We start from the raw sequence: 72089 nt of genomic DNA, 5'->3' as shown, positions 1-72089 counted from the left end.
TCTCATAATGTTTCTTCCTTTTATTGAATTCAACATATATAACACTCTTTGTTGCGCACCTAAGAGAAAAGGAGAGGTTTAGAAGAAGACAGGAAATGAACGATAGGGACATAAACGGGAATAGCGTCAAGTTTGCTGCCCTACCCTGCTGGAGCAGCAAATATGGATATACGATGAGAGAGATAAATAGGAAAAGAGAAGCCCTTATCAATAGGCAGGTGCGAACACGGAAACTACACTATGCAATTAGAAATTCACACAAACGCCCACACGGGCAGTAGACGTGTGCTAGAGAGAGAGAGAGAGAGAGAGAGAGAGAGAGATCAACTTTGCATGCTAGCGGCGCTTTATACTGGTATCATTATTGGTATCACTAGCCGAATATCACGCTTTGCGCTGGCATCACTACTGAAGAAATGCAAGTAATTGGTTCAGGAACTCCTCCATAAACTTGCAACACCTTATGAGCCGACGAAGTGCTCGTTATCATGGCGGATAGCGCGAACGAACAGACAGTGACGTTCAAACATGAGCTATCTCAAAAATAGTGATCGAAACAACAAGTAGTCGAATCCAAATGCACGGTGGGCTGTCTCAAAGTTGGAGTTTAAGAAATTATCACAATCCAATGCAAATTTTGGAATCTATACGAAGCAAAGCTTTCGTCAAGTCAGTGTGTACGCGCTATACAACTGAACGGCGATGCGTACATTCGCGTTTACTTTAATTCTATGCAGCGTGCAATGTTAATGCTCATCTACTGCAAAGCTCGCAACTTTAATCCCATGCATCTTTCTTATGTTTATACACTACTACGCTCACAAGCTATGCCGAAATGCAAGCGCCATGTGGTGCTTGCATTTCGGCATAGCTTGTGAGCGTTTTGCTGTCCTGGGCATGGACCTGATTTCAGGCCGATGCACAGTGTGGGACGCCTACGAAGCGATGTCACGAGGGTGAAGGCGATGTATGTCGAGGAAGAATCAAGGTCACGATTGTGTTGCGCTGAGTTTAAGCACTGAAAGAATGAAGGAACTCAAGAAGAAAGGGCGAATTGCGCTTGGTCCTCCCGTCTCGTGTTCTTTCATTTTTTCAACGTTAAAACTCGGCGCGAGAAAACCATGAACGTGCATCAATCATATAGCCCTGATCATCGCTTTACTGAGAATCGTGACGACATGCTATGCGCAAAGAAGTGCGACACATACCTAGCTATAGATTTAAGGCTTGTGTACCTCCTGTGTCACAGTAGCACATATTTATTCTGAACTGCCCGGTTGAATCCAACATCGAAGCTGCAGATTTCATCGATTTTCTCCCGCCGTGATGCAACTTCACTGTGCCACCTCTGGTTGGGGGTGGCTTTTACGAAAGCCTCCTCATTACTTATTGGAATGTCCGTTACACCGACCTGTGACGCGTGCAACTGTGAAGAGATGATTGGGCACGTGTTGTGTTTTTGTGATCTCTATGACAACGAACGCGACGTTCTTCAGAGGGTGTTAAACCGATTAGATAACAGACCATTTTCAGAGACTAATTTCTCGGACCATGGCCCCATGCGTCGCAGGCTTACAAAGCGACGCGGGCACTGCTACGCTTCATGAAAGCGCCTGGCCTCAGTCACCGATCGTAGGCGTGAAGTCATGGGCATCCGCATGTACTCCCACCGATAGTGCCTTCTTCCCTTCCTCTCCTTTCTTTTCTTCCCTTAAGCCCCTTCCCCTGTGTAGGGTAGCAAACCGGACGGGCATCTGGTTGACCTCCCTACATTTCGTTCCTTCCTTTTTCTCCTCCTCCTCCTCCTCCTCCTCCTCCTCTTTTATTCTGAAGGATTGCCGATGAATGGGTACTCCCCTAGTGGCACATAACGAATGGATGAATCAAAGAAAACCAAGCTAATCTATGAAGCGATGTATTCTATCAAGGCCAGGTTGGCGTTAATAGCCGGCATCACGCCGACCTGTTGATAGACGCTATGCGTTCTATACATAATTTATAGAGAACTCCATGCCTGATAGCTATAATCAGACATTCTGTGTCAGCGTCTGAATGTAATAATTTTTTTTTACAACGCAGAACAGAAGGGCGCTTACTCGCGGGCATCACTTTGGCTATCAGCGTGCGGGGGTAATACAAGCCTGTTTGCCAGTACTTGCATTCGAAGCGTGTTTAACCTTCACACACACACACACACACACACACACACACACACACACACACACACACACACACACACACACACACACACACACACACACACACACACACACACACACACACACACACACACACACACACACACACACACATATATATATATATATATATATATATATATATATATATATATATATATATATATATATATATATATATATATATAGATAGATAGTGTCGACCTGGGCAAACTATCCCTCGCTAAATATTGTGTTCGTTTTGCCAGCGATTTCCTTACAATAGTTTTAACCTATATCCTTGCCGGCCTTTATCATTTACAGCTTTTAGAGCGCAGTATGTAGCTCAAAGAAACGGGCAGTTTTGACCTGTGTCTTCGTTGCCGGCAGTTCCCACACGCTTCACACTGAATAGGGCTGGCACGATGATGTACCGTTAGCAATGGCGCACCGAGTATGTGTGGCAAAAAAAAAAAAGGTAACATCCGTGTAAGCGCAGCATCATAGAAAAGATATAGGTAGTGCTGTTTACATTCCTGATGTCAGGCTACACATAACGCCCCGACATCTGACGTGTTACCTGGAAGTAAGCGAAAATGAAATTAGCGAAGATGGCGTCGCTTTGCCAACGAGTCGCTTAGCTGACATCCTATTATTGCCATTATAACGGAGAAATTGCGGTCACTGGCCAAGTCAAGGCGAAGAAGACACAGAGACATTTCGGGACCCGTAGGACTGTGTGTTTTTCACCTTGACTTGGTCAGTGAACCCAATTTTTCCATCATCTTGTTACCTGACCAGACAGACTTTCGTAGAACTCTTGGTTACTGTCAGTATAGCCTGCTTGTAGTGAATTTAAGGGAAGTTTATTCAATATATACATTGAAACAATAATCTTTGTGCACTATACCGATCTTTCTTTCTTTTATCTCATTATACGGAATTTTTAAGATTGCCTTCGGAAGATAGCACAATTCTAATCCTTGAGCGGGATTATTCAGAGAGGCGTACACTAATTGTATTAAACACCAAATGCGTTCTCGCCGAATTATCAAAATTGCGCTAATTAGGTTTCTGACTAGTTATTTGCGGCGCATATTGCAACTTACGAATGGCAGCCGGTGAGTTCGCAAGGCGTATCCATTTGGAACGAATTCGCAGGATGACACCTGTTTTCAGATGTACATTTCAAGGTGTGCGACGAAATACATGGGCGTCCTAGTAACTTTCGTGCTTTGATGTATAAAACGGCGTTTTCTTTAAAAAATTAAGTGGAACAATAGAGCATTTTACAAGGTTTGACGGCGCATATCTCGAAGCCGGTGCCATCTTCAGAATTCGTTCCAAGTCGATACTCCTAGCAAACTCACCGGCTTCAATTTGTAAATTTAGATGTGTGCAGCAATGTAGTTAGTTAAAAAAACTATATTAGTGGCATTTGATGAGTATTCGACCACATATTTTCATTTCTCGTGGAAGTAATGTTCTCCTATTCGAGTGATCTAGTTCATGAATTAGAATTGTGCTATCTGCCATAGGCGATTAAAAAAAAATTGCATAGTAAAAAAGGAAAAAGGAAGGACGCCTTATGTACAGGACTGTGTGCGGTGATATATGTTCGGTGATGCATACCATGTTTACCGAACTGATAGTCCTTTATCGTTTGCTAATGAATCATCGGCGATGTATACACAGCAAGCTATTGGCAGAGTACACTGAAAATTATAGGGCATACCCACCACTTTCCGGAACCGCCAACTTATATTATAGCTCACAACTCCCTTGTCTACACGCGACCAGAAAACTTACGCATGAGAACTGCGAAGGGATGGTGTCTTAGTATCCCTGCACACAGAAAGCACACACACACACACACACACACACACACACACACACACACACACACACACACACACACACACACACACACACACACACACACACACACACACACACACACACACATACATACATACATACATACATACATACATACATACATACATACATACATACATACATACATACATACATACATACATACATACATACATACATACATACATACATACAACATACATACATACACACACACACACACATATATATATATATATATATATATATATATATATATATATATATATATATATATATATATATATAGCTCTCCTCTTATGCAGCCTTATTTCCTTCCTCACTAAAGAATGCTTTAAGCGTTGTGTTCAGGCGTACTTGCACTAAGATTAACGTGCCAAATGAAGAACACCTGCCGATATAAGCCTAAAGAGAATGACTTGACTACATCAGGTTTTTTCACCGAACGATTAGAATAATAGCTAGGAAACAATTTTTTTATTTATTCGATTGACGTTGATTTTGCTAAGTTCTGCCGAATTTAATAAGATCACCGGGTGTTTTGACAGAATCAGGGATCTGATTCGACTTTGGCTTAACAAGGTATTATATTACTCCATGTTTTATTCCCGACTTACATATTGTTTGCTTGTATGGGGTACAACATATCAACAAAGTTATCGACAAAAACTGATAGTCTTGCAAGAAAGAGCCATTAGATACTTCGAAAACTACAGGGGTAGGTAGGCTTCAATATTTGAGAACTCATACTATTTTTATTAAACACACTATGCCCAAAGCCAATCAGATATACTATTTTAGGTTATTGCAACATATAAAAACTAACAAACTGTATACATGACAATCATCTGAATCAAAATGTGACTATTGCCTACGCGAAGAAACTAGGGAAATCCAAAGTCTAGAGCAATTTATGGGAGGCAGCATCTGAATTACCAGGTTCCTCAATTATTAAATCACCTAAATTTACATGATTACAGTAATTTATCTAAGAAATCTATGAAGATGCTCATCATAGAACATGAAATGCAATATAGATTATATGTATATTTTAGCATTTTATGTGGTAACACATTGCTATGGTTGTTTTGCAATTGAATAATACAATTAATTTATGTTTACCATGTTATTTATTTCCCTAAACGTAAAATCGTATCTACAGATTCGTAGTCAATCTATATTACTATTGTATAACTTACGTATTTCTTTCTTATTTCACGCTACTAATCTGCTCAATTTGATTTGGATAATATGTTTACCTCCATACTGAACATGTAACATTGATTTGATATGATGTGACCATTGTATTTCATATTGACACGTGTACTTTATCGGGCGACCACGTTTAGCCGCCTAACAAATGTGATCGCACAGCGCGGGACGCGCTTGCATGCATCCGAACTTTCTGGAAAGTTATCGATGCTTGTATCCGCTGTCTGTTGTCGCCGAACCTTGTGTTATCTGATTTCATCGCTTGACGCGAATGGTGTAGAACTTTATAGAAGGCATGCGGGTCCCAACGATTAGTCTGGAACATTCGATGACTGCTGTATAAAAGCCGACGCGCTTGACCCACTGATCAGATTTACGACGATCGCCGACTGTGTTCGCCGCTCTCGTTGTGCTTTGAGTGTAGCCTGTTTTGTGGGCACAGGTTCGCCCAATAAAAGCTAGTTTTTGCCTTTCACAGTATTGCTACTGTGTGCTTTGACGTCACGACCACGTGACAATATTATGTACCATAGTGCTGAATGCCAACAGGAGCGGGAGCCCTTTGCCAGGCATTGGTAGCCTTTTGCTCCTGCTCCCGTTTCTGTAACACAAGCAAAAAAATAAACCTTCACCTTCACCTTTACCTTCATCACCTTCCCTCTTTCTACGCACAGTAGCATGTCAGCAGTCATGTATACACGTATGCATGCCGGCAAAATTGCCTGCGCTTCAATTAAGGACGTCTCTCTCTCTCTCTCTTGTGGTTGTCGTGGTACCAAGACAAGCAATGTGACGGTCTAAAGACAAAATATGGCGCAAAAAATTACAGGCGACAGTGCACATTTTATTACGACGAAGAGCAGTCAAACAAAATCTTGCATTCCGGAATGAGAATGCCTGACGCAAAGAACCATTAGTCCGTGGAAAGCACCATACCGCAAGTGTACTTTTATGATTATATAAATAGTCTTTAAAAGAAACAGCGCTTTTATAACATGTAGCCGCTGCAATGTATATAAAACAGACTTAGCTCGAGCCAAGCACAACAGATTTAAAAAAAGTAATAGAAAGAAGAAGGACTCGTTGTCATATGATGCTTTAAGGAGACTTAAAAAAGAAATAACGCTTTTATAATATGTAGCCGCTGCAACGTAAATACAGCAGACATCGGTGGAGCCAAGAACAACAGATTACATAACGTAGGACTCCAGTGTGCTTTCCGGCATTTTATTAACGATATTTGATGTCAAACTCGTAACACGCGCGAATTTTTGCTGGTGCTTTACGCGAACAATTAAGCCGTCCAGGTACATGCGAGCAGCGTTTCGACTCGTCTGCACTAATAATATTTGTACGTTATCATTGTTGAATACATAGTTATAACATGTAGTTACATAAGCTGTATTCCGCCTGTAAATTCTTACTCCGCTTATTGAACTTCTCTCTTCTAATTTAAGTTTTCTGACCCCGTTCATCAAATGACGGCCTAGAGGCGCACTGTTCGTGACCGTAACTACAGGATTTGTCAACAGGAGAACAGGGCGGTCTCTGCGCACTTGACTTAATTCCACCATCACAGCCCTGTCTGTAAACAACAAGGTGCGGGAGAGCCAAGGTTTTCGCAGAAAGCGTCTGTTCGCTTTTCGCGCGAGTAACTTGCAGCCGAGCTGTGAGAGCGAAAATAGAACTCAACGAAGGAGGGGGCTTGCCTCCCTGACTCGGCTTTCGAAGCGCTTCTCGCTTGCTTTGAAAGAAGCAAGAGTTCGCGCTAGAGTAAGCAGATTTTGAAAAGTAGATCGGCGTTTTCCGGCTTCTTTTCAGTATAACATCCAGGTAATATATATACCAAACAAACATTTCGCGTTTCCGTGCGCCTTAAAGGAGCCGAACCACTCGTGGTGGGGACCTCCCACGGGAACTCCGCGCCCAACCAGCCGTTCTAAGCCGGGGCGCTCCGTGGGCCAGTTGGAGAGAACGAAAGCGCCCCGAGAGACGGAGCGCACTCTAGAACTAAATAACGGCATTAAAAGGCAAAGAGGAAGGCGTCATCATCTCCCTCACCGTGCGCTCCTTCGAGGCGACGACCTTGGACGCAAGACGCCGCAGGAAAGCCACGACAGAAGACGGTTGGCAGCGAGAAGGCGACGAAATGGCACCGTCACATTGCATCCAGGCGCACGCCGGACACTTGGGCGAGTGCGCGCGCGCGCGCACGTCGGACCCGCGTTAGGCCTAAACTCCCAGCCGAGGACGAGCCGCTAGGAATGTTCGTGCGTGCGTGCTTGAGTGCGTGTATGCGTGCGCCAGCGCGCCCTGCGACCGCACAGCAGCAGCACACTTCGACCAACGTGGTTCAAATAAACACAACCATGCACGGCGCCTGCTGCTGCAGCGGCGGCGCCGGCGTTTGGCGCGGCTGGGGCGTCGTCTGCTCTCGCGAGTGGGTCTGTCGTCTGCTCGCGAAGTGGCGGTGAAGGCGGCTGTAAGAAAAGCGAGCACCAGCACTCGCAAGAGAAAGTGAAAGTTCGTAGGGCAAATACAGGAGGAGGACAACCATCGACTCGTTCTGCTCCATAGCTCAATCAGTTTGGTCTTGACAGTTTATTTGCACGAACACGCGCGCTCGTCGCACGGGCTGCGAGACGGCGTCGTTCTCAATGCCGCCGCCACTCATAGAACGCCGAGTCGGCACCGTTCGTGTGCTGCACTGCGCACTTTGAGTATGAAAGCCGGCGACGCCATCTGGTACGTTCGACCCGACACGAACGGGAAGCGCTCGTTTCAAAATAGTGACGAAATTCTGTAGTTTGCAAGCGTGCTTCTCGCAACACGTGGACGGCTTCATTAGGTTGCAAGTATATACCCCAGTGCGCACACGCACGACAAATGGGCACCTTGCCCCTCCAGAACACCCCTGTGATTTTACACCTTTATGATAGGTCATCATGCATGTATGGCTGGTGGAACCGAATTAAATACTATCTACATAATAAGGCATTTCACAAGGAAGTTTAGCTTCTAATATTTAGTGCAGAAAACTAGATTGCTTCGCTGCTGGCTACTTATAGGTTACTGAAAACACACACACGCAAGCGCATTCACCCACTCGCTCACACACACTAAATTATAGCAACCACGAAAGTGGGCTTCTCCTCTAAGAGCCCCTTATCGACACCTTCTTGTGGAGAAGCCTGATTTGACGAAAGGTTCTCAAGAGGCAGCGCGCAGCGCGTGCATTGCAGTACTACACAGACGTGCAGTTTTACGCACGTCTTTGCAGTTTGCACGTCTCTGCAATTTCTTTGCAGTTTAATCACACAATCTGGTATCGGTACTTACTCTCTGCAATTGCGATAGCCAGTTGATACGGCGAGTATCTCAGTTTAATGGTGTGACTCAAGCCGCCGTAATGACTCAATCCACCGGAAATCAAGGCTCATTTTCGTCCCACTTCGTCTACGGAATGACATCTGTCGCTGGAATCACTTTGTACATTTCATTAAGGATGTTCGCCACTTGCACAGAGAACGCTTCCCCATGGCTAGGGCTTCCAGTTTCTATGCGTTCGAAATGCGTTATCTGGCATGTCGAAAAAAGGTGACGTCATGGTCACGTGATAATAAAATCATGCGCATTACTTTTATAATGGACCTTGTACATGTTGTGCAACGCACGGATGCGCGCTTTTTACATAATACAGTAATTTCCACACAGAACGTTATCGTCCCAACACATTTCGCATTGTCTTCACGTCGTATAATTTGCGAGCTGCTCACTTTGCCATTACTTATGTTCCTCTCAGTGATTTCGCTTGCTTAAAGAGAACTTTTGTGTTCAAATTCCAAAACGAGACCACTGCTTATTTTGTGTTAGTAGTCTGTAAAAGTACCGGGAAAATCCCAAACCTTGGGCTGCCAGACAACAATACTCCCAGCTTCTCCCCGGTTTTCCTCTTTAAAGATAGCACCAGATTTAAAAAAAGAATAAATTATGGGGTTTTACGTGCCAAAACCACTTCCTGATTATGAGGCACGCCGTAGTGGGGGACTCTGGAAATTTCGACCACCTGGGGTTCTTTACAGTGCACCTAAATCTAAGTACACGGGTGTTTTTGCATTTCGCCCCCATCGAAATGCGGCCGCCGTAGCCAGGATACGATCCCGCGACCTCGTGCTTAGCAGCCCAGCACCATAGCCACTAAGCAACCACGGCGGGTACCATATTTTTTACCCTGTGAGCCTCAGCAAACATGAAACCCGAAAACGAAGGACCTGGACATATATCTGACCACCTCATTTGTCCGAAATATTATAACCTAACTTGCGTCTAGCCTTAATTATCATGTATATCATTATGATAACGAGCAAACCTGGAGCAGACCTTTGTTGCAGGTCCACCCACTGTCCTGTCATTAGTTCGCCCTTTCCATATGTTGCGGGAACACTGTTCTGATATAGGGTCTCCTTTAGTAGCGCTGAGGATACTTCGCAAAATCCATTAGCTATGTCACCTTACGCACCGCTAATATCTAGAAAGGCCACATACTATCATAGTTTGTTGTTTTCGTCGGCCATTTCTATATACACTGTGATTTCAACATGAAGATTATCATTTATGCACCTTGAAATTATGAAACTATTCTACTGATTCTGCACTTCTCCCAATATCTCGTTCTGTTAACGGCTTGACGCCGCGAGCCAACTTGGCAATCTAGCTCGCAAAAGATCTCTTTAGCAGAGTGGAATACCGCACATACAAGGCGCACAAGAGTGCACAAGCTAAACCCGTCACTTCAACTCAGACCTCCGGCCGGTCTGCACCGACGCAAAGCGTCTCTTCTGTGTCGGTTGTGGCTTGGAGTTCCCTTCACGAAAGCCTACTGAGCACTAATTGGAATGGCAGATAGTCCTACATATGATGTTTGCGGGTGCGAGGAGGACACTGACCACTTATTGTGCCATTTTCCTCAATTTTAAGCACAAAGACAATCTTTGTCCAACGCATTGAGGAAATTCGATTATCGTCCTCTGAATGAACAGACAGTACTAGAGAACCATCCCCACCGATCGTCGGCTCAGAAGGCAGTGAAGGCATTTTTGTGCTTTCTCGGAAAGTCTGCTTTGCGAGAGCGGCTTTACCTCAAGTACTGTCCGTACACGTATCTACACCTTCTCTCTCCCTTCTCTCTGTTCCCCTTCTCCTTTCTCCCAGGGTGGGGTAGCCAACCACACCCTTGACTGGTTAACATGCCTGCCTTCCTATATTCCTCTCTCTCTCTCTCTCTCTAACGGCTTGAATGATAACATGTGTGAGCTACCGACGATACTGTAATCAATCCGCAAAATTTTATGTTGGTTTTATCTTCAACATTTTTAGTAAATACATAATACTCGTGTGTACCATATTACACAATATATTCTTGTCCCGTATGGCTTCTTTTTCTGATTTCCTTGTTGATTTGTCTCGTAGTTCCTTAATTAGCCTCCCGCGTATTCAATCCAAAGTTCTATTGCACTGCAAATGTTCTTTTTTTTTTTAATGACGCAACTACCATTTCTCGTTTCAGTGTATCTGCATTGCTCCTCCAGTGACAGTGACAAGAACTTTATTAAGAGTGTCCTGAGGAACTCGATTGGGGGGACCGAAGGCTCCCCGATCAAGTTGGTGGCTCCGCCCACGACGGGACAGGGAGGTGGTGACTCTCCGCGACGTCGCGGGCCCTCTGGACGGCCTGTAGTTGGTTTGTGAAATCCGAGCTCTTCAGCAAGGCGTCCCACTTGGACTTGTTATGAAAGTCGGAGCCCGCGTTGTACGGGCACAGCCAGAGCATGTGGTCGAAGGAGCAGCACGCGTGACCGCATTTGGAGCACGATTGCGGGAAGTTCGGGTCTATCCAACTCAGCGCTCTAGGGGTGAGGTAGGATCTCGTCTGTAAAAGTCTGAAAGTAACAGCCTGAGCCCTGTTGAGTTTCGGGCTGGGGGGAGGGAATTTTCTTCTGCTTAGTCTGTAATGTGATGCAATTTCATGAAAGGTCGTAAGATTATCTGTGAAGGAGCAATCCTGCGGGAGAGCCGGACCGTTATCTCGGGCGCGGTTCGTGAATTCACGCGCCAGGCAGTTGGCCCGCTCGTTAGGGTTGCAACCCGCTTGGTTAGTTACATCGTTCATGTGCGCCGGGAACCACGCTAATGTATGACCTCCAATGTGTTCTCGCGTAGTAATACGAAAGGATCTGTTGACGATGTCGGCTGCGTATTTACAGACTAGAGCGGACGAGAAAGCCCTAACCGCCGTGCGCGAGTCGGAGAAAATGGTCGCTGGGCCTTTTGCGGCTTGAAGAGCCAAGGCTATCGCGGTTTCCTCCGCCTCATTCGCGTGTTTAGCGTAAATTGATGCGGCGCTGATAAGTGTACCGCGCGCGTCAACGACCGTGATTGCAAACCTGTCTCCGCTGCCATATTTGGCGGCGTCGACGAAGAATGCGTCTGCCCCGTAAGGATCGATTCGTCGAAGGATGATTCTAGCCCGCGCTCTTCTGCGACCTTCGTTATATATTGGGTGGATGTTCCTCGGCACGGGCTCAACCTTTATACCTTCACGGTCTAATTTAGACAGGGGGTGTCTGTCGAGCGGTGCCTGTATAGGGAGCTGACCAGCTTCATCGAGAATTTTGATTCCCGGCTTAGTTGACGAAAGCCTGGAGATCTGTGCAATAAACTGCGCTTCAATTAATTCGTCTGTGGTATTGTGAATTCCGAGTTGAAGTAATTTTACTGTGCCAGCGGACTGTGGGATACCGAGTATTCTTTTGATGACGGACCTGATGAGCGTGTCGAGTTTGTTCCTTTCAATTTTGCTCCATTTGAGGTACGGTGCCGTGTAAGTAATGTGACTGATGAAGAAAGCTTGGAAGACCCTGAGTAGGTTGTCCTCCTTGAGTCCCCCCCTTTTGTTTGCGATTCTAGTTATGAGTCTTAATATGTTTTTCGCCTGCGCACCCAGCTTGTTTAGAGCTTCTGCATTACAGCCTTTGGCGTTGATTAAAAGTCCTAAAATTTTGATGGAGTTCACCCTCGGAATGGGGTGCCCTTCTCGTGTTGTAATTTTGACTGGCAGCGTTTCCAGAGGCTCGAGGTTCCTAACGCCCTGCCTCGACTGTCTGTAGAGGAGGAGTTCGGATTTGGTCGGTGACAGCTTGAGACCCGTGCTTGTAAGAAATTCTTCCGTTACATCTATGGCCGCCTGGAGAGATTGCTCTAGATCGGCCAGAGATCCCCCCGGGGACCAGATTGTAATATCGTCTGCATAGATTGCGTGGCCTATGTTTGGGAGTGCGGCCAGCCTCTCGGACAGTTTATGCATGGCGATATTAAATAGCAGCGGGGATAGGACCGAGCCCTGAGGGGTTCCGCAGTTGCCCAGTTCGTAAGGACCGCCCGAGATCGTGCCCAGTCGAAGGAACGCTGTCCTTTCCGATAGGAACGAGAGAGTGAAATTAAAGAATTTCCGCCCTAGGTTGAGATTGGAAATTTCGGTCAAGATGTGTTCATGAGCCACCCTATCAAAGGCCTTAGTGAGGTCGAGTGCAATGATAGCTCGTACGTCCCGCGTTTCGTTATCGAATATAGATCTTTTCAGGAGGAGCATTGCGTCCTGTGTGGAGAGTCCCTTTCTAAAACCCATTAGATTATGCCTAAATAGTTCTTGGTTTTCTACGTGTTCGACGATTCGATTGTGCACTGCATGTTCTGCCACTTTGCAAATGCACGATGTTAGAGAGATGGGACGCAGGTTACTTATGTGCGGAGGTTTCCCCGGTTTGGGGATGAGCACCACCTTGGCGGTGCGCCATTCCGACGGGACCTGCCCCGAGCTCCACACCTCGTTTATCTCTGCCGTTAGGATTTCGATGGCCTTGTCGTCCAGGTTCCGGAGGAGCTTGTTGGTGACCCCGTCTGGCCCCGGGGCCGATCTTCCATTTAGGTTGAAGAGTACGTCTCTGATTTCTGAAATCGTGAAAGGTTCGTCTAATTCTGGCCTGTCTAGCCCCGTGTAAGCCGCTCTCGCGCTTACGCCTTGCGAATCTCCTTCCTTGACGGGTAGGTAAGTTCGCGCCAGGTCGTCGACAATTGCATCGTTTGTGAGGCCCGAGGTGACCTGTTTATGTATGACCCTATCGACGGCGAGATTTAGCGCATTTCGGGACTGTTTATCGTTTAGGAGGCTTTTAAGCAGATTCCACTTACTACCTCTTCTCATGCGACCGTCCGTTTCGTTGCACGTTTCGTCCCACTGTTGCAGGGCCAGTTGCTTGGAATAGCACTCTATTTCCTTGTTTAGTGATGTTAGTTTTGCTCGCAGTCGGCGATTTAATTTCTGTGTTTTCCACCTCTCTCTAAGAGCGTGTTTAGCCTCCAAGAGATGCGCTAGCCGCGAGTCCATTTTGGGGACCTCCAGTTCTGTGTTAATTTCTTTGGTCGCGTTTTTGACGGCCTGTTTAAGATTGGTAATTAGTTCTTTGTAGGATTCGCTTGAGGGGGCGGTTTCGGCTCGAATTTTCCGGAAAAGATCCCAATCGACGTATTCGTATTTGACCGGAGGTTTGGGTTTGACCCGCACCGCGATATCGAGAACGTAGTGGTCACTACCCAAGTCCTCTTGGAGATTATCCCACGTGCCCTCGATATTTCGGAAGAATGTGAGGTCGGGCGTTGTGTCTCGACTGACCGAATTACCCCTTCTAGTGGGAAACCTAGGATCTGTAACAAGCGTGAGGTTAAAATCGGCTGCACATCCGGCTAAGTTTGTGCCCTTCTTGCTGTTAAACCCGTATCCCCATTCCGTGTTCGGAGCGTTGAAGTCCCCCGCAATTAAGAGGGGCGCGTCTCTGGCTGCCCTGATTGCGGAATGGAATAGTGCATTAAAGTCCCTGTTCTTACCTGCAGGCGAACTGTAGACGTTAAGAATAAAGACATTCGCGTTGCTCGATCTACTGGGCACGAGCTCGATCAGTTGTGCTTCTAGTCCGCTACGATAGTTTGGAACGGTGTGCTCCACAAAAGAAACGCTCTTTTTAACTAAGGCGGCGATGCCTCTCCCCGTTTCGCCTTTGTACGCTACTGCACGATACCCCGACAGAGTAATCTCCCTTTCCGCGAGCGTCTCCTGCAGTAAAATGACTTGTGGCTTGTCTGTCACCGATCTGACGAGCTGACCTAACGGAGCCTTGCGCCTCTGGAAGCTAGCGCAGTTCCACTGCCAAATTTTAACGGTATTGTTATTTGTGATAGCCATCCTGTTTACTGTGAAATTTTAGAAGCCTATGGCGCCCCCGTCGGGATTTGATCCAGTCGGGAGCGGTTCAGTAGGTGTTGTTTGTCTACTTTTGGGTTGAGCCCTAGGTCTTTCTAATAGCGTTACTCTCGACTCTATGGCGGAGAGCATTTCCATAATCCTACTCAGGGTCTTTTCCAGTTTACCCTCGGTTTTGACGGGGGAAGCCGAGGTGGCGGACGGGGACTCGTTGACCTCGGTTATGTCACCCTCTTCTTCCTCCTCTGTGTCGCTAAAAGGTTCCGGGTTGGGCGCCTTGCGTTTCGACTGCCCGGCTAACGGGCCTGGGTTACTGTTGCTAACCTCATGCCGGTTTATAAGTTTTCCCTTCATGCTGTTAAAAGATTCCTTAAGCTCTGCGAGCTCGCGTCTAAGTTCCCTATTTTCTGCTTCGAGCGCTTGGATACGGAGATCGATCCTATGCTCTGGCTGTGCCTCACCTGTCGTTCCTTTGCTTGATGCGTTCTTCTTCCCAGACGGCTGTGTCGCTCCCTTGACCTTGTCAGCCCACGTGGCCCGCTTGATCGACTGGGAGCGAGACCGGGATCTCGATCTAGAGGAGCCTTGCCTCGGTTTGGGTTCTCTCCTTCTCGAGCGTGAGCGCCCTCCGGATAGAGATCGGGTACCTAGGATGGAACCGCTCCGCGCAGCTGGTGCAACCGACGAGATGTCGCCAATTACTTCGGTGACGTCAGATTCTTCGTCCAGTTGTGCCTTCCTTGCTCTTTGTCGGCGTCTTCGGCGTCGGCATCGTACGATGTACGGGATTTGATAGCGCTTTTTGCACGTTCGGTCTCCGGTGACGTGGGGCCCACCGCACGCCTCGCACTTGGGGGTGCATTGATGTTCTTCTTCGTTGTCCGATTTTGCTTTTCCGCAACCGCGACATTTACCTCTCTCTTCCTCGCTGCTGATGCAAACGTCGGCACGGTGGCCTACGTGGCCGCAAGCATGGCAAACGTCGACTTGGCGTCGGTATAAAGAACATGGCAACAAGGCTGTGCCGCAGATCACGTGGTTGGGCACACGCATGCCTCTGAATAAAATCACGACTACGTGCGAGTCCTTGATTCGTCTGGCTTCTAGTGCCGTGGGATTTCTTTCATTCACAATCATGTTTCTGAGCGTGCTTTCATCGTGACAGGGGTCGATGTGCCTTATTACGCCTTTGCACGTATCTTCGGGGGCGGCGACGTATGCCGAGACTTCGTAGGCGCCATACTTGGTATGGATTTTATTTAGTCTCGCATAGGCCCTCGCATTAGAAGCGTGCGGAGTGGCGATGATTAAAATATTCTGTACCTTGTTTGGGCACACGGTGTCTTCCTTCGTTTGATGTTCAGGCAGGGCCGCCGCCATGGCCAGGGCTTGAGCGAGCAGTACTACCTCGGCTTTTGATACGTCGAGGCCTCCCTTGGGGCGCACGATAACCTTGATCTGTTCCTTCGGGAGCTTCGGAAGTCGCGAAGCTGCCGTTACTTGCGACAACAAACTTTTAGCCGGTCCCTTGGCAGTGCGGTAGCCAGCCGTCTTGTTTACGGTACCACGTTGGCCATCTCGTAATGGCGGCCTCTTCGTCTCCTGCTTTTTACGGTTGCTGAGGGCAGTGATCCACCCCGCACCGTTGAGATCTTCTTGGGTTACGTCCATGCCTTCCACAGTTACGACTTCGGGCATTGCGTCGCTTTCGATGAACGCACGTGTCGTCGCTTCAGTCGCGCACAGAGACGGGAAAACGCGAGCGTGGGACTGCCTCTACAGGCAGGCCTGCCTGCACGGCCGCACCGAGAGCAGGCTGTGCCCGTTAGGGCTAGCTCCCTCGTCGGCGTGATCGTAGAGCGAAAGCCTCAGAATATGGCGAGAAGTCCACCCACCGATAAAACTCTGGCATCGGTGGATTCCTTGAAACTTGGCGGTTCCGGTGAGGTATATATATCCAAGCTTCTTGGAAAGACGCCCAAAAATATTTAAGAACGCGGGAGCCGACGTGGATACGTCTGCACTGCTCGGCACCTCTTCTTCTTCTCCATCCCATTGCTCCTCCAATTTTTTTTTCTCCGCCTGCATCCTGGATTTGATACTGAATTGGTTCATTTTTTTCTACGGATTTAAAGCGGTTTCAGGATTGTCCTCAGGCTTTGTGTTTTCTCGCGCATCACCGAGAACCGGCAAAATTTTGTACTTCCAAAAAAAATCTTTTTTTTTTTCTGCACCAAGATCTGGGCTGCCTCCAAAATGTTTGTCAATTTCCCATTGTGAAAGCACTGCCCTTTTTTGCTCCTTCGTGTCTTCTGAATGCTTTGCGCCAATCTTCAGTTACGTCATTAACCCTTTTATTTGCCATAACCCTTTAATTCTATTCATTGAACATTTTCTTTCAACACGTTGCTTGCGTCTACAGAATCATGAAAATCGTACAGCTGCAGAAGAGATGAAGCATTTTCAACTTTTCATTTAGTATTTGCGTTTTCAAGTTTACAGAATGTGTACACCATGTACAGGATGGGCGACACTGTATACAGGAACGTCAGATATGACAACATCAGCTACTTCATGCCACCCTTAGTTGGAACTTCCAGCCACTTGAAATATTTGGCTGATGTAAAACAATTAAAAAATAAATGAATCCACTAAATGACGTCCTACTAACGGCGAGAGGAAATTTCCAGCCGGGTAGTACCTTCCAACTCGATTTACTAAAGCAGTTTACACAAATTATTCAGACTTACAACACAGGTTGCAAGCTTTAATGTACTTAGGGGGATATCGCGCACCAGCTGCGTGGTTTGTTTTTCCTTTCCACCACACATCTTGCTTCGCGAAAATTTTGCCATCATGATAATTTAATGCCTGCCGTAATCCCACTTCTCTGCCTCTTTTCAATTTCCACTTCACGTGGCCGCTGCTAAACTAGTTATTTGGTGGCCGCTTAAATTTCGGGTGGTACCTTCTCCAACTGCCTGCAGTGTGTCTACCAAATCTAAATGTCTAATTTCTACGATTTTTCCAGATTTTCCACGACAACCATGACCGAAATTCTTCGACTAATTTTAAAAAGTAACGCGTAACAAAAGTCAAATTGATGAACAAGTAAGGTAGCTATCGCCAAACTTTCACGAACTGTTTCTTAGTCTAGAAAAAGTTCAGCTCGTCGATGAGAGAAAGGCAATGTTCACTGCGAACGGGCCAACAACGATTACTCAACTGACGCCTCGCAGGAGCTAATCACTGTGTCAGATCGTAATAGGTCGCGGTGAGCCATCACGGCTATCACATACTATGCGTCGTCCCATCTGTTGAACTCTGTTGAAATATATACAACTTCAGACAGCAGAATGATGGCAGCCTGACGTATTGGCGGAGCACTTGCTTGGACTTGACTTATTTCAAGGCGCTTTGCGGCGTGCACAGACAGTGTTCCCTCTATCACGCTTTCCTCTTTCTGTTCCCCCTTTCCCTTCCCCCAGTGTAGGGTAGCAAACCGGACGATCGTCTGGTCTGGATGGTGGCCATTCCTCTCTCTGCTATCTCTCTCTCTGTTGAACTTGCACACATTCAGTAAACTACAATGTTTATTACCAATGGAAGGAAGCGCGATCTCCGATGCCTCCAGCGGCGCATGCGTTTGCCTGTCGATGTAGCGCATCGCGGTAGGACACAGCGTTTGCTAAAATGCGGTGTTCTCGTGAAGGTGCGCTAACAGTGCGAGGCTATGCTTGCATACTACCACGCTATCCTATTGCAGGCCTGCGCAAATTGCGCTGGGCGAATATTACCCAAGATAGAGGCACGGCGTAAGGGTGGATGTGCTCGTCTACTTTACTTAAGTTGAATCGTGATGAAATAAAAAAGAAAGCAGCGCACAGGTCACATCGGCTGTGGCACTTCCCCACCACGAAATCGGTTGGAATATGCAACTATCCATGGGCGGAAAGTCTTCATTTTCCGGTGGGGGGGACCTGCCCGCACTCGAACAAACTTCGTGTGAGCTCGAAGAATTGTTCTCTGAAATGACAGCCTTATATGAGTATTTACAAGAGCTCATATATAGTAGGGGACAGTTCAATTTCACAGTCTGAGTCCCTTCGCACCACCAAGAGACTGGCGTCTCCCGGTGGTGTAATTTTCCTTCCGACGGTGGCAACCTGCTTGCACTTGCATCCGCCAATTCCTCGTGTGACCTCGAAGAATTGTTCACTGAAGTGACGGCCTGATATGAGTATTTACAAGAGCTCATAGTAGGGGACAGTCCAATTGCACAGCCCGAGTCCCCTCGCACCACCAAGAGACTGGCGTCTCTCGGTGGTGTAATTTTCCTTCCGACGGTGGCAACCTGCTTGCACTTGCATTCGCCAATTCCTCAAGTGACTTCGAAGAATTGTTCACTGAAGTTCACTGAAGCGTTCACACGACCTCAGACCTCTGGCGGCTGCTGCGTGTGGCGCGACCGCGCGGGGCCCTATCCTGAAAGCGATTTGCGGTGAGTACAGAGTCTAGGTTCGCCGGGGGCTGATAGCTTCGCGCGTGTGCCGTGTTCTCGCAGCTTAGTTTGCGTTGAAGCGAGAGGAAGCACGAAGGTCAATTCGCACGCTGCTGCTTCCACGCGCCAGCGTTGCGACAGAGAGTATCCGCGCTCATCGAGAGAGACGTGTTTTTCTTTGCCTGTGCTTGCGTGACACCATGCTTGTTAATTTAGTAAGCGTACGTTTACGACTTTATACGGCTGATAAAGCTACTATTCTTACTTCGTATAGCTGTCTACTAATTTGCTATCGCAAATGATGCTTCGCCTTTCGGGCGACACGGCGACATTTTCTTTTTCAGGGTCAAGAAAGCACGCTAGACAATTTGAAAAGAGGTGAAGATACATTCTATAGGCATACGATGTCCGTATCATTAGAAATAATTGTTAGTTGGCTACCTCCCACTCCTTAAAATATGCAATAAACCTTGTCCTGTGTATAGATTTAAATTTATTGTGTCTGTGCATAGTGCTCACAGTGAAAACTAAAAAAAAAACTTTTTTTTAAAGTGAAAAGTATGGTTGAGGCAGCCGCCGCTAGTGCTTCTCATGCGCTTGTCCTATTGTCAGAATTTGCAGAAATAAAGCGAAAGTATGAATTAAAAGCCGTGCACGTCTGCGCCAACGATGGTGCAGTAAACTTTTAGCCACAATAAAATTTTAACTAGACAGGTAGAGGCAACCCAAAGAAACCTCAAATGATGTGGGTGACAGAATTCTGGTATTGACGCCCCCGGAAAACAAACAACTGTTGAATTGCGCAGCTCAAGTGTCAACGAAGCGACCAGTTGACTCTGCGCCTAGCAAATGGACTTCCTCCCGGCGCCCCCTTAAAAACCACATAGTCCATTCAGAGCTCTTTCGAACATTGCCCCTCCCGAAAGTCTATGAACCCTTCCGGCTATTTCGGTAGTACACTAGGTGCACTAGGTACACTTAAGTGCGGTCGCATACGGCACATAGAGAGCGGCACATGCATGTCGTTCGGGTTTCATGCACGTCGCGGTCTCGCAGTGACTAGGAAAATCTGAACTGCGCAGCAGACTAATGGGCGCCGGAAACGCCTTTCTCTCACCACCTGCAAGGTAACGCCACTACGAAGTAGACGCATTGGGGCTACACGAAGCCCTCCGCCAAGTTTTCCCAGTGCTACTCCTGGAATTCCCGAGTGTGTTGCAGGTCATCGTGTCGTAGCTACCGCGGAACGTCGAAGGCGAGATACAAAATGCAAACGTCGCTGCCGTGCTCTCGATGATTGAAAGCTTTTATTCAAAACAGGAAGAGAGGTAGAGTCCTTATGGGGCTCCGCAGTGGGTGGAGTCTCTATTCCGGGACCCCATTGGTACGAGCCGCCAGCTTAGCCCTCTCGAGGTTCCGCGAGCAAAGGACATAGTGGGCTATCAAAGGTCCGGCGCAGTTCAATTTCCTAGACAGCTACAAAGTGCATCGACATTTCCCAGATTCTTTCCAGAAACGCCGAATTACCGAATATTTCCGTTTTCCCGGTTGTTAGACACCCTGGCTTGTGGTGTGCATCGCAACTTCACATTCGCACTGAAATTTTTTTACAGCGAAGCTGTATGTGGCTAGCCGATTCATCCGTCCGTCTGTCGCCTGTACGCCGAAAACGACTCCAGCGCAACCCCATGCGCATGCGGGCAAAAAAACAAGAGAGAGGCGCGCGATTGGCTGCGCCAGTAGTGACGTCGTTGCTCTGCGTCGCAGCAGTTCCTCTCAGGCTCCGAAATGAGTAGGCTATGCGCCATACGTACTCCTGAGGAGCAGGCAGCTTTCGTTCACTCACTATCATTCCCTTCCTCCTTCACTTCTGCCTTTCCCTTTATATAAGGTATCCGTCTTCCGTCAATAAAATTTAGTTGACAGTCAGTGCCTGTGTCTCGTCCTTGTTACTTTGTGGTTGTATGTGTTTGCGCTGTTAAAAATTTTATGTCGAGGCAGCTTTCGATCAGCAACTCCGCGAGCAGAACTGGGAGCGAGCTCGTCTACGCTGTGCCGATGCTGCAGCCCGAGCACAAGAACAGGCTCGTGCAGCCGATCGCAAGCAGCCACTGCGTGCCGAGGATCCGGCAGCCTGCCAAGCCGTCAATTAATGAACCGTCGGGATTAACCCAGTGTTAAAACACCGGGGCCGTTCGTTCCAGCTTTGCTGGTTAACCATCTGTATGGAGTGTAAACTGGGATACATAGCGCAAGAACGACACAAGGACGAAGCAGGAACACGGGACGAGCGCTTTTATCTAAGAAAGAGTTTGAATTTCTTGACATAGTAGTCACATGACTGCTTTTATTTTCTTTCCCTTCAGTGTGTCTGCTAGGTCGATTCAAATAGGTCGCGAAGCTTCGGGCGAAAAGCGGTTCAGTACAGATTGTCACCGACATCAGCATGGGGGGTTATGGGAACAGCGATCGAAGCGCGACTATGTTTGGAGGGAACAAACATTGGGAAAGAAAAACGCGTTCTTTAATTCAAACGAGACACAGTTAGATTCATTCAACGAAAATAAAATTTCTAGTCAATTTATATATTCGTGATGAGTTAAGAAAATACGTTTAATTTTATTATTAATAATAAATGCATTTCTTTTCAGCGCCCATCGCTACAGGGGGCGTTGACGCCACTATCACTCGCAGTGCAATGCACGTCTTGAAATGGGCAGAAAGGCGCACTCGTATCACCTGTTGAAATGCGCCCCTTTCACAATTTGTGCTTTCTTGCTTGTCGAAGTTTGCCTGAATTTGGTGACGCGGGTAGCTTCATTGCTTCTTAACCTGTTCAGTCAAAGGTAGTGAGTTACGACCGCCAGATAATTGTGTAGTTGTTTTCGTGCGACTGCGCTGGCCGACGGGCTTGGCATTCGACAATAGGACTAGCACTCTACACCTAAAGCTTTCGTCGGCCTCCGAAGAAACTATATTCTGTGCAGGGATGCGATTTCGATAACCGTACGGCTGGCCTTTTCCTGCATCGCTTTCCAAGCTGAAAGCTCGAAACGCCCATCAAGACGAATGGCGGGGCATTTCAATATAAAACTCAAAAGGAAGAGCAACAAAACAAATTTCGCGCCTTCGAAAACAAAATGACGTCACTTCTGCTTTTAACGGACATGGCGTCACGTTATTTTTACTTCCGCCGGAAGTGTTCCCACCACATACAGATGGCGCTAAGCCCCATGCGCGAACCGGCGATGGACCACCATGTTTTGAACGTATGGGCTCCTATGGAAGCTTCGCTACCAGGTATATTTACCTTGGTGTCTGTTGCAGTGGCGTCCCTGTGAGTAAGCGCTCGTCCCGTGTTCCTGCTTCGTCCTTGTGTCGTTCTTGCGCTATGTATCCCAGTTTACGATTGAACTACCAACACGCCCAAACTTCTTCCCTGTAATGTACGGAGTGCTTGGGCGGCGATTTTTTTTTTCTTATCCTCCCTCGACTAACGGGAATAAAAACAATCGCAAACACCGATTAAAGAATGCTTTTCATGTTCGAGCTGTCTGGTCATTGCGCCGGCCCATGTGATGCAGCAACTGGATTTTTCTTGGCTACGTTGCCAAAGTGAAATGAAATAAGTTAGTTGACGGTACCTTCCAAGGTTTCAGTTACATCTATTACCTTACTTATTGCAGATGTCTTCTGGCATCGGCTTAGTGAATCTGCGACTGCCCGTTTCACGATTGCTCACGATTTCCCACAATGTTTACGAAAACACGTATCTTGCCATCATTAGGGCATGTTGGTAGTAGCTACATTGCCACCAAGTAGAAGGCGACAGAAAGGGGTCATTTTAGTATCACGTGCCGATCTCGCAAGCAAGGCCGGCTGCTCATCCCCTCTTATCATCACGGAAGCGACCAGTGATAAAGCCTCCCTCTTTCTATTTACCGTTCGCTTATACTCCCAGCGTAGGGTATCAAACCACACACTCGTCTGGTTGACCTCCCTGCCTTCTCTCTCTCTCGTCAAAAGAATGGTGATGCAACGTTTACGACTACGGACCACAATGGTCACAACTTTATTTTCATGCTATTATTATTTTGGCACTGCACCGCTCTCAAGCTATGCCGAAATGCGAACATCAGACCAGACGGGTGTAGTGTCGGCCGTCTACGCAGCAGTGTCAAGAGGATGAAGGCAATGTATGACGCTTGTTGAAAGAAGTGCACCGGCCCGAGTTAGCTTATAGTCCTGTGAATCATTGTGTGCACACGGTGTTCACTCTTTTCCTCTTTTATTTCCCTTTCCCTCAGTGTAGGCTAGCAAATCGTAAGCTAGTCTGGTTGACCTCCCCACCTTTCCTGTCCGTGTTTTCTTTTGTCGAAAGAAGACTGGTGACGACAGGTGTATGCACAGAGAAGTACAACTCACATCTAGGTACATTTAAGTGTTCTATACCTCTTGTGTCACAGTGGCGTATATTCATTCTAAAGGATTGACCAGGAGAAGGCACACACACAAGCAGTAGCGCATACCAAATGTTTAAATCAAAGACGATCAAGTAAATAAAAGTTTCTAGAATATAACGCGCTACTCCACTAAGAGCTCGGTGTGCTTTATAAGTACCTATGAGCCGACATATGTTCTAGTTTTATGCCGGAATTTTTTACTGCGCAGAACAAAAGTGCGCTTACTGGCACTGCCGTGTCAGCCTGCAGGGCCATCTGAACATACAGTCGAACCTCGATATAACGAAGTTGTACTTGCTGCGAAAAACTTTGTTAAATCGCAAATTTCGTTAATTGTACGTTTTAAGCTTTAGCATTAAAACAGCTTTACGAACTCCCAGGGCATTTCTGCTGGATAGCATCTTCTTAGCAAGCATTTATAAAAAAATTGCAAGAAGGTCGGGTCATGCTAGCACTGTTATCAGCCCCAGCGCGTGCGGTGCAGATCACGCCGAGAGCAATGCACCAGCGTGGTTCAAGGCGTCCGAGATTTGAATGTGTTCCGTCGCGCGGCGCCGCAAATCTTGAGCGCCATAGCTGACCGCGCTTAGTGTAACGAAAAACAAAAGTGTAAAAAGATACATATATTCGTCCCGAGCGCGCGCGCACGCACGTACACACACACACAAATAGTAGGCGACCCTAATTTTTGACTTAGGGGTCTCTTAGTGGCACTCGCACCTCGGCGTTGGTGTTCCTTAGGTTAAGCGTGTGAAGGTATTTCCTCTGGCACGATATGCGGGCAAGGAGGAAGCGCAACGCTCGCCACCTGGCGGGGCGTAGTCCCCAAGCGAGCGGCGCACGAAGCGCACCTCATGCGCCCTCTCCGGTGTTGACGTCAGACTTTGTAAAGAGCGCGCGCGCGCAGCTGTTTCCAGTAAACGAGTAGGGGTGCGATCGGAGATAGTTGTTCGACCGGTTACCGGCGCGTGCGATTGGCCTACTCCGCGCCGACGTCGCCAGCCGCAGGGCGCGGTCACGTTTTTGGTGACGTCAAAATGACGACACGCTCCTGTCAATCATCTTGCAACCGAGCACCTCGTCTGCTAGGCGCCGAACCCGACGGGAGTTGGGAAGTTTAGAGCGATCATACGCTCGTTACGAGACCGGCTTCGCATGGTGCGTGTGATGGATTGGATCCAACCGATGGCTGCGGCTGTGGAATGGCACGTTTGGATCCAATCCATAGTTTAATTCGAGAAAATGGCACTTGCGTTGGGAACTTCGGTTGTTGCGCTGCCGTTGCTTGACGAGGAAGAAGAGCGAATGGAGCTGCGAAGAGCGTTTGAAGAAATTGCAGAAAGCGAATTCCGGCGTCGCTTTCGTTTGTCGAAGCAAATAGTGCGTTGGTTGTACAGCGAAATCGACTCCATCATCGGGTGCCAACGAGCCACTGTAATGTTGTTGCTGCCTCTTGAAGTGCACCACTGTTCCCGTCGTTTCTTTTCCCCCCCTTTTTTTTCTCGCTGTGCGCGACACCACCTAGGGACGACGCAGAGGAACTAATAGCTATAAATTGTAGTAGTCACACCTACTACTACTGGAAAACGTGTTTACGCTCGAGGAGAAAAAAATCATTGTTAGAGAAAGATTTCATTCATTGGAAGACGAAAAACATTTCGTTTTGTAGTATACTGTCTGCAAGAGACGACAAACCAGAGAAGTAAACTTCCGGGGAGTTCACCGCTTGCCGATTGGTTGCTCTCTCCGCCCCGTTCTCGCAAATTTTGCACTGCAACTTTGTGTCGCTGCAGCAAGCGAACAGAACGCGTATCGGAGATCACATTCGCTCTGCTAGGCAGACGTTCAGTCTACGCAAGGCAACTGTTTTCCTTTAATTAGCCGGTTAAATTGTCACCCTCTTGTGCGTGACGTCATTACTTCCGCTTTCTACTTGAGTTTCCAGGAATTTCGCCGAAGTCGTGCTCACGTGGCGGGTCTCAAGTCTACGATTCTGTGCTATGGTGTGCAGTAATAAGTAATTTCTAATTAATCCAGGCACTACAATAACTCGACTAGTAACTAAATTTATGCTCTGATGTCATATCTATGATCAAACCCATGAATTTTTTTACTGTACTATTTTTTTAGAAGTACTTTTTCTATTTATCTTGAATTTCATCCCCGGTCGTGTCGGGGGGCGAGCCGGAAGTGCTGCGCCAGAAACACACGAGTGTCACTCGATGCTCGTGCCACTAAGAAGAAAGGTCACAGTTTCGCCAGAAAGGCGGAGCACTGATGGCGATAGCGAAGAGACAACTACACGAAGCAAGGTTCTTAGCTTTATCGGTGTCACGTCACTAAGGCAAATATTAACAGATCTCACTCGATGAACACAAGCTTGCAGTCACAACGCGAGCACGCGCTTCGCACTGCGCCACTGAAACCCGAGATCATGCGACCGCCAACACTAGACACGCGGGAACAAAATGCGCGTGAAGTACCAACTATTTAGGCTCTGCCTTTGCATTTTCAGCGGAGAGGTTACCTCCAAGATTACGGCGCGTCCGCGCATGGACGCGAGCGAGGAGGAGACGCGCGTGCTTGAACACGTTAACACGCGCTCGCTCCCTCCTTATCAGAAGGGAATCGTCAGCTCACACGTTTCTCCTGGCGCTGCGAGCTGCCGCGTCCGCAAGTTGTCTACCAAGGCGACAAATAGCGTCCCGGTGCGCGCGCTCTGACGACGGTTTTGCCCTAAAACTTTTCACGCAGAAAAACGCCTGAAGTAACTTTTGCCTCGGCCGACATCTTTTTGTTAGGTTTACTAGCCATACAGGCTTCAAGTGCATGCTTGAAATGGCAGAAAGCTTCCATTAAATTGAATCTAGGTCGCAAAATTACTTTGTTAAATCGCGAAAGAAATAGTTTTCAATGCAAGACCGCGAAATTAAAATAATTCGTTACATCGGGAATTTCGTTAAATCGGGGTTTGACTGTAGTTGGATTTGGCACACATATAACCTTCACATACTATTCACAAATGTATCCACCTCCACCAAGATACTGACGGACCCATCAGCAGACAGCAGCAATGTCAAACCAAGGACCTTAAGAAAATGCACAGCAGCATTTGTGCAAAAAGAGAGTACGACTGACTTAAGTGACTCCACGGGCTCTGAACTCGTCTACTGAAACAAAAGCAAGCTCTCATAGGGGATACCACAATCTCGTGAACTACTTTGCAATGCACACGTCATCCTTATCTGCTACAGTATTCTGCCTGCTGTGGCCTCCAAAATACGTGTACAACTATTCAGAGTCTGTGAGGCACATTAAACCTTGTGCCAGATTTGTGTGCATAATGCAGCAGATTGTGCATTCAGTTGCCAAATGCACATTGCCCCGCAGACAAATTTGGATCCAAGAGGCAGTAGTGGGCAGTTATTTCTGCACCTTCCAACAAGGCGAAGGAAAGATGAGGCAATGGCCCAATGACACTGTGATGACATCTCTCATCGTAACAATATAAATAATAGAAAGAATGAATGAAAACATCAAAGCTTCAAGCTTTTAACAGCCTTCACACAAAATAATAAAAATTATGTTGCACCTCTTGTTAATTAACATGGCAGCTGCACTGCACGAGTCAATCATGGTTTCTGTTTATGCTAATGGGCTGTGCCTGAAGACAGTCAGACAACCAAGATAAAACAAATCAGTCAGATTTATTTACGATTCTCTTACTCCACACTATCGCACATTATATAAACAAAAAGACATAAGCTCAGAGTAATCATAAACGTCACATGAAATACAAGTCTAAATTATCACAACATACAATTTCAGAAAAAAAAGAAAGAAAAAGAAATCAAGTGCCCCAACTATGCGAAAACATCCTCATAAGGGGGCTAGGTAACACTAAGTGTTTGGGCGGTGTAGGTTAAGGAAACGCAGGCTAATTTTCTTTCTATCCATGTTCTCCCTGTCACGTTCAACGTACAGCTAACTGTGCTGCTGTGCATGTGTTTCAGCACGTTTTAAGGCTAAGTGTGCTGCACCACGAGCCATCTACACGCTCGGGTATCACAAAGGCAAGCACCACGTCTGTGAATGAGTAAACGCTTTTTCTCGTTTCTCGGGTGCAAACGCAGCCCAAACGGCAGGATGAGAACAAAAAATAAAAGCACCCAAACAGGATTCAAAATGCCTTTCCTACAGACCCCCCAAAAAAGGAAAATGTGATTAATGTTAGAAATCACCTAGATGTGCGCACCTCGAAGCACACTGTTCAGAAGAAAGGTAGACGCAAGTGATGACAATGTCTCTGCTGTCTTACACGAGGAAAACAAAACACCAGTGGGCGAACAAATATTGACCCTCTCAACACGTCCTAATTACAAATTCCTTCAACAAGCAACACGTGAAACAGCAAGAGTGGTAAGCTAGCGCTAAAGCGTAACATCATAGCAAACCTGCCGCTGCACGGAGCAAGAAGCGAAAGAACGTTGTTGCCAACATCCTACTGTCTACTAGCAAGTATGATAGGGAAACTAGGGAACCCATATCTCACACTGCATCATAGCCAGTGGCAAATAAAAGCCCTGCTGTGTGTGGGTGACCCACTTTTGAAAACCAAGCATTCTCACATTTTCCTTGTGCAGGCACACATACAGAAAAAAAAAACACCTCGAGATAGGAAAAAAATTAAGAAAACAAGTACACCTGAAATGAAGGCGGGCTCAACAATTTGAAAGACCCATGCTTTTTTTCTTCTGCCTTCGCTTTCTGTTTTTCTTTTGTTGCTCGTGAGCAGCACGACCCGAGTTGCGCTAGGCAGCTAGGAGCTTAGTCAGGCGGCCGCTTCTCGGAGTGCTTCTTGGTGAACTCCTCAGCGTTTTTCAGGAACTTCTTTCTGTCTTTGCTGTACTCCTCGGCAAGGTCGGCACGCAGCGGGTGCTCTGGCTCTGGGTCATTGACTAGTGCAATCAGGGCCTGGATCACTGCACAGAAGAAAAAAGACCACTCGACACTTAATTCAACTGCAATGTTTAAAGTGGCAAAACTGCCACGATACATCAGGTGTCTTGTTCAAATGAAAAGCAGACCAGAACAGCTCTCCCCACTTCATTTGTATCCACCACTGAAACACACATTTGAGGCGGCAGCTTTTTTCTGAAAAACCCCTGCTTAATCTACATTTTTATTTATTTATTTGTTTTTTATTCCCATAGTTCCAAGAGCTAGAAAATAATGCAGACAGTGGGAATCGAAGCATTCTGCAGGGAGCTAGCTAGCTATCCAGCACTGTTGGCGGTTCTGCAAATCGTTACCAGATGGACCAACATCTTTTTGAAGATCAAGCAAATATGAGTGCATGACGCAAGCTGTGGGCATGTGTGTCATTACAACAGCAAAATTATGTTAGTATGACAGTGATGACATGAGCAATTTGTTTGAAGTAATTGATTAATGGGCTTTAATGGCACAAGGGCCAGTTCTAGCCAAAGAGTGCCAAACGCATTGTGTAATGTGTAAACTATGGTAAAGAATGTAACATGCCTGTAGAAGGGCCTAAAATGAGTCGCTACAAATTGCTTAGAATATAAACATACTAAAATAAAGGCAATGATTAGTTATGTGTGCTATGATCATGAAATCTTTACAATGAAGGATGACTATAAGAGATGCGTAGGCATGTACAGGCGCCGACAAAAGTGGTATACTCCATGCAGCAGGAGCCGGAGTGGCGGCACACTGCATCGTGACACCATCTACAGGCGGCATCTGGGATCGAGACAGCCAATGGCCAATGCCTGCAGATAATAAAGGGCACCCATTGGCTGTCTCGATCCCAGATGCTGCCTGTAGACGGAGTTGCGATGCAGTTTGCCATTGCTCCGGCTCCCGCTGCGTGGAGCATACCACTTTTGTCAGCAGCTGTACACGCTCTACAAATATGCTTCCACTGCAGCTACAATCTTCAAGGGGAGGTCATGCTACAAAATAACCTTAGTAACAAAGTGCTTTTAAGGCATCAGTTTCTGATAGACAGTTTAACAAAGTTTTAAAATTAAAAGGGGGTACGTTGCTGAGAAAAAATGCTGGGTGGAGGAAGGTCCCTATTGCAAAACCCAGTATCCAGTGCCATGCCGGATTATGGGCCAGTGTTGCGCACAGGATGCTAGCATGCTGGGAAAGTGCGGCATACTGGGAGGCACTGTATACTGGTGTGAAAAGGAGCTCTAGCGTGTGAGATACGCAGTACCTGGCCACCGAATACAGAAAGCAATGCGAGAGCGTTCTAGTGCAATATAAAAATGAGAAAAAAGTAAAAAAAAAATGCCACCAGGATTCGATGCTCATACCTACAGATCCCGAGCCTGGTACTTTACCTCTGGGCCACGCCAGCACATGGTGTGGTGTGAATAATTTGCCACGTCAAGACCCAGGCGCAGTTTTAGTTTTGTAGACATGTCTCACAGAGACATGGTAGATGCGCAATCGCTCCGCAACTAAAACTTACGCCTGTATCAGGCAGAAAAAGTTGTTCTCCGTGCTCAATAGTATGCTTAGAAGTGCCACAACACATTTTCTTTTGCGAATGGTATTTTAACTTCGAAAAAAGTCCTAGATGAACTGCCAACCTGGGACGCTGTATGGGCTGTTAGTACTGCCGATTTTGACAGTCGTTTCTTGTTCTTCGCGCCAGGAATATGCAACATTTTCTTCGTTCAATAATCTGCTTCAATCGACAGATCTGTCTAGTCGCATATCTTTGTCAGAGAAGCATAGGCTAGTGCTGGCAGCCTTTGGCGACAACACATATACGTATGTTTATAACGCGTCATATCGGCGCTCATCGCTTCTTGTGGTGACACTGTAGACACGAAAAAATTATTTAAGAACACCGATGCGAAAGCTGAAACAGTGTTCTACCCTTGCTAGACTTGTTGATCCTCGAGCCCAGACGGGCCAATAGCGTGTAGATGGACTCAGCAGGCACGCTTGGCCTAAGCTTCGGTGGAAAAGAATGATCTTGGCGCAGGTATTGGGCGATTGCTAAAATGTGTGTATTTGAATATCAGAGCCTTTTATCTTATTTTTTAGTACACTCTGGAAAGTGGAAGTGCTCGAATTGCCTCAGGTTTGTTATAGGTACAATATTATCAATCAGCGGGAGGCTTCCTAGGAGTCCGTTCGAAAGCATCTGAATGACTTCTGCGTTTCATGTCGACTCCACAACATTGCAACCAAGCGACAACTCGCAGCCATCGGTTGCGTACAAACCAATAAAAAACGAGACATCATCTGCGTTTGCATGACTTCATCAAGAATATCCGCCCAGACTAAAGGGAAATGCAAAAAATGAAAGTGATCTTCAGTGTCAAATACTTATGCACAAGAGGCATAAACCATGAAAGGTGCATAATCACGCACCTTTATTCCAAGCTGCAACACGAATAGACCTTTATGACCCAAAGATATAGCGCTATTTAGGACAAGATTTTAGCATCTAGAAATGAATATTCAACAGCGCCTATACTCCTTGCGTACTGGAACCAGTGCAGTTTCCAGTGCGAGCAAGCAAACTGCAGCGAGAACCAGTGCACCCCAGCATCATAGCAGTGAAACGAGCATCTCGTCCAGTGTGACCCAGCTCCAGCATTCTCACTGGTGTCCCAGGGACTCCCAGCGAGTGCCAGCATCCCCAGTGCGATCCAGTGTAAAAATAATGCACTGGGTTTCACACTGGAAGGCACTGGAAGACGCTTGTTTTTGCTATAGGGACGTGCTCACAATGCAGGGAAGGGGAGTACTCTTTTCTCTATGCTTCTGTTTCAGGGCACTGAAGAAGAACGTGGATAACTGCACGGATCACTTCCAGACAGTAGGTAAGATTGAGTGTCATAGGTATGCCCTATCCTTAATCTACAAAGCAGCACTTCCTTGTACGTTTCTGCCCTTTCAGATACCCAATTCCCGAAATTTGGCTTTATCATGTGCAGCTTCAGCATCCCACTGCCTTTGCCAATACTTCCTCAACTGAAGCTGCAAGAAGAGTTTAAGGTCTGTGGCTGCTATGGGTATATATATATCTGTATGACTGAAGGCTATTCACATAACATTTTCATCAGCAGCTACATTGCCTTTTATGCCTCTGTGGCCAGCTACCCAGCAGAAACCATTGACTTGGTTGCACACATGCTGTGCATAGCAATGAGTATAGTTCATTAGAAACAGGGTTCTTATGTTTTTGTAAGCTCATTAGGGATCCAACGATGCTCATTGAGTTTGCGAACACAATAGCTTTAGCGTCATTTGTCTGCTTTATATGTTCGACAGCCGAGAGTATTGTGTGTGCTTCTGCAGTGAATATACAGGTGCGTGGATTTAATGCAATGGATGTTGAAAATGACACTGCCAGAGCTGCATAAGCCACACCAGAAGGAGACTTGGAAGCATCTGAGTAAAATTCTGAGCAGCAGCACTTCACTTGAAATTCAAGTAAGTGAGAACATATAATGCATTTCAGGTGCACGTTTTTCGATGGTCTGCATTCCCAAAGTGGTGAAAAGCGAGTAAGAGCCATTAGGATGCTTTCCCTAAGCGTGAGACACGTGTTTCCTTTGCCAATGCTTCCAAATGGAGGGATAAAGGAGCCCTCATAACTGGTCGGTTACGATAAAGCCTGGCAGTGAATACATTACAAATAATTGAGCGGCATAAAAGCTCCAACATTTGATTCTACCTTCAGGAAGTGTGAGAAATCTAAAAGTGTCCTTTGGAGATGTAGGGACCATTCATAGCACTCAACATAGAAACTTTCTACGGGACTAGTCCTGAAGGCACTGGTGGTCGGGAGGATACCCAGATGGTGAACAGGATCAAGAATCTTTAAAGCACTAGGTGCAGCAGAGTGATAAACTATGGTGCCGTAGTCAAGGCGTGATCATATCAGGCTCTCATACAAGCTTAGGAGGCATTGCCTGTCACTTCTCCAAGATGTGTGTGACAGAAGCTTCAGTAGAATAATGGTTTTGAGACATTTCTCTTTAATATGTTTCAGGACAGGGATAAAAGTTAGTTTGGAATCTAAGATTACACCTAAAAATTTATGCTGAGAGCTTACAGATAAACGTTCTCCATTCAGGTAAATATTGGGATCAGGTAATATTTCTCTTTTGTTTGAGAAGCGCATGCACGTACTTTTCTGTGGGTTAGGCTAAATCCATTCTCATCCACTGACTTAGTTTGTTTAGGGCGAGCTATACCTGTTGCTCGCAGATTGCAAGGTAACATCATCTGAATCCAATCTGCACATCATCCACGCATAGAGACTAAAACATTGTGTGCGATATAACGATATGCAAAAAATTTATTTTTAGAATTAAAAGTATACACAGCTCAGCAACCCACCCCACCTGCCTCCTGAGTGAATCATTGGGCTAGAACATTGCCAATTCTCACACAAAATATTCTGTTTAATTTTAGATAATGCTTAGCAAGTTGCCACAGAAACACATTCCAGACAAATCATGGAGAACCCCAAAATACCACATAGTATTCTCCATGGCTTTCTTCATGTCAAGAAATACTGATAAGAAAAATTGCTTGTATATAAAGGAATTTTTTTTTTTTAATGCAGCGCATGTGATTTGTCTAGTCTACAAGATTAGTTTTTCGTCTAGGTCTCATGGCCACATAGATGCCATGCATACCAGGCAAAATCAGGGCTGGTATAACGTAAAACTATTCCACCGTTTTTGTTCCAAACGGCCATTAACTTTCTGTGGTATGTCAAAATGGCTTGGTATCTGCCCATATGGGTGTGGTGCCCGCGCATATGGGCTGAACCCGAACCATTCTGACCTACCAGGGAGGGCCGATTGCCCGTTTGGAATAAAAACAGATCGGAAATGTTTTACGTTATAGGGCCCCAAATTTATTTACACAAGACATTTATTCATTAGTCGGAGAAGGAGGATTACAATGGCTAATGTCCAGCATTTCATCTTATTTTACAGTTACTTGACAGTGGCAGACTTCGCTGTCAAGAACTTAGCAGAGTATGCTTGCCCGTAGCAAGGCCCGGTCTGATGATCTTTCACCAGGAACATGCACTGCAGAGCTGAGTCGCACACTGAGTCCTGAACTCAGTCGCAAATCTTCTTTAACAAGATGAAAATGCGCTTGCATTGTGCGTTGCTATGCAGTATAACCAGCAAATCAAGCGTCAGCTTCGCCACTAGGTCAAACGTGAACTTTCCATCTGCGTTCTTGTTTTTTTTTTCTACCACAGTCCACTGCACATAGCACCTTTCTTCTTTTAAAATGGCCTATGGAAAAACGTGAACTTGCAGTTCTGCAAACTGAACTTCCAGTGCACCTATAGCGTCCTTCCTTGATTCACATGTGTTTCGGGGTAGCATACAAAAAGTTCTAAAAAAAAAAAAGACGTGAAAATGATGCAGCGGATAGAGAGTCCAGCCTAGCCAGTTCTGCATCTTCTGAAGTTGCATTTTTGAAGTATAAATCTGCGCCTGATGTAGTCGCAGGCTACAAAAAGCAATCTCGGACTGCAGAAAAGAGCTGTTGCTTCTCAGGTGTACTCAGACATTCTACAAGAGATGTTTGGCTCCCAATTATGAGGTCACTGCCACCCTTCTGGCTCTTGATGTCCTGATTAAAGACTTGCAGTGGTGAAGCAGCAGTAATGATGACGTTAGGCTGAACAAATCTAGTTAAAAGCTCTTTAAGCAGCTGCAACAAAATAGAGTTCAGAAGATGAACCTGAGGTGCTTGTGACTGGAGCAGACAGTTTGCTTTTTCAAAAGCTAGTAGCACAGTTAAAAAAAAAAAAAAGAATGCCAAATTGATGTCAGATGCGAGGAAGAAAAACGCTCATTCCTCGCGAGTCAGGCCAACTTGTTGAGTGCTTTCTGGCTGAACTCCCCAACCTCATCTACCGAAGCTGTAAGATTCCTGGGGATCTGATACAGTTCGAGGAGTGTTGGCCCCAACTTGTCACTGTTTTCATTTTTTTTAAGAAGAAACTAACCATCCTATTCAGGCACATGCCTAGGGACAACCACCAAGTTGGGACTTGTTTCAAAGTCATGCGTGTCCCAATGCTGTGAATTTCTTAAGTTTGCCCAGTCTGTCCTTGCGCATAGCCCTTTTTTTCAAGATAATAAAAAATGTCCATGAGGACTTCATAGAACTTGGCAGGTAGGCAGGTGGCTGCTTTTTCAGCTGCAAGATTGATCAGTTGCACGGGCAGCTAACTACAATTATTTTTTTTGTGCTTCCTTTAAAATAGCAGCCATGCCACCTTTCCTTCAAAACATTACACTTGCATTATCAGTGCTAAATGCAATGCAATTTGACGTAGGTATATTAAATGAATGCAATGCGTCGAGCACGAGGTTGCCAATTTTTTAGTCAGTAGCCTCTCATTGAAGTGCTTGCATGCACAACAGCTTGCATTCAATCCACCTACATTCCTTTACGTAGCAGATTGCCATGACAGGGTAAAGATGCGATGAAGTGTCATTGCTGCTGTCGACTGCAAGGGCAAAAACACACTGCTTCAGGTTTTCCACCATTGCACCTTGTGCCTCTGTAGCCATTTCACCAGCAATAGCAGTTGCCTTGTTACCATAGTTGCCTTGTCTACCATATCGATGCATTCAAAGCATCGGAAGGGTGGTGTGCGTTCTTCAGAGAGTGAAATGGCCTCGTTTTTAAGACTGTGTGCGGCGAACGAGGTGCTGTCAGCGAAGGCGTTGCCAACAACTGGAAGAACGCTCAGCTGCTCGAACACATTGCCGCCTACAATCCAAATGATATATTTAATGCTGACGAAACAGCACTTTTCTTTAAGGCTTTGCGAGACAAGACTGTGACCATGAAAGGACATCCCCGCATCGGTGGCAAAAGATGCAAGGAACGCATCACCATTCTCTCAACCGCCAACATGACAAAAACAAGAGCACTTGCCGCTTGTCGTCATTGGAAAGGCACAAAAGCCACGGTGCTTTAAGAACATGCCTGCTCTTCCGGTGGAATACCGAGCGAATAGAAAGGCCTGGATGACGTCGGAAATTTTTCGAGGCTGGATGAAGAAGTTAGACTGACAGTTTTCCAGAAAGAACCGCAAAGTGCTAATGGTGCTGGAATATTGTAGTGCGCATAACAGCGTCACTGGACTCTACAACATAGAAGTTGTTTTCTTGCCGCCAAACACATCGGCCCTCCAACCGATGGACCAAGGCGTAATTCAGTATGTCAAGACCAAATACCGCAGGCGTTTGCTGGAACGTATGTTCCTGTGCCATGAATCGGCAAGCAAAACGACGTGAATCTTTTGAGCGCGGTCAACATTCTTGCCCATGTTTGGCACAACACGCCTGCGCACGTCGTCGCCAACTGTTTTAGACACAGTGGCTTCGTTGTGCGTGAGCCTGGCGATGATGCAGTGGCCGAAGTGTAGTTAGACGACAATGGAGATGACTGCGAGGATTTCGAAGGAGTTCTGCTGGATGCGGTGACGTTGATTACGTCGGCATTGATGACGGTGTTGTTACAGCCGGCTCTCTTACCAATGAAGAAATTGTCAGGGACGTGCTGCACGGCGAAGATTCTGAGGAGGAAGAGGAGCCGCGAGAGGAGCAGCCTCGGCCCCCTCGCACTGTGAAGGAAGCCACGGAGGCCCTCGCTGTGTTGGAAGAATTTTGTTGGGACACTGCAAACAGCATGCGAGCTGCTAACCACCTGGAAGGACTTTGAAGAATAGCATCCGCGCGGGTTTCTGTGCGAAAGCAGACGAGCATCCTCGATTGCTTTGCACAGTAAAGGTATGTTGATTTTGTTGTCCGCTCGATAAGTCAACATTTGGTTAATTAGGACATAATTTACGGTCCCTAGAAGTCCAAATTAACGAGCTTTTACTGTACTGTAATAACTAAAGCAAAATTTATGAACACAGCACCTCAACCTAAAGTTGGCTGCTTCTGGGATTTGAACCACCAGTCTTCAAGGAGCACAAGATGGGCTACAATGTACTTCTAAAAGAGCTTTAAGTCGGCGTGAGCAAGTATTTGGCTTTCAAATTTGAATTTGACAGTAGCTGATCAAATAATAATTTGATCCGACTTTCGTATTTATGCTATTCGTAAATACGAAAGTATGACGAATATCAAGAAGGCTGCCAATATAGTGACAAGGTTAGGGTAGCTAGAATTTACATTCAAACTCAAAATTGTACCAAAATTTTTTATCGTTAGGAAGCTTATCTTGCTGTGTCTGCTACTCATGGGCACATGCTTTGGGCGCGTCGAAAGCAGCACACAAAGTTTCTTTGTTGCTATTCCGCCACACTGGGATGTAGATAACCATGTAACTGTCACCAACCTGCTAGCTCAAACTAAACAGCACGTCCTTCACTTACTCAATTGTAACACTAGTATTTTTTATAATTTTCATTGCTTTAAGTCAATCCTCGCATTTTCATTCGAATTATGACGAAATTTCTCGGTTTTTTATCGTTACGTTGGCAACCTGTAACTTTGAGTTCCAATGCAATCCGTAAACAAGTTGACTGAAGTCAACTTGTCAGACAGTAGACTCTCATTAAATGGAACTTCAAGGGACAGAAGAAATTAGTTCCATTTAACAGAGTTCCGTTTACTGAGAAAGATGTGCAAAGGTGCAGCGCTATGTGCATACACCCTCTTAACACCATTTTAGGGAACCTTAAGCAATAGAAGGCGAATGCAGCTGATAGCTTTCCAAAACGCACAGGAAATTGCAAAGGGCTTTGGCACAGCATTAACAAAATTTATTATGCATCTACTAGTTGCTATGAGTTGAAAGATTTATCTATTCTCACTTGCTTGAGCCCTTGCCACCGCATTTCCAGGATTGCTTTGTCCACAGAACACAAGCTTTGCATGAACATTTCAAATCCTGGTTCTTTCCAGAAAAAAAAAAAAGTCTTGATCCTGCACACCTAATTCTGCTCCTTGAAGTGCAGTAGCTGCTTCTGTGGTAGCTACCTATGGAGATGCCTTTTGTGAGATGCCTCTTCTTGCTCATCCTAATCTTCTTCATTGCATACCACTGCAACAATGCTTTCCACTGTGTTGTCGGGGCAAGTTAAAACGTCACTGCCTATGTGCACATACTCGTCAAAGTCCATTGGGATCTCCCTTAAAGGGCCCCTAACCAGGTCTGGCCATATTGAGCTGACAAGCGCAGAGCATACATTGCGCGAGAACAATCGTGTCGGGAAAGTATTACATCGCTACGTACCGCAGAGAGATCCGATATTTTAAACCAAACGCCATTTTTTCTTCTTCTTGCGGCCGCCGCGCTCCAAGTTGAAGGATAGTGTATTCGCGTCCCTGTGCCTACGTACTCGAGTCCGCAGTGTGAAGTCGCTGGTGGTGACATGTGACTTTGAGAATTGTTCAAGGCACCATCTGTTATTTGTGTGATCTGTTGCTTGAACTGACGAATTGAAGTTTAGAGAAATAATAAAACACACGAATGGAATGTCTGCATGTTTTTTGCTTTACTTCCCACCGAAGCACGAGAGATGTCGCTTCGTCTGCTTGTTCCCATGGTCATGCGGTCACGTGCGCAGGTACCGAAACTATGCCATTTTCTACCTTGTTCCAGTGTGTGATCACACTCTGCAATCCACTTGTCCTGCCTCAGTATTCGTCTAGCACTGAATTATACTGCTAGTCAAGTGTCCTTGTGCACAGTGCGCAAAATCTTGCGCTGCGCAAAACAGCTTGCGCGCAACGCCGCTAGTGAAATTGCGCATCACCGAAAGGAAAAGAGCGAGAAAAACCAAGTGAAGGCGGGGGCCCGTGACATATGTGTCATGCGATCCTCGAAGTCCGGCATGGGAGAACGCAGGGAAGGAATTTCGCTTGCGAAGGCTAGATGGGGAGAGTGGAGAGGGAGTCTCACTATGCACTGGAGCCTGCCTGCTGAAATCATGGGCTCGTGGCACTGAAATATTTCTATCTCAGCTATTAATGAGATGACGAGAAAACTTTTTGCGGCAGAACGCTCCCCAGAGGACGTGTAACAACTTCCAGCATATAACCAAAATCTGCTATGGGGCCTGGTGAGGGACCCTTTAATGCACACTGCTCTAACAAGTCTTGCTTCTAAGTGGCATCTTCTTCACTATCGTATTCACGCAAATCCTGCATGTTAGAAGTCTGGTCATCTGAAGAAAATTCTGCATGCCTGAAGCAATTTGCTATGGCACTTCCCGTCAGTTGCCTCCAGGCACCAGCAACGAGGTGAATAGAACTAAGAATGTCCACCTTGTATTCTTTCTCCTGACTTGTGCATACCAGAATCTTCTGCAGGAGACTCTTGCGGAAATGGGCTTTGAGGGCTGTAAAAGTGCTGTGGTATTAGTTGGTACGAACTCTAACTGAATCGACTTCAGTTTTGTTACGGTCCCATGTCCAGGGCAGTTGTCAACAAGGAGAAGGACTTTCGTTTTCTGCCGCAAAAATCACACACCATCTATGTGAAGCCACTTGCTAAAGAGAGCCTGCATCATCTACACTTTTGTGTTTGACTCGTAGATGATGGGCAAGGTTGCTATTCCCTTAAAGGGGGGGGAGTGTTACTTTCTTAACACCAGCAATTTCAGTTTGTTGCTGCCCGACATGCTGGTGCCGATGGGAACAGTTAGCCTCTCTTTGCCAAGTTTGCCACCCACGCATCGCTCACCTTTAAAAGTGAGCGATTTCGGTGGCAGGAGCTTAAAAAAAAGCGCCAGGTCGTCCGCACTGTAGATGTCATTGGTCATGAAATGACTTAGGATCTCCGGAAGCCAAAAGTGACAATGCATAATCAGTAGGCCTCAGTAAACATTGAGTTCCAAGGTCATGAAATAGAGAGTGAAGTACTGGTGATAGAGGGTGTGACGTACGACTTTCTGCTATCCAGACCAGATATAAAGAAACTAAATATCAACGTATACTGGGACGATGTGGTTTTAGTGGAAGGACTATCAAGGGAAGAGACACAGCAGTGTAGAAAAGATAACCTACAAGTTGTCAAGTGCGCGGAGGATATTGCAACGACCTACCCTGAACTGGTGTGCATAAGAAGCTATTCACAAGCGATGAAGTCACACAAGGTGCCTTTCGAACTAACTGACAATACTGTCATCCGAAAATCACCTTATAACATGTCAAGAGAGCGCAAGATATGGTTGAAGAAAGAATTGCAGGATATGCTAGACGCCGATATAATCGGACCTTCGGTGTCACCCTTCGCCTCTCCCATAACAATTGCGCCGAAGGAAGATGGAACTTTCGGACTGTGCACAGATTACAGGGCTCTCAATCACCAGACAGAACTTATACCATTTCCAATGCCGAAGATAGACACGATTATAGACAAGACAGGTGGTTGCCAAATTTTTCTCGTATTGACTTGTGCAAAGGTTTCTGGCAGATGCCGTTAACCAAAGAAACAAAAATTTACCCTGCTTTTATCACGCCCTTCGATCTGTACGAGCATAACCTGCTTCCTTTCGGCTGGAAAAACTCGCCAGCATGGTTCCAGAAGATTATGAACGAAGTCCTGAAGCCTTTCGTAGGTGTCTTTTGTAACATGTACATAGACGATATTATCGTCTTCTCCAAAACAGATGCTGAGCATGAGGAACACCCGTCTCTGGTATTAAATGCCTTGAGCTTGGCACACCTCAAGGTTAATTTTAAGTGCATTCTTTCAAAGAATATAATAATAATATTTGGGGTTTTACGTGCCAAAACCACTTTCTGATTATGAGGCACGCCGTAGTGGAGGACTCCGGAAATTTTGACCACCTGGGGTTCTTTAACGTGCACCTAAATCTAAGCACACGGGTGTTTTCGCATTTCGCCCCCATCGAAATGCGGCCGCCGTGGCCGGGATTCGATCCCGCGACCTCGTGCTCAGCAGCCCAACACCATAGTCTTTCAAAGAAAAGTTGTGCTTCTTGGAAGAGTCATTGATGGGACTACCAAAGCACAAAACAAGAGTACGTGGAGAGGATATCCCAAATGGTAAAACCATATGACGTCCACTCATTGCGTAAGTTTTGGGAATTAGCGAGACATTTCAGACCTTTCATAAAAGACTTTGCCATAAAAACGATATGCCTCGCGCGCCTAACGCAGAAAGAAGTTCCATTTGAGTGGGATGATGAATGTGAGAGAGTCTACCGTGATCTCGGGCACAGAATCTCTGCTGACCTTATTCTATGCATACCAGATTTCACTTTACCCTTTAAACTGAATACCGACGCCTCACATTGTAGAACAGGTGCAGTTTTGTACCAGAAAGGTCCAGAAGCATTCGGCCAAGAAAAGTGACACGTAGTAGGTTACTACAGCTACACCCTCAAGCCATCTGAAGTCAACTACACCACTACTGAAAAGGAAGCTCTTGTAGTCCTTAAAGCAATTCAGTATTTCTGTACATACCTAGAAGGTGCAGAGTTTACTTTGTTCACCGTTCACCAGGCTCACACTCATCTCTTGAATATGACCCAACCTAAGGGACGCATTGTCAGATGGCTGAACTAATCGCAGCAGTTTGATATCACCATCTCCCACAGACCTGGACCCCTTTTGACTGATGCAGATGCATTGTCTAGACTGATGATACAGGCCAACAATGAACAATCGGAAGAAATCAATGAAGGTAAATTGTGGGAAGGCACGGAACAACTGATTTTTATAGAAGGTCGCTATCAAGTCCTGCCAACACTAGTTTCCAGGGTGCTTTATTTGTACCAAGATAGCCCAGAATCTGGAGGACACGACGGATTTTGGCGCACCTACAACACGCTAGTCAAGAGATTTACATGGCCTCACATGAAAAAAGACGTCAATCAATACGTTCGTTCATGCCACATTTGTCTAGTCAACAAAGTGCAATATAAGCAGCCTACGGACGCCATGATAATACCTTGCCACTCGAACGTGCCTTTTGAAGTTATACACCTGGATTTTGACGAGCTAAATAAGAAACGAGAAGCAGTCCGAAAAACGCAAGCTTTTCTTTTGGCCATAGATGAATGCACCAGGATGGTCGCGGCACGGGCAGGAAAAGAAGATGCGAATAGTGTCATCGCCCTTCTCAAAAGGGATATGTTTAGGACAACCAGGACGATCGTGTGTGACAACGGTCCAGCGTTCAAGAGTGAAAAACTAGCAAGATAGGCTCGAGACCACAATATATCAAATTTTGTGCGCCATACCATCCCGCGGTGAATGGACTTGCAGAATGTGCTATAGTTTCCCTGGTGGATGGAAATGCTCTTTAGAAGCAGCTGTAAGACATCACAATCGCTCCTACACCGATGGCTTGGGATGCAGCCCACAGTTCGCTTCTTCAGGAGAAACCCCTATTCTTCCGGCAGACCGTGAGCTGGGGCTGTTAGGAAATCTGAAGATCGTTGAGAAGAGGAAACAAAAATCGCAGGAGAAGAGGTATTGTAAACGAATGAAAAAAAATTTAGACAAGAGAAATTGCTCGGATATTCCAGACATTCAAGACACTGACCTCATTCTAGTTAGGAAAGGAATAAGAGAATCCAGTGCCAAATTTTATGGTCCTTAGTCTTTGACAAAGACAGCCACTCAGAAAGGAATATTGAAGACTGTGTGGTACATAGGTGAACGTGGCTCAGTTGAATGTGCTTCGATTGGAAACGTTTTCTAGTATTGCCCCAGGAGGGGTTAGCAAAAGAAACCTGGAAGCAGTATGAGCCTTCGTATATAAGATGAAAAAGCGCAGGAACATGGGTACAGGAGAAGAGGAGAATTAAGTTAGAATAAAGGTAGACAAGATGGATGCCAGTTCCACAGCAACGCTTTACGTCTATTGTGTCCTTTAACTATGAACGCTACAAGCTATAATATATTATAACGCCTCTTTGGTTGTGAATTAAAACAGGATCATCATCATCCTCTAAAGCACATCCGATTTGATGCTACAGTGATCCTGGTTGATGCGCGCGCCAGCCATGTTCATCAACCATACGTGTTGTGATCTGCAAGAAGAATAGGACACCTAAGCACTTCCGAGTTGTGAATTCAAAAGCATTAATGTCCACTTGAAAGCTGCTGAGTTATGAACTCCTTGCGGGCAAGCGAGTGCGTTTTGATTTGGCCTTATCGAGGCGCAGCTTGAACACAGGCAAAAGCTTGCGCACATAACACAGGCTTCAGAGAGGGATAGCGAGGGTGATTTGGCATCACACTGATGCCTTCTCCCCTTACACAACACCTGCTGTGCTACTGCGGCAGCAGGCGTTCCTCTTTGCCCGCTCTGCTCTGTCAAGGTGGGCTCAAGCCGTAGCGTCGCAGCCTATGGGAACTCCATTGAGGCACACTTGTGATGTGGCGTCACAGCCAATCTGAATTTAGGGATACCATTTCACTGCTACAGATGCCAGATGCCATTTCATACTTTCACATTAAAAAAGAAAAAAAGAAAAAGGAATTTGCAAGGAATGTGGTCTGACGTTGAAGACAGTGTCAAGCACAACAAGCCCGCTCGTGAACCATCCCAAGAGCAAGCACCATGCACAATGAGTTTAAGTCATCCCAGGAAAGAAAGAAGCCTAAAGATCCAGGCTAGTGAACTTTGCTGACTCTGAGGAAAGGGAAAGGTCAGCAGTCAGAGTGCAAAAAAGCAAACGACGATTTTTATCGTGCATATGACAATTTTCATTGCATATAGCTGCCAAATACAAGTCTAATTCAAGACGTAGACACAATGTTGAGTCAGTTGGTACAGCTGAAAGATGCCGTCTTAGTTGAAATGGCAACGCTGGAAACTGGTGTAAGCCGCCTTTCACCAAGTGAGTGGAACGTTGCAGAAGGCATGGTAGAGGCCCTGCATCCCACTGAAGATGTGAATGCAGATGTTAGTGGACAGAAGTATGGAAACCTATCATTGGTTGTGCCACTTCTTTATGGAACGGAGCAAATGCCCCAAGAGACACTGCCATTGAAATTGAACCAGCTGTGCTTACCAAGAAACTGCCAAAAATTAACAGACGATTACGATACTCCCTAATGCGAAGCATGTAGCACTCCTCGCATACGTTTCCTGGTAAGGATTACTGTTGAGCACGCTGCCGCAGCAACAGCAGCTTGACTGTAGCATACGGAGCAGGGAGTGACATAACTACACTTCTGTAGGTAAAAGAAGAACCTGTCTAGCAAATGATTTGTGTTGTGACAGTGCTATGGGAAGGCCACGTATAGTGAGGACTCCTGAAGAGCAGCGCGCATGCAAGGTCCACTCTTTGTAGGTGCACAAAGTAACAACGAAAGCCAAGTCGCAGGCTGTCGAAATGTCTTATGCTAATAATTAGGTAAAGTGCATGTGAATGTCACCACGTGAATAATTTCAACCTACGTTGCAATGGGCAATCATTCTAGTTGCCTACGGCTTCGCTGTCCAATCACTTTCATAGCGTGGATTGGAGAGCATTTTTTTTTATTAAATAGAATTGGGCAAGTAGCATTTCCTTTTGTGTTATAATGCAATACAATAATAACTTTATAAGGACTAGACGAGTACTAGTGACAGAATTTAAATGCAGAGTGCCTTAGGCAGTGGGAAAGTACTTTAACGTCTACGGGGAGTCTCTCGTGTCCTGCAGTTACCTCAATTCCTAGATTACTAAGCCTCTGTTCGCAAAGATATTGACGCCTTGGAGATTCTCGAGCACTAGTCTATCACTTTAGCATGACCTAATTTTTGCCTTTAGTGTTCCTTTCATTCTATAGGATTGAAATATCAACAAAATATATTTTCCAGATTTTCATGTATGAATTGAGTTATCAGTGCTGTCATGTTAGTGTATTTACTTGCATAATGATTGCACTCTCATAATGATCACAGCCTGAACTTGCCATAGCAATATGTCGTGTGCCAAGTCCAGCTGATGATTATCGTGCTTACCATCTGTCGAATGCTACACGAATGATTCTTTAAGACATGCCAAGCGGTCTGCGCACACCAGATTCTTAAGCAGACGCCCCATTTCATTCCTTTCATCACTTTCTGCACTTCCAAGAGAAAAAAAAATCTACAAACAAACTTGCCTTGGCTTTATTATTTGTAGGCTTTATAATGGTTGTGGCCAACAATAACAACACCACCACCAACAACAACAACAACGAAAAAGGCACCTTTCGATTCCTCTCATCTGCACTCTTGGGCACGCAACAAACCGAGCGGTAATGACAGTAGCCACGTTTACATTCATAGGTTAGAAGTGTACCCTATTTATATGCCGGTGCCTGTAACACAGCCAAGATATTCACCTAGAAGAAACATGCCTTATTAGGATCATAGTGAAGACAAATGCTGCAGTTTTCACAATAGTTTTCGCCATGTGTTTCTGTCACTGGCGGCTGAGCACGCCCATCTGTTTCTGTCCCCTCTAAATGGACATGACTACGTTACTGCCGCAAACTTGCCGATATCAAGGATATTATTCATTACTGACATCGAAGAAACTGTACCAATGCACCTAATGTACTCACGAGAAAAAAATTGCATTTGGCACGTTCGGCTTGGTTTGTCGGCGGCCGCTCTTGTTTTGATGTCCCGCACTGACAGCGGCAGCCGCCTGCTTGTTGACCCGATGCCATCCCGCAGCAAATGCGGGACAACAACATGCACGGGACCCACCGGCTCAACATCCCCTGCTGCAACACTACGATTCGTGCTGAGCGGGCAGGTCACAACTACCGGGCAAAATGCCTCGCTCAAAGAAGCTGCTGACATGGGCCGAATTCGAGGAGCACAAATGCCAAAGGCACAGAAATGACAATGCGCTTCGGGCCACTTGGGTCTCGCTAGCTCTGTGCGTCTCGTGCTGCAATGATTCATCATGTTTTCCCGGTTAGTAGGTTGTTTCTTAAATGTTTTGGAAAACATATGAATGAGGTTCTACTGTATATATAATTTTAATAGACAGGGTATATGAGGCTTTCATTACAACATGTACGAAGCTCAAATTTTTTGAAAGAGATGCCTACATAATATAAAATGGACAATAATACAGTGTATCCAGGCTAGTTGTTAGCAGGCTTGCTTGTAATTTTGCCGGCATAAGTTTGCTCATGTCTAGAGAGGGCAAGCATGGAAAGCAGTTCCGCACCTTGGTCCGTCTTGGTGGCCGGCTTCCAGTTGTCCGCGCTGATGATGGGCAGGCACACCTGACCCTTTTCATCAATGTTGGGGTGGTAGATCTTGGTCCTAAAGGTGATTTTGGGCGGCTTGAATGGGTATTCAGCTGGGAAGTTGATTTCTATCCGAAAAGCCCCCTTGTTGTACGGGCTGTTGTCCTGCATGACGGGTCACAACAGAAATTCAGGCAGGTGTGCCTAAACCAATTCAAGCTCACCCTAGACATCACACAAAGGAAGGCTCCATAGTAATTCTGGCCACCTGTTCCCAAGACAATTATTCTGAACCAAAAGAATGAAAAATGTTGAAGTCTACGTCCGTTGAAGTGCAGCCATTGCAACCAGGTATCAAGTGAGGAATTTCACCATCAGAAGCCATTTCAAGTCTGCTGCAGGACAAAAGCCTCTCCCAAGAAACCTGTCCTACATAAACCAAATTAAATCAGCAAATTTCCCATCGTCACCCATTTAGACCTCCTTGCCCTCTACTGCATCTTTGGTGCTAAATTACTCCAACAGACCACCAGTTTTTTTGCAGATTTTTCAGCAACTAGAATATCCTCACCCATAATTTTGTCACCTTTTTGTCCTTACGTGTCACACTTGTGACTGCTGCCTGGACATTCTTTTCTATACTTTCAACTTTGTCAAAGGGAAGCTGACATAATATCTTCAATATTTTTTTATTTTTTCCCATTACACTTTTTATTAACCTCACTAAGATACTGTCATGTATCAGAGTGCTCTAAATAATTTAAGGTATAATACTTGTTTCCTTCAAAAAGACAAGTCTACTTGTCAAAACATTGGCTTCTACTTTCATCTTGTTCACAGACAGTTTGCTCATCGCTTTGTTTTCAGGAATGTTTTCAGGAATTTTTTCAGGCCTGCTTCGTTTCTGCAACCTCTGTGGCTGTAGCACGGAAGTGCAGCCAGAAGATAAGTGTAGCACTCATTTTCTTCATTAACAGCGCATTCATCATAGCTAGCCTTATTATTACACGTCGGCAAGCTTTGCTTGGTGTCATGATTTCACAATGTCAATGATGCCAAGTTCGGTGTTTTGAGGACAACTTCAGCATCAAATTAAGATATAGGTTTAAGCATTTCCTACTCTTCTTAATTACTAATACCCGTAGCACACGAGCAAGAAAATGGCATTAAGTAGTTAAGGCCTCAAGTTCCTGAATTACATTTTTTTTTCGGCAGAGCTACCACACGTCCAAATTTAATGACATTTGACAAGATGATGTTGATACCCTAACAGTGTCTTCCGAAATGAGCAAGTTTAGGGCAATAATAAAAAGATAAACATGCATTTACAAGTTTAAAGGGCCCTTCAACAGGCCACATAGAGTATTTGGGTTGGATGCTGGAAGTCGTTACGTGCCTTCTAGGGAGCGTTCTGCCGCAAGAATTGTCAAATTTGGTCCATTAATAGCCAAGATAAAAATATTTCAGTGCTGCCAACACTTGATTTCAGGAGGCGAGCGCCACTGCCAAGAGAGACACTCTCTCCACTTGCCTCGTCTAGCCTCCACAAGCGAAATTTCTTTACTGCATTCAGGAGAACGCAGGAAAGAAATCGCATCACAGGTCCAACTTTCACTTTTTTCCCCCTTGCTTTTTTGCTGCGCGGCGCATTTCCGCTGACTGCATCGGGTGTGAGCTGTTGCATTTGTCTCAATCCGCTCAGCACACAATTTTGCGCACTGTGCATGAGAACACCTGAATAGCAGTATAAGCCAGTGCTACAAGATTGCTGAGACAGACACAAGCGAACCTCAGAGCAGCTAGATCATGCACTGCAACATGGCAGAAAATGACGCAGTTTCGTGGTCTGTGCGTGCGACTGCATGATGTGGTGACAGATCGACGAAATGGAAGTACAGACGCCGACCATTTATTCAGACGTCACGGGGACTGCGAAAATGTCCGAATAAACAGGTGTCCGAAAAACCAGATTAAGAAAAAAAAAATTAAGTCCTTTATTTCCACGCACTTATTCAGGCTCGGCAGTAGGCTTGAAGAAATCGTGAATGCGCCGTTGCACGCTGTTCTGTTTAAGAGCAATCAGATAAGCCTGAATCTCGGAGCACAGTCACTGCTTGTACACGCTCCGCATGCGACGGCAGCGTAGCACATGGTGCGCCATCTTCCGACTAGAGTCATCGTCCGGCGGTGCAGCAGAAACCTGACAAACGATCTCGCCATCGTCGAGTTCGGCGCACGTCAGTACAGCAGTGCCAGCACCTGTGAAACTGTCAAATGAGACGGTGTCCGGATTGCAATGCAACCACTGCGCAGCTCTCGGCAGAACATTTTCTGCGTCAGGTAGGGAGCACATCGGGAGGCGACAAATCTTAGGCCTCCCGGCACCCGCTTGCCGGCATTCCCTAGCGCAGTCTGCGCGGCGGGCACAATCGCCGCCATTAGACACTTGACGCGATGTTTCCGTATGCCGTGTTGGATCACTGGAACCTCGACACGGCACACAAAGCAAACACCACCATGCCGACACCAGTCGCACAAACGAAAAACGCGGCCTACTCGCAGCGTCGTGTGCAAACATGTGCGCGAAGAAACAAATCAGCTGCTGGATTGTCTTGACATGGCTTACTACGCTGAAACCGGAACAGCTGTTGAACCACTCTATCGAAAACGATGATGATGATTTGGATTTGGAGTAGCGTCACTTTGTGGGGCAGCAAGGAGGCTCCGTTCAAAACAAAAAGGGCGTTCAGCAAGTCGAACTATGCACCGGTCAGAGTCGGTGCATGGTGCTCTTGAACGAGTTGGCTCAAGGAGTGTCCGAAAAATCGGATGAGAGGTTGCAAGGTGTCCGGACTTTCGGCAGTTCTTATACATTATGGTCTATGGGGAGAATGGCGGTGCTGCGAAGCAGACTGAATGATCGAGCATGTCCGAATTTTTGGAGTCCGGAAAATCAGTCCGCGACTGTACATCTCTCTTTCTGCGGTGCAAAGTAAAACAAAAACATGCAGAAATTTGGTTTGTGTGTTTTATTATTTCTCTAGACGTTAATTGGTCTACTGAAGCACCAGATTACACAAATAGAAAATGTTTCCTTGAATAATTCTAGAAATCGTGCCAACTATGAGCGACATCTCAGCAATGCTGTGTACATGGCGCATTTATGTGATACGTGTCGACTCTGCAGCTGGAAGCGCGGTGCCCGACAAGAGCAAACGGCGTTCGTTTAGATTTCACTTCTTTCCGCAGCACATAGCGACGTAACAAGACACGGCTGTTAGCGTTCATTGTACCGTAAAAACCGGAATATAGGTCGAACTTTTTTTCAAAAAACCATCGCGAAAAGTCGATCCACGACTTATATACCGGACATTGGCGGAAAAACTACGGAAGTCTTGCAACAATGGGCGGATAAAGTAAACAGCCGCCTTCGCCATTGCCATCAGCAGCAGCGCGGCGTCTATGGCAGCATGGCGACGCTGTGGCACCGGCATTTTGCGTTTCCATTGTCGCAAAGTTATAATAATTAAAGGCTGCACTTTCATTTTGTTTCAAAATGAGCGGGAGCGGAAGCTGACGTCAATTCACCGTCGCCTTCAAGAAAAAGGCGATTGAGTACGCGGAAGCCCACGGCAACCTGGCGGCACAGCGCGAATTTGGAGTATCCAAAAAGAGCATTCGGTAGTGGCAGAGGCAAAAGCAACGTATTACAACTTGCAGCAACCAAAAGAAAACGTCATTTCGTGCCGGATCGCAGCGGACTGCAGAACTGGAAGGCAAGGTTGCGGAGTCCGTCCGCGAGCTGCGTGTAAGATCGCTGCCTGTGACTGCCAAATGTATCCCTTTGAAAGCGGTAGAGATCGCACGCGCCTATGGACTGGCCAGCGAGAAGCACTCGTCATCCGACTCTGATCAAAGGCGTTGCTCTGATTCGGAGTAGCGCTTGCGCACTTCGTGCCCTTCTGTGTACTGTATACCCGACGAATTTTTAACAGTATCGCGCGACCATCGACCCGCGCGTTTGTCAGCACCTTATCATCACGGCACGGAGCGGCGAAATAGCGAAAGCAAGGGCATGTGTACACATGCGCGTATCTCGTTTGTTTCGCTGCTCAGCGCCGTTAATAAGGTGTTGACAAGCACGCGTGTCGATGGTCGCGCGATACTGCTAAAAACTTGGCCAGGTGCACATGCGAGCAGCATTTAAATAAATACTGTCACCATTGTGCAACCCCCTGAGTCGCATTTGTTTCAAGGTAAGGGTGTCCTGTCTATCGGTATTTTTGCCATTGAAAAAGATTTTTTTTTCATTTTGAGAATTCGTTAGTTGGGGGATCGACCTATATTCCGGTCCGACCTGTAGTCCGGTTTTTACGGTATGCCCGGCGCTTGTCATCTCAAAATGGCCAGACCTGGTGAGGGGCCCTTTAACCTGCTTTCAAGGCTAGTGAAATGTAGAAATAAGCATACTATGGTGCCGCTGACTTTAGTTTGTCGCTGTCTTTTACAATGTTACAATTGAAGTACGATGGCGATGAAATCGTCCTAGCTGCATGCTTGCTGCCAACATTTAACATTACTCCGTTTGTCGCAGCATCTCTTCTAATGGTGGTGTTGTTTGCATTATATAAACTTCAAGCGCTTCTGAAGTGCTTGGTGACGAATGGCATTAAGGCAAATGCTATTTGATTTCCTTGTGAGGGCACCATGCAAAGGACATTTAATCTGAAGGCATTAGGAAGTTAATGGCATTTTCTGCGCCCAAAAGCACAGGTATGTGTCATTTTATGCGTGAGAAGTCTGTGGTAGTGGTTCTACAACTTTGAAAATGTGTGTCAGTACTCCTTTAATCTTTAAACTTTGGTCATATGGTTAGTGATGATAGAGCCCAGCATTTATATATATTATTTTCAAGGGTATCTTGCCATTCCTGATTTCGGGAGTGTCTGCCACATGCGAAGCAATCTCGTATTGAGCAGCAGGATGCCTAGCCACATAGCTATTGCGGCGGGACAGGGGAGTATAAACGCCTAACAGTTAAGTTGGCACTGCTGTGGTGAAACTCTGCTCTATCATACCAAAAATGTGACATGACTTAACAGACATAGTAAGTCCAACACTAATAATTATACTTGCTTGTTAACTCACAAGTAGCACATCACAACCTTACTGCAATGAAAGACAGATGCACCTGTTATAATACACTGCCACTTCACAGCACAAACAAGAAAGATGTTATAGCGTGTGTTTACGATGCATACAGACTTGGGGTCACTGGCTACGTCATGCTGAATATGTATATTCTTGTCATACCATCAAAGCTAAGCAGTGCGACTCTTGGTCAGTATTTAAAAGGGGGCCACCTGGGAACATCAAGCTCTAATAGCTCGCTTCAGCAGTAATACAGATTTGAAGTAAAGTCAAATTCCGGAGTTTTAAGTACCAAAACCACAATTTGGTCACGAGGCACGCCATAGTGGGGGACTCTGGATTAATTTTGATTACCAGGGGATCGTAAACGTGCCCCCAATGCACGGGACATAGGCATTTTCGCATTTCACCCCCACTGAAATGCTGCCACCACGGCCAGGATTCAATCCCACGGTTTCGTGCTTGGCAGTACAACACCATGGCTGCTAAGCCACAACGACGGTTCATCTAATTATGAGGCTTCTGATTACGAGTGAGGGACCCTGGGTTAAATTTGACCACTTGGAGTTCTTTAACATGCACCTAAATCTCGGACAAGCATTTTCGCATTTGGTGCGCATTTCATCCCCAATGAAATGCAGCCCTCAGGGCTGCGATTGAATCATGGCTGACCTGCAAGACAGTTTTGACTGTGCCTAGAGCAGGACCGTTACATTTGTAGCCCAGGAACAGGAGATTACCCTGATGCCGGCAATATTTTCCTACACTGCATAATGACAAATGGAAGGACTACCCCCCTTTTAAGCGCTATCAGTCAGCTTTCTCTAAATGCAGCAGCTAGCAATTTGGGAATGTCTTGCCTAACAAGCCTAACTGGGCATCTTTTTTCCCATTACAGTCAAAATTCCAGCTAGAGAAAATTAAAAGAAATAAGGTGTGCAATGATGCGAAGGATATGCATGTTGTGAAGAGGAAATACCAAGCAAAGGGAGGGCAAAGGAAAGGACATTGAAGTAAATAACAGGAGATGCTCGAAGGACAGCCGCTTGCCTCTTTCTTTCTACAAGGTATATAGTCTGCCGTCTATAGCATTGGTTAAATTGGTTCTCATCCAACTATGTTCAAAAGTTCTCAGAGGTGCTCATGCCTTCCAATCATTTTTTCATTTGAACATCAGACAAATATAGACAATCTTGCAGGCGGAAAACTGCTGTACCAATCATGATAGTCTATTTGATCGATGTGATTCAGAGGCTAGTATGCACCCACCACCGCGGCTCGGTGGTTATGTAATCAGGCTGTTGAGTATGTGGTCATGGATTCGATTCCTAACTACTGTGACCGCGTTCCCATGCGGTGGGATAAGAAAAATGCATGGTGCCATGCTTTGAGTGTACGTTAAAGAAACACCACATAGTCAAATCCAACGTCCTCTACTACAGAGCCCCTCATAGTCCCCTGTGCACCTTTGGAATGTTAAATCCCACAATTTTTCTCCAGGCTAACATCAAAGTGAACTATGCCGAGTATGGTGCCCTAAGCTTTCACACGCTGCCCGACTTGAAAGCATTCTGCCTTTTTTGAAGCCCTGTTCGCATAGCGTGCCTACTTAGCCATTATGGGCTAGGTGTGATATTTACACACAAACTTTCATTCGAAAGCAATCAACATGATGTATCAGAAACGATATACGTATGTGCACACGTGCCCTCCCCACACACACACAAGCCTCTTTTGATTTCGGCTTATCGATTGCACTTATGTGTATTTTATGCTGGTATGCTGTGAGAGACCAGAAGCACATGACTGGTTGAGGACAAATGCGGCTAGTGTTTGCCTAAGCAATGCAGCCCACAAGAAAAAGTAAAATGAACCAACACATTTTTCTCAGTTTACATGTTTCACATGAGCACAGTGCATACTGGGTGCCCCAGGTAAATGCCAGTAAGAAATAAAAACATGCACAGACACACACGAAAAAGGGAGGGCTTTATGCGAACAGCACTCACTGTATGTTAACGAGCATTGTTCATGTTAGCAATGAGTATTTTTATTCACTGTGTACAAGTTATGAAGTGTATTTAGCTAACTTTTAATTAAATTCTGATGTCTTGTGTACCAGAATCCTGATCCGATCAGGCCAGCCATAGTGAGGGACTCCAGATAAATTTTGACTACCTGAGCTTATTTAACGAGCACCTAATGCACATTACATGGGAATTTTTGGATTTCAACCCATTGAGATGGAACTGCCAAAGCTGAGATTTGATCACACGACCTCACACACAGAAGCCCAATGCTATAGTTTCCAAACAACCATGGTGGGTAGCTAACCTTTCCTTCATATAATCGTTAAGGCGACATGCAGAAATTGTGGAAGATGTCAAACTATGACCATGAACAGCCTTTTCAGCCTGCCCCTGGCTTCCATTACAACCTAAGCCTACAGACATTTTGCAATATTGCTGTAAAATATGAACAGCAGCAACAACTGAATGAATGCCAATTCCACTCTTTGATCTGCAGTGCACAGGTCCCTGTTGCACTGTTTACAACACTGAAAAAGAAAACAAATGAACAAAAGGCCATTATAACATCTGCGCAATACTCACAGGTACAATCAATCCCTGCCATGTGAGCATGTTTTTTTCATCCACTTGGATGTCCCGAAAGCATTTTGTTCCCGAGTTCCGGATGTCTGCAAGTTCCTGAGAACAAACAACGCATGAATGTAAGTGCCAATAGAATTATTTACAATGTGCAAGAACAAATCTTGCAGTAAGCAAGGAACCAATATGAACAAAGAACAGAGAACACTGAGAAAGCACAGCTTATCAGCACAAGGTTATTTGTTCCCAACCGATCGCCATCAATGATGATAGATATTCTCACGTGATATAATTCATAGCCCACCACTGCTGCCTTGTGGCATTCAGTGACTTCACAATTGTTTTGTAGCCCACCCAGTACACATGTAAATTAAATGTAATGAGTGAGACTAACATACATCAGAGTGGCTCCTTACTGCAGCTATATTGCCACCAATCCAATCAGAATGTACTGAAAGTGATGCTTCTAAAAGTGATCAAAGGTGCTGCAACACTAGCTTCTTGTTTTATATGCAAACTCCAAGTGACAGTAAATAAATAAAACATACTTTTTTGCAGTGCAAGATATTGTCACGTGTAGTGACGTACGAAGAACACAGTAGCGATACTGTGAAAGACAAAACTAACTTTTATTGGGCAAACCTGTGCCCACAAAAACAGACTACACTTAAGCACAACGATAGCGGCAAATACGATCGGCGATTGGCGAAAATCTCATCAGCGGGTCAAGCGCATCGGCTTTTATAGATCAGTCATCGAATGTTCCAGAGTAACCGTTGGGACCCGCGTGTCTTCCACCAAGTTCTACACTATTTGCGTCGCGCATATATGCAATCAGATTACACAAGTTGCGGTGAAAGACAGTAGACGGAACCACTGATAACATTCCAGAAACTTCTTTTACATGCAGGCGCGTCCTGCGCTGTGCAATAACATTTGTTAGGCGGTGAAATGTGTCGCCCGATAAAGACAAGTACATGTGTCAATATACCCACCAACCATCCTGACAGGTACTTCATGCCCCCTTCCTTTTCCCAGTTTGAACATTTTGTGAATGTTCAACCATGTAAAAAATTCCAAGCGAGGGATGTGATATGCAAGGTCACAAAAAAATGCCACAACGTTTACAGCAACATGCTTGCACAATATGCTTTTTTTTTCAAAGAAACATTAGGTTATGCCTAGCATTCTTCATACCATCGCTCTTTGTGCGGTCCTTAACTTGTTCTCAAGCTTCTTTGTCAGTCTACGAGTCTCTGCCATATGTCAGCAACCGGGAAAATGCACTGGTTATGCACCTTCCTTTTCAATGATAATGGTAAGCTTCTAGTCAGGAGCTGACAATGTCTACCGTATGCGATCCAACCCAGACTTATTCTTCTGTGAATTTCGTTCTCATGATCAGGGTTCCTGTGATTATTTGACCTAGGTAAACATACTCCTTCACAGACTAGAGGCTGACTGGCGATCCTGAACTCTTGTTCCTTTGCCTGGCTATTTATCATTATCTTTGTCTTTTGCATATTAATCTTCCACCCCACTCTTACAATCTCTCTGTTAAGGTCCTCAATCATTTGTTGTAACTAGTCTGCATTGTTGCCGAATAGAACAATGTCATCGACAAACCGAAAGTTGCTGAAATATTCGCCGTCAATCTTTACTCCTAAGCGTTCCCAGCTTAATAGCTTGAATACTTCTGAGCACACAGTGACTAGCATCGGAGAGATTGTGTCTCCCCTGTCTGACCGCTTTCTTTATAGGTATCTTCCTGCTTTTCTTGTGTAGAAATGAGGTAGCTGCAGAATCTCTGTAGATATTTTCCAAAGTATTCAGATAAGCATTCTGTACTCCTTGATTACGTAATGCCTCTATGACTGCTGGTATCTCTACTGAATTAAATGCCTTTTCGTTATCTATGAAAGCCATATAGAGAGGCTTATTGTACTCTGCGGATTTCTTGATAACCTGATTAATGACATGGATGTGATCCATTGTACTGTATCCTTTCCTGAAGCCAGCCTGTTCCCTTGGTTGACTAAAGTCCAGTGTTGCCCTTATACTATTGGAGATTATTTTGGTAAATATTTTATATAATACTGGGACTAAGCTAATGGGCCTATAATTTTCCCATTCTTTAACGTCTCCCTTTTTGTGGATTAGCATAATGTTTACATTCTTCCAGTTTTCTGGCACCCTTGCAGTCGATAGACACTCCATATGAAGAGCTGCCAGTTTTCCAAGCATTACGTCTCCTCCATCTTTGATTAAATTGACTGTTATTCCATCTTCTCCTGCTGCTCTTCCTTGTCTCATGTCTTGCAAGGCCCTTCTGACCTCATCGCTAGTTATAGGAGTTTTTGTACCCTGTTGATTACTGTTTCTAATGGAGGTATCCTGACTCCTCTGGGTATTGTACAGGTCAGTATAGGAATTTCTGCTTCCTTTACCATATTTTCGAGATTGCTGATGATATTCCCCTGCTTAACTTTCTGTGCTTACAACTTGGTTTGTCCTATGCCAAGTTTCTTTCTCACTGATTTTAGGCTGCGCTAATTTATGGCTTCATCAGTCTTTCTCACTTTTAGTTTCGAATATCACTTATTCTCGCCTTGTTGATCAGTTCTGACAGTTCTGCAAATCATATCCTATCTGTTGAGTTGGACACTTTCATCCGTTACTTGGGAGAGCTTGCCTACTGGTCGCCTTGGTGCCTTGCCTCCCACTTCTATTGCTGCCTCTGACGCCAGCCTAGTTACGAATTCATTCATTAGCTCTATGTCATCATCATCTCTCTGTTCTAAGGCTGCATATTTGTTTGCAAGCACCAGCCTGAATTTGTCTGCGTTTACCCTTACTGCCTCTAGGTGGACCTGTTTCTTCTTGACCAATTTTGCTCTTCCTCTCTTCAAATTGAGGTAAATCCTAGCCCTCACTAATCTATGATCCCTGCACCCTACCTATCGCTTCTACATCCTGCACTATGCTGGGATCAGCAGAAAGTATGGTCAATTTCATTTCTTGTTTCACTATTCAAGCTTTTCCAGGTCCTTTTTCTGTTGCTACGCTTCCTGAAAAAGTTGTTCATTATTCGAAGATTATTCCTTTCTGGGAATTCTGCCAGCGTCTATCCTCTAGCATTTCTAGAATCGATGCTGTCGTTGACAATTGCTTGTTCACTAGCCTGCTTTTTCCCTACCTTTGTACTGAACTCGCCCATTACTATATATTAGTAATACAATATATATACAATATATATAGTATATTGAGTTTGCACTTTTCTGATCGCTAATTCAACATCTTCATAAAACTGGGGCCCTAAATGTAAAACTATTCCAATATGTCTTTATTGCAATTTTTTAATGTCAAATTTGCGTAACCACCTACGCAAGCATCGGGCGGTGACCTGCAGGGTTGTCTGAACAAACCTATCAAACGGTCTCCTCGTTCATAGGAGGTCACTTTTGTTTGCTTGGAAAATGAATAACATTGCCTGCACTGAGCGGCTTGTCTTATCTAAGTGGCTGACAAGAGGCAAGCAGCACCCTCAAGTGGAGAGGGGTTCGATGGGGCCAAGCCATTGTACTGAATATCGATAACCGGATGAAGAGGGTGGTGCCAATGTCTGCAATGGAAGCTTAAGAATGTTGCTGGAATGGGTCCTCAGCAAAAAAGAGTTGGCAGAATGAGGTCATAACCATGCTGAAATTGCTAGAAAATGTTACACAGACACGTAAAAAGTTTTATTATACGCAAATAAACCCATGCTCTATGGCAGGTGCAAGTAGCCAGTGCTTCGGCGATTGGCAGCAACCATCTTTTATTCCTTTCGGAAAGGGGCAGCCTGTGGTTATTCAGAAGAAAATTAACTTTTGTTCGGCATATTAATGCACCTTTAACACGTACATGTCACTTTAAAGCAATGAGTTTTTGTGGTTTTGTGACGTCTCGTGACAGGCAGGTGAAGTGGGTGCAGCCCGAAAACTTTTGACCAATAGCCGAGGGCTAATGGCAAAAAGGCGGCGAAACAGAAATGACTATTTTTCATTTGTTCGGTCAAATCACGCATAATCAGAGTGTATACGTCATATCCGATGAGGAGCTATCGCGGTTTGCGTGACGTCGCATGACTGACAGGTGCAGTGGGGGTGGCCCCGAAACAGTTTTTACCAATCGCAGCGGGCTGATTGCAGAATTGGAATAGAAAAGTTTGGAATAGCTTTATGCTATAGCGCCCCTGATCTATTTCCTCATCATCGCGACTGGATGTTGGAGCACAGGCTTGTACTACCTTTAATCTATACCTCTTTTTAAGTTTGATTACGACTACAACTACCCTCTCATTAATGCTGTAGAATTCGTCAACGTTGCACGATATATTCTTATGGATCAGGAATCCTACCCTGTATTGCTTGTCTAGGAGACCTCTATAGCAGAGGTCATGTCCATTATTAGGCAATGTATAAGCCTCACCTGTTCTAATCTCACTAAGGCTGACGATATCCTAAACAATGTCTGATAGTTCCTCAGAGCCCTGCTAAGCTAGCCTCGCTCGAGAGGGTTCGGGTGTTAAACGTTGCAAGGGTCTATACATAAACATAAAGTGTGATATTGGAACAGAAGTCGAGCATGTTCTTGCTATTCACCGTGCAACATATTATAGCTTGCACAGCTTGGAAAGAAAAATCGCAAAGGTGCTGGCAGCAAACTCTTTCTTTTTGCTGAGCACCGTCCACATGAGAGAGGTCACATCAGAGGCTTTAAATCTTCCTTCGGATAGTACTAAGTTCTGAACATGACTTGCTAGAGATTTTCATACTATGTGTGTACTTCAGGTGATTGTACATCAAAGCAGTTTCTGGCATTGAAGTGGCATTTGTTATCCCTGCAGCTGCCTCTCTCAACACCAATTCTTTAAACCCAGGGGAGCCGGACAACTGCTTTGTTTCTGCCAAGTGTGCCCTGAAAATAACTTCGTTTCTTGGAATCTGGTGCCAGTCACACCAAATGATGGAGCAACTGCCACTCATTCGTCACACTCAGTGGGTGCAAGGAATGTGAAGGAGTGAGCCTCGTCACTGGCATATAAAGTGAAGCGTTTTACGACTCACGGATTCATTTGTGAGTGCTGAAAACGCACTGCAGGAAAGCTTACACATCTGCACAGAACACTACAGTTTACATTTGCAGTACGGTGCCAGTGTCGAATGGCCGGCTGGCCAGTGCCTGATAACGGCGCGAAGCTTCACAAACTTTGCAAGAGCAGTGCATGCGCACAAAGTTCACTGCAAGCACAAGTTGCATCTGCTAGGCATGACACCATCCCTGTCGCGATTAACTGAGCTGCCCTGCTTATTGGAGACGAGTGCATGTGAACACTGGCTCGTCTTAGGATCTGGAAAATGCAATCCTAAACAAGCAATCAAATCACATGAATAGCATCGGGTCATTCAGCATTTCTTGGGTTCGTTGCGTGGTTGTTGGCAATATATACAATCCTAAATAAGCAAGCAAATCACATATGCATAATATTGGGTCTCAGCATTTCTTGGGTTCGTTGCATGGTGATTGGCTTTGGACTTCGACTCAGTTTGCATAGGGGGAAAGCTTCGCATTCAACCATCTTTCTTTGAGAAACGGGCTTTCATTGTTCTTCGAAGAAGCACCTGAACAAGCGAGACTTGTTTTTTGCATGTAAAGGTTTAAGAAGAGCTTCTGCAACAGATGATTTATGCTAAGTGGCACTGGTTCACCTTGAAGCACGTGTGCAGCAAGTGTGAGGATGCACGAAGTGCAAGTCATGCACTCGCGTGTTCCCTTTTGAGAGTGCACAGGACTAACAACACTTTGGCAGATTTACTGTACAATTTCTTACTTATCGTCCGCCATTTACAGCCAACTGGCTGCTTGGGCAACTAACTGACAAAGCATGGAAAGGCATGGTATTAGAATAATATCATTACATTATCCCTGCCTTGCTCTCAATGGCTTCACAAAGATGAGAGGCTTGTTAAACACTTTCATGAGGTTTGCTTCTGATTCGCCACTTTATATTAGGTATTTTTATTCAAACTGGAAGGGTGCTTACCCACACTGCTTTGTGACATGCTAACGCAGCTCAACTACTGTTAAAATAAAAACATCACATGCGTACTACTGCTTCACTTCCAGTGATGCGAGTTTATTTTTTACTACCAAATAATGCAGACGCAAAGTGCTACCCAAGCAGGAGAGTGGTAGTGTCAACAGACACTGTTCAAGAGCATCAACGGTAGTACACTCTACAGAAGCGTTAGGCAGAGCGTTCCAATCAATTGGCCAAAGAAGGAAGTGTTGGATCAGCTTCATTCGTATGGATAGTAAGCCGTTTCGCATTTCTTGCAGCCAAAGGTAGTATACGAATAAGCATGTATACGAATGCTAAAAGAAAGAACGTTGCTTTGTACGGTGGCATGCACGCTAACAGTTAAGAAGAGGAACAAACCCCCCAACAAATAGAGGTGCTCATAATCGACTTCAAAAACGAGCAAGCCAGCCATGCCCAGCGCAATAACTCCGCTTTGAGGCACGGCGGGCGGCGTTTATATTTAGCGCAGGCTCAACGCCCCGAAAGCGTCAGGCGCCGGCGCTTACCGGCCGGATCGCAACGCATGGTGAAACGGCGGGACGCAAAGACTTCAATGAGAAATCCTGCGCATCTCGAAGGAACACGGCCTTTTTCATAAGCGAAACGGATAAACGACGCGCGCCTTGACGAGATACGAACTTGTTTACCAACTAGTGAATCTGCACACGGTAGAACAGGTGGTGATCAAGAGCAGAAAATTAATGAAGTCAGTTATGAGAAACGAGAAAATGATGTGGTTGTGATGATTACATTTATTTATAGCGATGTCAGGTTAGGCGCTGTATTTCGCTAATGTGGGGACACCAAAACCTAAAATGCGTCGTCTATCGGCAATGCTCCGAGATTCAAGCTCATTAAGACACAAACGGTGCGCCTGTGGTGCATATTTTCCCCCTTTTTTAATGAGTACAGAATGTAATCTAAATAAAAGAAGAAAAAAACAACAACCGGCAAATCCTTCGTCCGCTGCACCTACCTGAACCTTTTCCACGAGATTTCACTCAATGACAAAGCAAGCGCTGCCGCACAAAGCTTTAAAATATAAAGGGCACATAAACGTGCGGTAATATAGCCCATATTACGACCAAAATCCCGTGACAGGAAGGGCGCCAAGTGTTAAAATCTGAGAAACGTCCGATTCAAGAGGCGGTGCGGCCCACCGATTTGATAGCGAAGTCTAGGCCTACTTTATGAAGCGCCGCGAAGAGGAAACGCAGAGAAAAATTATCTGCGAAGGTGAAGGAAAACGCAATCAGTAAGAACATAAGATCATTACACACAATGTCACTAGAAATCGCGCTGTCGTAACGTTCCCAAAGCGTTAAATGCAGTTAGATGGACGAAAATGACTCACTTTTACCAGCCGCCTCGTCGCTGCCATTTTCGAATGATCCAGAAGCCGGCGACTCCTTGTGGTGCGCGTAGGAAACACACATTATGAAATAACCAGATAAGACGCCATGCGTCAGAACCACCTCTTTGGTGAACTGTGTAGTGACCAACCAAAGGCTAGACATCACACTGAATACCTTTTGATAAAAATCTTAAGATATGAGTGAAAATTAACTAAGCACCACTCTGACTCGATATGTACGGGGTCTGCGTGTTTCGCTGCGTATGCTCGAATAAATGTTTTGCGTTTGAATAAAGGTTTTCACCGCTGCACTGTTCAAGTTTTGCAGAAATATATAATTTTGGAGTGTACGTCGTATAGTGTAACATTTGGCAATGTTAATTGCATGGTTTTTAAGAAAAAATTGAGAATTTGCCTGCACTTATGGGGATGCGAGCTGCTGCCACAGTAGCGCCGGCATAAACTTGTGTCGCCGCCTTAGCTGCCTGCCGGCAGCTGCAGAAAGCAGCGTTTCAGGGAGGGCAGTCGCGTGGTCCAGGCATAGTTTCATACAATTATTATACTGTATGAAACTTAAAGGTTCCAGGAAAGGGCAACAAGCGGGAGCTTTCTCTAAAACACTGATTTCTGCAGCTGCCGGCAGGCGGCGACAAAAGTTTATGCTTGAGCCATTACTGCAGCAAGTCGAATCCCAATAAGTGCAGGCAAATTTGCACTTTTTTCTTAAAAACCAGGCAATTCAGGCTATTTAACGTGGCCGTCGAAGGGTCACGTTGAATAGGCCGCGTCAGAGTTGGCCCCTAGCTAAAGCTTCCTGAGCAAGCTTTAGCTCGGGGCCAACTCCGACACGGCTTATTCAAACACATGTAAAACGCAAAAACGTTTTTCTGAGATAACCCCTTGACCGATTTTGATGAAATTTGTTGCATTTGAGAGAGAAAGTTAAATTCTGGTGACTGTAGTAAGCAGAATTCCTACTCAGGGCCTGAATTTTGTTAAACAAATTTTCAAAATACGAAAGTTCGAAAGATATAGAAGCACGAAGTTTACAAATTCATAGCTCTGCACCAAGAACAGATATCGCGGTTCTTTAAACGGCGTCCATTAGTTCATTCAAAGCAGACGAATTTCATACGTCAATTTATATCTTACGTGAATTTGTTACGCTGTTTACAAATGTTCTACAAAAGTTGTGTTTCCATATTGCAAATCTTGTTTAGATTCATGTGTAACATCAATTTTGTCCGCTTTAGGTGTTCTATGAGATAATATTCACACAATTGCATTATCATTTTTCGGTGCTTAGTTACAGAGCTGTAAACCTGATAGTTCCGTTTTTGAAAATTTGAGATTTTTGCCAATCTTTAAGGAAACATTTACGACATAAATCGAAAATTCGAAACCAACTGTCACTAGAGTTTAAGCTTTTCTTTTAAATGCAACAAACCTCGTCAAATTCGGTGCAGTTGTTGCTTAGAAAAACAAATTCTCCTTTTACGTGTATTTAGATAGGAGCACCTGAGCTAACAGCAGTGGGAATAAGGGCACTCTTGCCTCAGTCCCTTGACTATAGTCCATTGAATAATCTGCATCGTGCAGCCACCTGGTGGCACCGAGCTCAACCAAACACAGTAGCACTAACGAAGTGTATTCTTCTTTGCTGCTGGTGTAAATTTTTCGCAGGAGCGTAATTGTTAACTCATTGTTCTTGTAAATGTTTAAAATGTTGTGCACTTGGTTAAAGCAATGTTAGTTCTTTGCTTGGCTGCTGAAACTCCGCGCCACCAGGTGGCTGGACCGTGCAGACCGATCAGGCCGCTCACGTACGTTTACGCTAAAGTTTCATCAGCTTTGAGTTTATGCCTCCACCCATCCGTCGAAACGCCCAGCTCGCCTGTGGTTACCGGAATACCGGACACATTCGGAGCTGCGACAGAATACTCGCAACGCACGCTGCTTCGATAGCTCTCGATAGGAGTCGAATGCCAAGCAGCTGGCGGAGGGGCTTCGCGCGCTAGCTCCTGGGCAACCGGAAGTAGACGACACGACATGCCATCATGATGCAGAGCCAGTAAAGGCGTAGCTTAGTCCCAATCACTCGGCGAATGAGTAACTTGTAAGCGTCCGTAGCTCTCTTAATATGAGACACTTCACACAAATTGTGGCACGAATGGGTTATTTTAGATAAAAAATAACGCACAGCGCGAAGGACAAGGACTGCGAGAGACGACATACAAAGCGCTGACTTCCAACAATACCAACAATATTTTATTGCGTTGCCACATCGCGTGTATCGTGAAAAGACCGCCTTCATCACCCCAGACGGCCTCTACGAGTTCAAGGTTATGCCATTTGGACTGTGCTCGGCGCCTGCAACGTTCCAGCGCGTGATGGACACGGTTTTAGCAGGATTGAAGTGGCCGACCTGTCTCGTTTACTTGGATGACGTCGTTGTATTCGCCGAAAGTTTTGACGATCACCTTAGGCGGCTTGCCACAGTACTAGAGGCCATCAAGTCATCAGGGCTCACTCTGAAGCCAGAAAAGTGCCGCTTCGCTTACGATGAGCTTCTATTCCTAGGCCACGTCATCAGCAAATCCGGAGTACGCCCCGACCCGCAGAAAACAGCTGCCATCGCAAAGTTCCCGCAGCCCACCGACAAGAAGGCAGTGCGTAGATTTCTTGGCATGTGTGCCTACTACAGGCGCTTTGTCAAGGACTTTTCACGCATCGCCGAGCCGTTGACACGTCTAACTAAATGTGATGTTGAGTTCAAGTGGGAAACGCCGCAGGCCGACGCATTTGAAGAACTCAAACGACGCATGCAGTCGCCGCCGGTACTTGCGCACTTCGACGAGTACGCCGATACAGAAATCCATACTGACGCCAGTAGCCTAGGCCTCGGTGCCGTTCTAGTCCAGAGGAAAAATGGAGTCGAACAGGTGATATCTTACGCTAGCCGGTCGCTGTCAAAAGCGGAAGGCAACTATTCTACGACCGAAAAGGAATGCCTCGCCATCGTTTGGGCTACAGCTAAATTTCGCCCTTATCTTTATGGCAGGCCATTCAAAGTCGTCAGTGACCATCACGCGCTGTGTTGGCTAGCGAGTATAAAGGACCCTTCAGGACGACTGGCACGGTGGAGCCTCAGACTACAAGAATACGACATCACTGTAACCTACAAGTCCGGACGAAAACACTCCGATGCCGATTGCCTATCACGCGCCCCCATTGACCCGCCGCCGCAAGATGACGAAGATGACGACGCCTTCCTTGGCATGATAAGCGCGGAAGACTTCGCTGACCAGCAACGGGCAGACCCGGAGTTAAAAGGCCTGGTGGAATATTTGGAAGGGCGCACCGACGTTGTCCCCAGGGCATTTAAGCGCGGACTGTCTTCCTTCACGCTTCAAAACAGTCTCCTCGTGAAGAAGAACTTTTCACCAGTCCGCGCCAACTACCTTCTTGTTGTCCCGTCAGGACTTCGTCCAGAAGTATTGCACGCCCTACATGACGATCCGACCGCTGGACACCTCGGTTTTTCCCGGACACTCTCGAGGATACAACAAAAGTATTATTGGCCGCGCCTGACCGCCGACGTCGCCCATTATGTCACAACATGCCGAGACTGTCAGCGACGTAAGACACCGCCGACAAGGCCAGCCGGATTACTACAGCCAATCGAGCCTCCTTGCCGACCATTCCAGCAGATCGGGATGGACTTGCTGGGACCCTTTCCGACGTCAACAACCGGAAATAAGTGGATCGTCGTGGCGACAGACTACCTCACCCGCTTCGCTGAAACTAAAGCACTGCCGAAAGGTAGCGCAGCCGAAGTGGCGAAATTTTTTGTCGAAAACATCCTGCTTCGACATGGCGCCCCAGAAGTCCTCATCACCGACAGAGGAACGGCCTTTACAGCGGAGCTCACCCAAGCCATTCTGAAATACAGTCAGACAAGGCACAGGAGGACCACGGCCTACCACCCGCAGACGAATGGTCTTACGGAGCGGCTGAATAAGACCCTCGCCGACATGCTAGCGATGTACGTCGACGTCGAACACAAGACCTGGGATGCCGTCCTCCCGTACGTAACATTCGCTTACAACACGGCGGTGCAAGAAACAACACAGATCACGCCGTTTAAGCTGGTTTATGGCAGGAATCCGACGACGACGCTCGATGCCATGCTGCCGCACGTCACTGACGAGGAAAATCTTGACGTCGCTAGCTATCTCCAGCGCGCCGAAGAAGCCCGGCAGCTCGCCCGCCTGCGGATCAAGAACCAGCAGAGGACCGACAGCCGATACTACAACCTCCGACGACGCTTTGTCGAGTACCAGCCCGGTTACCGTGTTTGGGTTTGGACCCCTATACGCCGACGAGGACTGAGCGAGAAGCTTTTGCGTCGCTATTTCGGACCGTACAGGATCATCCGACGTATTGGCGCACTGGACTATGAGGTCGTGCCAGACGGCATTTCGCTGTCACAGCGGCGCCGCTCACGACCTGAAATTGTCCACGTTGTGCGACTCAAGCCGTACCACCAGCGTTGACAAACTTTGGGACTTCGCGTAACTGACCTTCGGACTTTGTTTCTTTTCGTTGTTTTGTTACTTATGTTAATAAGTGTCCTTTTGTGTTTCGCTCTCTTTGTAGCATCGGGACGATGCTTTTTAAGAGGGGGGTATTGACACGTGTACTTATATTTATCGGGCGACCACGTTTCGCCGCCTAACAAATCTTATCGCACAGCACGGGACATGTATCCGAAGTTTCTGGAAAGTTATCGATGCTTCTATTCGCAGTCTGTTGTCGCCGAACCTTGTGTTATCTGATTTATTCGCCTGACGCGCATGGTGTAGAACTTTGTGGAAGGCATGCGGGTCCCGCCGATTAGTCTGGAAAATTCGATGACTACTGTATAAAAGCCGACGCGCTTGACCCGCTGATCAGATTTTCGACGATCGCCGAGCGTGTTCGCCGCTATCGTTGTGCTATAAGTGTAGCCTGTTTTGAGGGCACAGGTTCGCCCAATAAAAGTTAGTTTTGTCGTTCACAGTATTGCTACTGTGTTATTCACCGTCACTACCACGTGACAATATATACAAGAGGGGGCATGCGCAGAAAAATGAAAGGCAGTCACAAGGGGTGTTCTAACAGCAAGTCATTGTACTAAGAGCATGGTCACTTGAAAAAGATTAGGATTTCTATCTGTTTAGATACGTGAGTTCAATAGGGATCAGCGCGATAGAGGGGGCACTAACGCACATACTACCAAGTTTTCTGATGAAATCAGCTTCCACAATTTCCCGGGTGAGCTGTCTTGCGGCAGTAAATATGTTGACAGACAGGCAGGTGCTTAAACGATCGTCTAAGAGAGCACTGTAACAACGTCCACTGCACTGAACAAAACCACTTGGGCATCCATTGCCAGGACTGCGGCTCTCTTTGAAGATACTGAAGTTTTAGCGAGACACAGCTCACAGCTCACCCGGGAATTAGCGGAAGCTGATTTCATCAGAAAACTTTGTAGTATGTGCGTATGGTAGTATGGTAGTACGTGCGTATGCATAGTATGGCCCTGTTGACGCTGAGCGAGGACAGCGCCGGTGCCATGACCACTCGCGTCAGTTCGTACTTCAGTGGGCAAACAAGGGTCAAAGTGTGACTATTGGGGAAGTTGTGAGCCGCTCAATCAGGGTAGAGAAGGCTTTCTCCTGCAGTGGTCCACAAGAGAAAGAGACGCCTTTCTTAAGAAGGTCAGTGAGAGGGTGAGCGACGTCGGCAAAATTTTTCAGAAATCGCCGGAAATAAGAGCATAAGCTCAGAAAACTACGGGCATCGTTTGTTGAACAAGGTACAGGAAAATTTCGCACGGCGTGAACTTTCTGTGGATCAAGTTGGATTCCGGCGGCGTTTACGAGATGGCCGAGCATGTTAATTTAACGGTGACCAAAATGGCACTTGGAGGAGTTTAGCTGAAGGCCAGCCCTGCGAAACATGGAGAGTATGGTTGTGAGGAGCCGCAGGTGGCTCTGAAAGTTCGGCGAAAGCGCAATCACATCGTCGAGGTAACAGAGGCATGTAGACCATTTCAAGCCGCGCAAGAGAGAGTCCACCATGCGCTCGAATGTAGCTGGCGCACTGCATAATCCAAAGGGCATGACTTTAAATTGGTACAGACCGTCCGGTATGACGAAGGCGGTTTTCTAGTGGTCCATCTCATCGACGCTAATCTGCCAATAGCCGGAGCGGAGGTCAATTGATGAAAAGTATTGGGATCCGTGAAGGCAATCAAGAGCGTCATCAATACGAGGCAGGGGATAAACATCCTTCTTTGTTATCCTGTTGAGGTGACGGTAGTCAACGCAGAAGCACCACGAGTTGTATTTTTTCTTTACTAAGACAACCGGTGATGCCCACGGGCTACTGGAAGGTTCAATGCTGTCCTTATCCATCATCCTGTCTACCTCTTTCTGTATGATGACCCTTTCTGTTGCGGAGACACGATATGGCCGCCTATGAATGGGGCTGGCGCCGCCGGTGTTGATGCGATGCGTGACAACAGATGTCTGGCCAAGTGGACGGTCGTCCAAATCAATGATGTCCCGATAAGATGACAGGAGGTGACGAAGAGCTGTTGTTTGCTCGGAAGGAAGGTCAGGGGTGATCATCTTAGAAACATCGTCCGCAGGCGTCGAGTACGGAGGAGTGAGTGACAAAGGTCCGTTAGTACTGAGGAAGGATTCACAGGTCAAAGAAGAAATCTCAAATCCTTCCAAAGGAGTGTTATGCGCTATGGCGATACCGTGTGGCAGCACATGCGACGAAAATCCAAAATTGAGGATGGGCACGCGAGCGCAGTTCTCGCGGATCCGGATTAAGGTGCTCGGCAGGACAATATTGCGCGACAAAACCACGTCAGCAAGCAGCGACACGACGTACTCGCCATCCAGGTACGGGAGGACAGGGCGTCAGGAGGACATTTGTAGCCGCCTGTGGAGACAACCTTGAAAACTCAGCAGAACATAAGCGGTGTGAAGCACAAGTTGTTGCTTCGGCAGGAAGCGCCAGATCCAACTGTACAACACCTGCGGAGCAGTCAATTTGGGCAGAGTGTTTCGAAAGGAAGTCGAGGCCGAGAGTTAGGTCGTGCGGACAGTGTTCAAGGACGATAAATAGAACAACGGTATAATAGCTCCCAATGGTCACACGTGCTGTGCACATTCCAAGGACAGGTGAAGGACTCCCATTGGTGACTCGCACAGTGCACGTGCGGGTGTCAGAACCTTTTTTGAGCCTTCGGTGGAGAGCAGCGCTCATAGCTGAAAGCTGCGCTCCTGCATCAACGAGAGATCTAACAGAAACGCCATCAACTTCAATGGCCAGTAGGTTTCCACATGTAGGCAGGGTCAACAGAGGATTCGTGGGCCGGGTCGGAGTTGCAGCTTCACCTCCGGGAGCTGCACCGCCTAGTTTCCAGAAGCGAAGCGACCGGTTGGAGAAGGGGACGAAGAGCGCTGAACGAGAAGCGAACGGGACCTACAACCTTGCGGAGTCGAGGAGCGGCTGGATCTTGGTGGAGCACTCTGGGCGTTGATGTTCCTAGTCGGCGTATAGGGCGAGAAAGTACGATTGTCTCGTACTTGGCGGTAGTGACTCGGAGACGACCACCGAGGAGGCGACGACCAGTGGTCACAGCAATGACGGGCGATGTATCCAATACCGGAACAATTAAAACAGATGGGTTTATCATCCGCTGTGCGCCAGTCAACTGGGTTGCGACGGAGTGGCGGAAAGCTTTGCGCCTGGGAGCGAGCGGCCGGAGAAATCTGGTAGGTGTTTGTATGGCGGACCGAGCAGAGAGATGGACTGCCCAAACTTGCTATTTCCTCCCGAACGACCGCTTGTATAAGGGAGATAGCGGGCACGCTTTCCCGACAGTCGGAACGAACTGGAGCCGGGGCCATGGCCTCAAGCTCACGGCGAACGACGCGCGTGATATTTTCCGGTCCTGTGGGCTGAACGAACCGCGGGTCTTCGCAAGAAGATGTCGCGGCGGTATTGGGCAATCGGTCGAAAGTTTGAGCGATGAGGCGGCCCTTCGCTTGTTCGAAGCGCTGGCACTCCTTCGTAATTGCGTCCACACTGGCAGAATCCTTACACATCAGGAGATTGAAGGCATCGTCTGCAATACCTTTCAGTATGTGACCAATCTTGCCTGCCTCAGTCATGTGCAGTGGCGTAGCTAGGTCGTCTGGCACCCGGGGCCCATATGTCTTCTGTCACGCCACCTCCCCCCCTCCCCGGGGTGTAGCCGGCGGAAAGAGGGGTGTCTTCAGACGTATATGACACCCCCCCCCCTATTGGCCTCTTGCACCCGGGGCCCACGGCCCCCGGGCCCCCCCTGTTGCTGCGCCACTGGTCATGTGGTTATCAGCCTTGCGACATAGGGCCAGCACATCCTGTATGTACACGACATAGGATTCTATGGACATCTGAGCGCGGCACGCACGTTCTTTTTTTGCTGCCAGTTGACGACCGACAGGTCTGCCAAACAGGTCTCGCATTTTTTCTTTGCAGACATCCCAGCTTGTTAGGTCAGCTTCGTGTGTGTCGTACCAGTGCTTCGCAGTTCCTCTTAGGTAAAATATCACGTTTGTCAGCATCATTGTTGGATCCCACCTGTTATTGTCGCATACTCGCTCGTACATCGTAAGCCAGTCCTCGACGTCGGCGTTGTCCGTGCCACAATATGTCCCTGGGTCCCGCGGATGAGTGACGTTGACCATTAGCACGGGCTGCTGAGGCGTTGTCGCTTGTGTCGGCTGATTTGCCATTGTGGCGGCAGGTAGATGACGACCGCTGCGAAGTTCCGTGATTGTACCCCGCACCTCCACCAAAATGTTGCAGGAAGAAAGCAGGGCCACGAGTGTAAAATAATCTATATTTACAACTGATGTATTTGGCGTTCAGGGAAATGCCAGACTTCGTCTTCCTCTGGTCCAATTCAACTACTTCCTTCCCTTCACCGTAACTATACAATAAGAGTATCTCGCAAGTGAAGCGTCCCGTGGCCCATTGCTTTCCGCAAAAGAAGAACTAACAAAATCGAACTCTCACCATGCGACAATTTGCTGCACCACAACAATGTCCTTTATTGTTATATTGTGGGGCGGGGGCACCGAAATGAAAAATCGCAAAGGAAAGCATGTTGGCCACCACTGAATACCTACTTTGGGCACCTACTGAAGGAATATCGAAGAAAAAGTGAGACGCTTGATCCACCGAGAACCATACGCATTCTGCTCGGTATCCAGCACCGGCGAGACAAGACTTTCTGGTGAGGTAGCGCTCAAGCGAACGCGTTGCAATCCGTCGAGTCCCCACAGCGATGGCGGCGAGCGACCATAATTTCTTTTTCTTGTCTGTTAGCCAGAAAGCGTCCAAAACTTGCCATGCGAAAATCCAGTCGGCCAGAGAAAACCGAACGCGCACCTATGTGCGCCGCGAGGTGGTCGGGGCAACACGACAAAGGTATCTGCATAGCGCAACAAAACAGGGACACAAGAGGAAACGAATACGAAGTCAAGCGCTAAGTATCAACAAAGAAAATTTACTTCCGGGATCGGTCATACTGATACCCCCAAACAACCACCTGCGCTGTGATATCAACGCATGAAGATGCACTTACGTACATGACGGTATGAAAACAATCTAAAACGGATACACCAGGAAAACACAAGAAAACTTAAATGACTTATTGCAAATGGGGTCAGCATTGTTTGTTGTGCTATACAGATAGCTTTCAATATTCTGCCAGCGCATGGAATTGCGATGCACCATGTCTTTGGCCCTGTGTTTCTCATTCCCTGTTCTGTAACTAGGTGAAGTTGAGTTCAGTATAGGAAAAACGTATGTGGTATAAACGCAAAAAAAAAAGATTAAAAAAAATTAAGTATGGCACAGTTGTAATGAACCAAAATGCCAGCCGTTTTATTACAAGGCATTCATTCGTGTGACTGCAGCAGTGCAGATATCGAATGCCAGAGCACAGCGAAATTATACGAGGCCTCCGAGATTTTTGCACAGTTTAGTGAGGACTGCTGCTAGAGCTTCACAAAAATGAGCTTAGATGGCGCTACTAATCCACAAAGGGAGGGGCAGGTTCCCTAATAAGTGTAGAAAAAAATAAAAAATGATACAGAGAGACTAATGCTAACTTCGACTGGTCGCTTCCATCCCCCGAAGCAGAGTCGGGCAGATCCGGCGTTCCCCGAGCTCAGAGGTAGAGGACGAGCGCGCAAGCCAAACGTGGGACTCGCTCTCGGAGCAGGCAATGGCAGATGCTAAACCACGTGACTACTACCAACGTCCGATGTTTCGCTTATCGAAAGCTCCCGGCGCTGCCGGGAAAACCGGCGGACGCGCCGGCGGGACGAGCGTTCGTCGCAGTGGCCTTGGTTGCCTAGGTTACGGTGGGCCGTCGCCAACAGCAGCGACGCGGCTCTGCGATGACGTTTCAATTTCGACGACCGCTCCGACGACAGGGCTCGGAGCGCCTCAGAGCGCTCGAAGGTGGAGGAGAGCAATCGAGAAGAACCAGCCGAACGCAGGGCGGGCACCCTCTTTCAACCAGCCGAAGACAACGCCGCTCGCGAGAGCGCTCCAGAGCGCTCAGAAACTACCAGTCGAAGATAGCATAAGAACGATCCGGTGTTGCGACGTGCTTCCTACAGCTTTTCGATTTTTTTTTTATCATTGAGCGGTATTACCTTTTATATTTTTCTACGACACGATATTTAGGAAATGTTGGTGCCCTTATTTTAAACGAATTCTACGAGAGGCAACCGGTCGATATCCCGCACTTCCACTAGAGAGAGCGAGAGAAAGAGAAAAGGGAAGGCAGGGAAGTTGACCAATGTCTCACCCGGTTCGCTATCCCCTAGTTTGTCGCTAGAAGAATGACGAGAGAAGTCGACCGGGGCAGCGAACGGCACCTTTGTTGTTGTGGGCCTGAGTGGTTGCGGCGCATACCTACTGCGGGGGATTGGCCATGAATCGGGTGGTAAATTAAGCGC

General features: G+C 46.4%; 1 protein-coding gene across 1 annotated transcript; it reads right to left on the bottom strand.

The window, feature by feature from the left end:
- Window positions 1-27232: 27232 nt before the first annotated feature.
- On the bottom strand, window positions 27233-61147 carry Ubc10 (ubiquitin conjugating enzyme 10). Its single transcript, XM_065452382.1, has 4 exons — window positions 61006-61147; window positions 53531-53626; window positions 45746-45932; window positions 27233-28526 (listed from the first exon to the last, which is right to left on the bottom strand). Exons 1-4 carry the CDS (start codon window positions 61030-61032, stop codon window positions 28372-28374), a joined length of 465 nt encoding a protein of 154 aa, XP_065308454.1. The 5' UTR covers window positions 61033-61147; the 3' UTR covers window positions 27233-28371.
- Window positions 61148-72089: the final 10942 nt, after the last annotated feature.

This window comes from Dermacentor albipictus, chromosome 2 (genome assembly GCF_038994185.2).
Source record: "Dermacentor albipictus isolate Rhodes 1998 colony chromosome 2, USDA_Dalb.pri_finalv2, whole genome shotgun sequence".
NCBI lineage: Eukaryota > Metazoa > Arthropoda > Arachnida > Ixodida > Ixodidae > Dermacentor > Dermacentor albipictus.
This window is presented reverse-complemented; position numbering and strand designations above follow the sequence as displayed.

Bases quoted from the DNA above. Each gene is read 5' to 3' on its own strand.
- Ubc10 (XM_065452382.1), bottom strand. From the start codon at position 61,032: ATGGCAGCGACGAGGCGGCTGGTAAAA. The intron at 53,627-61,005 runs GTGAGTCATTTT...GTTTGTTCTCAG, and splicing joins CGACGAGGCGGCTGGTAAAA to GAACTTGCAGACATCCGGAA. The intron at 45,933-53,530 runs GTGAGTATTGCG...CCCGTCATGCAG, and splicing joins GGCAGGGATTGATTGTACCT to GACAACAGCCCGTACAACAA.